This window comes from Ursus americanus, chromosome 2, assembly GCF_024610735.1.
Source record: "Ursus americanus isolate L20-20 chromosome 2, mUrsAme1.1.p, whole genome shotgun sequence".
Classification (NCBI taxonomy): Eukaryota; Metazoa; Chordata; class Mammalia; order Carnivora; family Ursidae; genus Ursus; species Ursus americanus.
The window spans coordinates 100189425-100258743 of record NC_142128.1 but is presented as its reverse complement, the minus strand read 5'-3'; the positions used below and the strand labels follow the sequence as shown (position 1 = coordinate 100258743).

General features: G+C 50.9%; 3 protein-coding genes across 5 annotated transcripts; all 3 read left to right on the top strand.

The window, feature by feature from the left end:
• The first annotated feature begins 21568 nt into the window (after positions 1-21568).
• Positions 21569-35180, top strand: SDE2 (spliceosome associated SDE2). The gene is made up of 7 exons (XM_045796763.2): positions 21569-21754; positions 27112-27229; positions 29056-29167; positions 29481-29650; positions 30591-30705; positions 32738-33251; positions 33717-35180. Exons 1-7 carry the CDS (start codon positions 21635-21637, stop codon positions 33936-33938), a joined length of 1371 nt encoding a protein of 456 aa, XP_045652719.1. The 5' UTR covers positions 21569-21634; the 3' UTR covers positions 33939-35180.
• Positions 35181-55360: 20180 nt separating this feature from the next.
• LOC123792602 (left-right determination factor 1) lies at positions 55361-58096 on the top strand. 2 transcript variants are annotated; one of them, XM_045797865.1, is made up of 5 exons: positions 55361-55610; positions 56710-56752; positions 56855-56956; positions 57192-57434; positions 57733-58096. In XM_045797865.1, exons 1-5 carry the CDS (start codon positions 55361-55363, stop codon positions 58094-58096), a joined length of 1002 nt encoding a protein of 333 aa, XP_045653821.1. The 2 variants fall into 2 exon arrangements, with proteins under 2 accessions (XP_045653821.1, XP_045653811.1); XM_045797855.1 differs by having other exon boundaries at positions 56710-56956.
• Positions 58097-65448: 7352 nt separating this feature from the next.
• PYCR2 (pyrroline-5-carboxylate reductase 2) lies at positions 65449-68792 on the top strand. Of its 2 annotated transcripts, none has more exons than XM_045796779.2 (7): positions 65449-65700; positions 65924-65994; positions 66446-66625; positions 66746-66964; positions 67171-67263; positions 67439-67602; positions 68121-68792. In XM_045796779.2, the coding sequence occupies exons 1-7, from the start codon at positions 65634-65636 to the stop codon at positions 68284-68286; spliced, it is 960 nt and encodes a 319-aa protein (XP_045652735.1). In that variant the 5' UTR covers positions 65449-65633; the 3' UTR covers positions 68287-68792. The 2 variants fall into 2 exon arrangements, with proteins under 2 accessions (XP_045652735.1, XP_045652730.1); XM_045796774.2 differs by having other exon boundaries at positions 65451-65700; positions 66743-66964.
• Positions 68793-69319: the final 527 nt, after the last annotated feature.

The window sequence follows — 69319 nt, the reverse complement described above, 5'->3', positions numbered from 1 at the left end:
GAGGGTTCTTTGGGGCTACAATTACTCTTCGCCGTGTGCCGATCACACACGGGGTTTTGGTTTGACTCCTACACTCTAACAGCTCGTTGGCTGGTGATTCAAAAATATGTGGAATCATAAGATATGCCATATTTCTCCTTCCTTCCTTGGTTATGGCATTATCGCCCCGGAGCTAAGGTGGCAGGCAGGGGAGCTGGTTCGCACCCCGGCCGTAACTTGTATTGTGGGCTTACCCTCAGATTACCAATGCCAAACACACAGATGCCAATTAGGAAACTAAAATCCAGTCATTACTCTGAGATTAAATATTTCAACACAGTGTCTCAAACTATAATTAAAGGCAGCGAGCTTCATTACTGGAGAAAAAAAAGCCTGAGAGGCGACAACTATTTTTGGAATTATTCTTATGTTTGATAGGATCTCCGCCACTTGACGTCTTATCAACTTGCCTCCAGTCTACCCAAACTTACAAAGCAATCTAAAGAGAATGCCAGGAAGGGGCATGTTTGAGAAGCAGGGAGGATGCAGGCAGAAGAGGCGAGGAGAGCAGGGCAGATGGATGGAGGGCTCCTGCCCCAAAAAGGGCGAAGAAAGAAAGTGAAATAATTAAAATCCGAAGCCTGTATCGAATTGTAAGGGGTGGTTCACTTCAACTGTGGCCCAAATTTATCCTTTGTGTTTTCTTGCGTCCCTTAGCTCAAACCATGGTTGCAAGAGTCTGAAAGCACACGGGTTGCCCATGTCTTGGGTATATACTAATGAAATTCATCGTTTTATAAGTATCAACATCTCTGCCATTTTATACATGACAGGTCATATACAACAGAAGATCTAAGTAATCCGGAAAAAATGCCTTGTGGAGGAAATTCCACTTAAAAATCCCACTTCCCATTACCTGAACATTTGGTCAATTAGCCTCTTCCGGTTTCATTTCTCTCTCTGTCCTGCAGTTTTGGCATCATACGAGCCCTTACTTAATGGCTTTAAAAAAAAAAACAAAATGAGTCAACATAGGTAAAGTGCTTAAAAAGACCATGTAAGTGTATACGATTGTTATTATTGTTTCTGGCTCCAGAAATTAGCTGAAATAAGAATATTTAGAAGGTACTAGAATATTTTACTGTATTTTTCATACGACTACGGCAAGGTATTTCCAAAGCAGCGTCAGAAAACACCACGCATTTCAGCAATGCTTAATGCCGAGTATAGGAAGCCACACTCAGACCCAGGAAGATTCGCCCTGCTGAATTATCTTTTCTGACAACCAGTGTGATTTTACAAAGAAAGATGTCTAAAGTTTTTTTCCCTCTGAGTCAGTAGCCCTCTAAACTTTATTATGGTAGGTGGGTATCATAATATAGACAATAGCCAGCTACATTAGAATTACATAGACTCTATTTCAATGATCGAAGAAATGTGGTTATCGTCTGGGTATTAGGAGAAACCAAGGACTGCTCTTTCTGTAGGCAGTGTCTGGGTATGTGACATTGACGTTACAGTCACATAAGAACACACGTATTTTTTTTAAGGTTTATTTATTTATTATTTTAGAGAGAGAGAGCGGGGAGGGGCAGAGGGAGAGAGAGAGAATCCCAAGCAGGCTCCATGCCCGCGTGGAGCCCGAAGTGGGGCTCGATCTCACGACCCTGAGATCATGACCTGAGCTGAAACCAAGAGTCGGCTGTTTAACCTATTGAGGCATCCAGGTGCCCCCAAGAACACTTGTATGTTTTTAAGAGATGCATACCAAAATACGTAGAAGTGAGTTGAGATCATTTCTAGGATTAAATCATATTTCAGAGAAAAAGAGAGAAAGGGACGACAGTACAGCAAATCTTGCTAGTTATTAAATATGGGTGTTGGGTTTATCATTCTACTCAATTTTTGTGTAAGTCTAAATTGTTACAAAACAAAAAGGGTTTTAAAAAGACTAATTCTAGGGGCGCCTGGGTGGCTCAGTCATTAAGCGTCTGCCTTCGGCTCAGGGCGTGATCCCAGCGTTCTGGGTTCTAGCCCCACGTCAGGCTCCTCCGCTGGGAGCCTGCTTCTTCCTCTCCCACTCCCCCTGCTTGTGTTCCCTCTCTCGCTGGCTGTCTCTCTCTGTCAAATGAAGAAATAAAATCTTAAAAAAAAAAAGACTAATTCAAATACTTGGTTTCAACAGTTTATCTCTCAACTATGCAGAGCGTGGATGAGACAGAGATTCGGCTCAGTTTGAGCCAATCTGTCCGAAGAATTTTCTCTGACTGAGGACTTCTTGAACTCCGGCGCGCATCTGTCAGTCACTGGTGGGTGGGGTCCCACTCTGGAGGGTCTGATCGAACAGGTCTGCCCACGGGCCCAAGAAATGGCCTTTGTAACAAGTTCCCAGTGGATGCTGATGCCGCCGGTCTGTGGGCCACGCTTTCCCGCTAAGCCGCCTCTTCTAAACACGTGGGACGTGTTTTTTGCAATCGATTTCATTTCCTTTCTTACCAATTTTGTTTATCTTGTCACAGAACCAGCCCTTAGTCATTGATCTTTTCTATTGTCTTTTGAATCTCTATTTCATTTATTTCCACTCTGATCTTTATTATCTCCTTTCTCTACTAAGTGTGCATTTCATGCATTTTCTTTAGTATTTCGTGTCAAGCATGAGCTCTAACTGTTCACATGGGCCAGTGGCTAACCCTCCTTACTTTACTCTGGAATGAATGATATCATTTATAAAATTAAAATTACTGATAAAAATACATTTTAAAAAATAAGAATGAGTTTATAGTCATTTATAAAAATAAGTGATACAATTTATCTGGAATATCAGAGTCAAATCTTGAGAGTTTGCTACTAAGGCTCTGCACCGTTTGGTCCCGGCCGACCTTGCTTTCCAATCTTAGCCTTCCCTGTTCTCCCAGCTGTGGCGATATCAAGCTATCTGACCTCTAAACAAGTCAGGCATGTTCCTACCTCAGGACCTTTGTCCACACTCTCATCTCCCGCTGGAATGCACGTGTGCACTCACACACACACACATGCACTCACACACTGAGTATCCAAGATCTGGACCAAATCCTCCTCCTCCATGAAGTTCTCCTGGACTACCAGCATTCATGGTGATGTCTCCCACCGAGACCCTCTCATTATGTGTTGATTGTATCCTGTCTTGAAATAATTTTTATATTTTTATTCACTATATATATGTGTGTGTATATGTGTGTATATAGAAAAGAATCTATGCATATGTGTGTATATATATAGAATCTTTCTATTTTTATTTTTATTCTATTTTTAAATTTTTATATTTTTATTCACTATATATATTGCGAATCTTTCTATTTATCTATATATATAGTGAATCGTATTTTATATATATAGTAAATATATATACATATAGTGAAAAAAATATATATATGCATCTTATCTCTTCAATAGACTGTGAACCTCCTGAGGGCAGGGGCTGTTTTATACAGAATTTCTTTGTATGGCCCACAGAGTTTGGCCCAGAGCGATGTACTTAAGAGGCAAGTCTGTTTCCCTACCAACGGGTGGAAAATAATCACCTTTTTTCTGGAGTAAACAGGGGATGGAAACTGCAGTCTGCGGATGTAGGCGGAGCGTCAGCGAGAAGCTAATAGAATCGCAATATCTGTTTACCTCCAAGCAGCGCTGTGCGGATAATTAATGTTTATGCAGGCCTTTGAGATCTTCAGATGAAAGAGGCTTTAGGAGAGTCCAGAATGACGATGATGGCTCCGGTGACTCTTTCAAAGCCTCAGACCAAATCTCCCAGCACCCTTCAGGTTTTCTCAGACTGGGAGGAGGGTGGAGGGCTCCCCCTCCGCTGCTGGCTGAAGGGGTCACCTCCCAACACCCCTGGGGACCTTCAGGGGAAAAGGAACTTGAAAATAAGGCTGGAGGCCATTGCAAATCGCGATCACAAACGCTGGGCTTCCTGCGCAAAACTGAAACCGAGATCTCCTTTTCATCCTCCAGTGGGGAGACGTTGGCCCCGGGAGCCAGCTGCCTCCTCATGGCTGGTGCCCCTTTCGGGGGTCCCAGGCCCCGGGCTCTCGGGCGTCAGGGTGATCCCTGCAGTCACCTACGTTAATTTCTCCCTGGTCAAAGCCACTTTGCTCTGAAAGTACAGGTTTCGGCCTGCGTTCTGCTCTTCAGGAATTTCTCCCTTGGTCTCTGTCTCTGTCTCTCCCCACACCCCCATCGTCAGATGGCTCCTGGGGTCTCTGGATCATCAATGGAAAACCCCGCCATGGCCCAAACTGGAGAAGACGGCCTCACATCTGAGCTCAAGCCTTCTCCAGCCTCTGTTTTCCTTGGACACCATGTTCCCCTCTTGTTTTCCTCTCTGCTTTGTTCCTGCATCCATGTTTTGGTTGACTCGGCTCAGTACCACTTTAGAACGAATTCATTAGCCATAAAAAATTGTCTTCTCGAAATCTGCAGTTATGGGGCGCCTGGCTGGCTCAGGCGGTGAAGCGTCTGGCTTCGACTCAGGTCATGATCCCAGGGTCCTGGGATCGAGCCCTGCATCCGGCTCCCTGCTCAGCGGGGAGTCTGCTTCTCCCCCTCCCTTTGCCCCTCCCCCTCCTTGTGTTTTCTCTCTCTCTCAAATAAATAAATAAAATCTTAAAAAAAAATCTGCAGTTATGACTGCCTATGTTGGATGACAAGGAAAGCACTCCAGTGTTTTTACAGGCCCAGGCAGACATGGGGACGGTTATAATTACGCAGTATATCACAACAAATGCTGTTAGAGCACGCCTCAGATGTGTTGGAAAAAAGTCGAATGTCCTCACCTGCCAGCAGGGAAGAGAAGGGAAAAAAAATAAAAAAAGAATAGCGCAGTCAAGCTTGACCAGACAGGGCTTCTACCTGCTAGGGTCATAAAGCCTCTCCCGGCTTGTTTTTCCAGGAATGAAAAATCCAATGTACAAAGGGCCAGGGTTCTATTCTACACCAGGCGCTAATTCCCTTCGTCGTGGTGCGATCAGGTCAGACCATTTCCTGGTTGGCAAGGAGCAACTTTGGTGAGCCTGATGCATGAGATTAGAAGTCCTCAGCCTGCTGGGGCCGGGGTGCCCGAAAGTCTGCAATCACAGTAAAGCCACAGGGCTCACATAAAAAGACTGGTCCAGACGGCGAGAAGGTGTAGGTTCTGAACCCGAGGCTGGTGTTGGTTAACCAGGATCGCGGGGTCTGCTGGCTCCTTGCTCTGGCCTCAAAGGCTCACTGTTGCTGTTTGTCCCTGCACGGGACACCGGTGTGGGTGGCCCTTGATTCCTGACTCAGACTTCGGAAAAACAACCAGACAGGCACTGGAGGAGGCCCGACTCCTGATCTCTAAGTACCCTTTGAGCACGATTCAGGATATGTTTCTGGGTAAGGACGTGTCTTCTGGGCACCTGTGAGCCAGGGACGAATTAATGATGCCTCCTGCCCACATCACACTGGCAGGAAAATGCTTCCCGAGGAGTCACAACTGGCTTCTCACCCCTGGAGTGCAACCCCCCAGGGGATCGCTGACTGCGTGCCCTCGTCGCAAGACCCGATTCTGGGAGAGACCCGAGGGTGATAGAGTTGGACTCTAAATTTTTTTTAAAGGTTATTTACTTATTTATTTATTTGAGATTTATTTGAGAGAGAGAGAGAGAGAACGAGCAGAGGCAGAGGGAGAGGGAGAAGCAGACTCCTAGCTGAGCAGGGAGCCCGATGTGGGACTTGATCCCAGGGCTCTGAGATCATGACCTGAGCTAAAGGCAAACACTTAACCAACTGAGCCACCCAGGTGCCCCCGGACTCTGAAGTTTCTAATGCCTTCCTTTAAAAGGCTCTGTGGGAAGGGGATCAGAGGGTTTGTCACAACCAAAGTGCCGTGGTCTGGACCGTGTGGGCCCCACCATCTGGCAGCCGCAGCGTCTCCTGGGAACTTGTTAGAAATGCAAATTCCCAGGCCTCCCTCAGCCCGACAGAATCAGAAACCCTGGGGGATGGGGTCCAGAAATCTGTTTTAACAACCCCTCCCACTAAAGTTTGAGAACCACTGGTCTATAGGAAAAGCATGTCTTCGGAGAGGGAGGCAGGTGGGGAAGGGTGCCCTCCTGTCTGCCTGGAGTGGGCTTCATGTTCCTATAAACACCCATTTTGTCCCTCCTTCCCAGCCCAGTTTATTCATGTGGAAATTAGAAATTCTTTTCCCCTCTTACCCAAGAGAGGCCTGCCAGTGCAGGAGGACAACATTCTCTCTCCACCTGCCTCCCATCTCAGGCTGGAGCCCAGCTTCTGCTCAGAGAAAGGTGCTCCCGCCAGGCCCAGGTCTCTTTGTCCTGCAGGCCCCCCGGTCAATTCGGAAGCAGTCCAGGGGCACTAAGGTCACGGACACGAAGGCTCGTCTGCTCCGCAAAAGGGAAGAAATCTGCGGGTGGTCTCTGCAATGGCAGGACAGTCCACATACGGGCAGAGGGCCAAAGGTGGGGGCCTCACAAAGCAAGGAGAGGGGCGCCTGGCCGGCTCCGTTGGTGACGCGTCTGCCTTCTGCTCAGGTCTTGATCCCGGGGTCCTGGGATCGAGCCCCACATTGGGCTCCCTGCTCTGCGGGGAGCCTGCTTCTTTCTGTCACTCTCCCTCTGTGCTTTCCCTCTCTCTCTCTCTCAAATAAATAAATAAAATCTCAAAAAAAAAAATGCAAAGCGAGGACAAACGTCCTCAGTAACCTTCCATGAGCTGTTATCAGAATAAATGGTGAGGCAGGGTATGCCCGCAGGGCTCTGAGCCCTTTGCGAGAAAGATACAGTATGAAGACTCTTCACGGCAACGTATTTACACCTGGCTGACGTTTTCCTTTCTGTCTCACACAAATTTAGCTGGCGATGCCGACAGCAGTTTGGGGGCTGTCGGAAGAGGAAGTGGTAGAGGAGGACGTTGGGCAGAAAACCCTTTCTTACCCACCATAGTGCACGGTCTATGCGGATTAAATGAAAGAATGCATCAATAAAGAGAAGTATGAATTTTTTTTTTGAATCACACTGGTCTGCTAGTCTTTTTTTTTTTTTTTTAAAGGTTTTATTTATTTATTTGACAGAGAGAGACAGCCAGCGAGAGAGGGAACACAGGCAGGGGGAGTGGGAGAGGAAGAAGCAGGCTCCCAGAGAAGGAGCCTGATGCGGGGCTCGATCCCAGAACGCTGGGATCACGCCCTGAGCCAAAGGCAGAAGCTTAACGACTGTGCCACCCAGGCGCCCCTGGTTTGCTAGTCTTTACGATATCTTTGTCAGGCAGTTTCTGAGTAGCTTTTTATTTATTATTACTTTTTTTTTTAAAGATTTTATTTATTTATTTGACAGAGAGACAGCCAGCGAGAGAGGGAACACAAGCAGGGCGGATGGGAGAGGAAGAAGCAGGCTCCCAGCGGAAGAGCCTGATGTGGGGCTCGATCCCAGAACGCCGGGATCACGCCCTGAGCCGAAGGCAGACGTTTAACCACTGAGCCACCCAGGCGCCCCTATTATTACTTTTTTTTTTAAAGAAAGCTGTCCACCCCACAAGGAGGCTTGAACTCACAGCCCCGAGTCACACTCTCTACCAACCGAGCCAGCCAGGTGCCGCTGGTCCTGGCAATCCTAGAATTCAACACGCATTCTCAAAGCCCATTTCTATAGCTTGTATTGTATTGTATCATATTGTATTGTATTGTATCTTTTTAACCTCAGAATTGGATTAAACATATCCCCATGATTCACGCATGCCTTTTATTTAGTTATTTGTAATCATGTAACGAGCACCCTCAAACCCAGCCCCAGGAGACGCCTGCCTTCCCCCGCCTGAAAGAACCTTTCATCCCGAATCCTGTGTTCTCACTCACTTGTTTTTCTTTTCCTATCATTTGATTTCATCCTTATGTATTCCAAAAAAGTGCATTTTTATTTCGGTCATTTTTAACTTGATAAGAAGGGTATCGCGTGGCATGTAATCTTGTGGAATTCAACTTTTCACTTAAGGTATTGCCAAGACTCCACTCTAGCGTTAGACGTGGCTGTAGTCGGCGTGTTGTAACTGCTGAATCCTACGATGGATAAAACGCAGCTTATCCAGCTACTCTTCCCTTCATGGGCGTTTGGGTTGTTTGGGGGGTTTTGCTTCTGTGAACGGGAGACAGGATGCTGGTAAAGATTAGCAAGAAGCCACTTACCCTGCAGGTAGAACGCAGCGATAGTCACCTGCAGCGCAGCCCTGACTAGCAGCCGACCAACTGACCGAGGGGATAGAACGGGATTAAGAACCTGCCGGACGTCATTGGCGACATTCAAGACACTGGGAAAGGAGAGACTATTTAATAAAGGGAGTGGGATAAAATTATTATCCACATGAAAAAGGACAAAACAGAATCCCTACCTTGGTCTATCATAAAACTTAACACCAAATGGATCAAGACCTTAAATATCACAACAGAACATAAAAACTCTGACCGGAAAACACAGGGGACTCTCGCAGACCTCAGAGTTGGAAAAATTCCTTTGGCCATGAAAAGCCTTCGACTAAAAAGGAAAAACCGATACATTTGATTATATTGAAAGTAAGAACATTTGTTTGCTCTTGATTTTCTGCAGTCTTCAGGACGAAAGATTATTCTGCAGGTTTTCTCTCCAACCCACGTTAAACCTTTTCTAATCTGAGGATCGATTTGAGTATAAAGTTTCAGCCGACACCCTAGTCTTAGGGAGAAACACTGTTCCCTCCAACTATAAGTCGTACTGAGGCCAATCACCCTCTTCACTTGACTTGACTCCCGGTAACTGGGGGCCCCTCTTGCTTCTTGGTGACTCGCACTTGGAACATGAACGTCAGAGCCCTTTTAGGCTGGAAATAGAAATGGGAGAAAAAGGTTAAAAAGCAGTTAGACCTGGGGCGCCTGGATGGCTCAGTCGGTTGAGTGTCTGACTCTTGATTTCAGCTCAGGTCATGATCCCGAGGTCCTGAGATCGAGCCCCATGTTGGGCTCTGGGCTCAGCAGGGAGTCTGCTTGAGATTCTCTCCCCTTGTGCCCCTCTCCCTGCTCATGTTCTCTCTCTCTGTTAAATAAATAAATAAATCTTAAAAAAATAAAAAGAGAAGCATCCAAACCTTTCTGCTGTTCTGAAGCAAATAGGACGCTATCTCCACCCAAAAATAAAAATTTTAACTTACGAGAAAGAACATTTCCAACGCAGCTAGTGAAAATTAATAAACATCCCCTCCTCACATCTGTATGGAACACCGACTATCTGTCAGAGGCTGAGCCTGAAGCTAGAAGCACAAAAATAAACCAGATGCACGCAGTCCTTGCCCGTCAGCAGACTACGATCTGCCCCGGGAAGACAGAGAAGATAGGGCCACGAGCGCTCTTGGTGACTGTAGGATCGCTGCGGGGTCCAGTAGGGGCCAGGGAGGGAGGGAGGGTTGGCCCTACCAGCCAGGATAGGGAACCCTGAGGAAAGGAAGGAAGGTGTGGATAATGAGGCCGGTACAGGGAGCCTAACTAGCCAGCAGGGCTGAGGCAGAGCCCCGTTGGGGAGGCCAGATGAGATCAGGCAAAGAAGTAGGCAGGGCCAGCTTGGTTCTCCTAGAGGCAGCCAGGTGCCAGTTGGAGGATTGGGGTGGGGAGGTGACATCACTAACTTGGTTTCAGGGAGGTCACTCTGGCCACTGTGAAGTCCTGGTGGGGGGTGGGTTCCAGGATGGAGGCAGGGAGCTCACCCAGGCTGGAGACGGGCTTGCTGAAACAAGGTGTTAGCCCTGGGGGTGGAAGGGCTCGGAGACAGGTATGAAGGATTTGGACATCTATCAGATTTGGGGGATGACATAGCATGGGGATGTGTCACATCTGTGATGACACTCGGTTTTACAAATTGAGGCCTGGGTAGATTGAGGCGGTCCCTGGGTTGGAGAGTACTGCAGGTGAAGCAAGCTTAGGGGGAAAGGTGGTGGAGCCTGAGATGCCCAGGGGACACCCCCCTGGGGGAGAGCTGAGACAGAGGTGCCTGGTGAGGGCGGGGCTGATGAACACAGGGAAGACCTCTGGAGAGCCGGGCCTGGAGGGAGGGGGTTGAGGGTGGCGGTGTCCGAGGGGCACAGGGTTGAGGAGGATTCGAGGTTTAGGAGACGTGAAACAATGATTCAGGCTTCAAGAAAAAAGCTGGTAGAATCGGGATACTTGAATATCTGATGGAAGAATCCCATTTATTTTGTCTCACATCTTGTGAGTGTTGAAATGTCATAGAAAACAGAATGGTATTTCCAGGAAGCCACTCTTACCCTAAAATAAGTTCCTAGACAGTGTCAAAATTCTAACACAGACCCTCCTGTGTCAGGGACAGCAAGCAACAATCTCGACGCACGCACGAGGTAGGTATCCTATATTACAACAGGCGCACGGAGGAATGTGACGCGGGGCGATAATGTTTTTATCTACATCTGCATTCCACGAATGTCACAGGAGCATCCAGACCTTTCCATGGGGCTTTTCTATTTACACAGATCGGTGACGCAAACTCACAGGCATTTCCCAGATTCATGCAGATAATAACAGAACGTCACTATGAACTCCTGACACAGACCTTGACAGGCTGCACGTGGAGCCCAGATACATCCCTGAAAAGGCGAAGCAAAGGAGTCTGGGAAGGAGTACCCTGATGATGAAGACATTGACTGAAAGGAGCTCCTGACCTGCCCCGCTCAGTGCTCAGTAGCGACCATGAGGGTTTCAGGGGGAAAGAAGGCGTTCCGCTCACAAATGTTTCCTTTCTTGCTCTGGGACTGTCTCTCTTACAGACTGTGATTCCTCTGGGAGGCCGCCACGCCGCCAGGAGCGCTATCCAGGTGGCATCTCCGACCTGTTCTCTTCCCTTTCCTGCCAGTGCCCTCATCCCCTCTGAGCAGCGGGCTAATTGTAGGATCCGGTAGTAGGTCTCCCTGCTGTGGAATCAGACCTGAGTTGAAATCCTGGCGCTGACACCTCATTGCTGTGTGACTTAGGTCAAGCCACTCAACCTCTCTGAGCTTGTTTCCACCCTATTAAAATAGGAGGAAGTACTCAGAGACAGGGTGGCTGTTGTTTGTGCCTTCGGTCTGTCCCCAGGGTTATTTCTCTAAAGGACAGGTCTGATGATGATCATGTCTCTTCTCTGTTTGAAACTGTTGTGGTCACAGGGACAGAAGGCACAGCATAGGGAGTGGGGCTGGTGGTATGGTCATAGCGCTGTATGGTGGCAGGTGGCGGCCACACTTGTGATGAGCCCTGCACAACAGGTACAGATACGTAGACGTGTCCAATCACTATGCCCGACACTTGAAATTAATGTAACATTGTGTGTCAGCCGGTGCTTCAATAGAAACAAACAAATCCAGAAAGAACCTTCTGTGGTCTCTCCTTCCTTACAGATTGAGGTCTGGATGTTCAACCTGCCATTACAAACCCCACCCACTTCTTCTTCGGCTTGCACCCTGTCGCCCCGGTGCTCATGCTCCGACAGTATCAGTGGACCTGGTGCCAGTCTCCCAAGTCTGAGCTCAACTCCCCCGGGGCCTGGCTCTAAAGCAGTGCGTGTGCGCATGCGCGTGTCCCTCACCGGCTGCTCCAGCACTTCCCCATCCCAAAGCCTACTTCTTTGTTGCCCCCTCACCTACCGACCTAGGGTGCAGTGCATGTGTGTGCGCTTGCTATCACAGCGTGCGTTGGTCTGGGATGCTTTCGAATGACTTTTATTTGCTAGGGTTTTAAGGCGTCTGGAGAGTCGGCCCTTACTGTGCATCTCAGTTGTCCCTCTGGCTGGTCCATCGCCTCTCACCTGTCTTCACCTCTGTCTTCTCCTGCACGTAGGAGGTGAGACATGAACTGCCGTGGAACTGAACTGAGCGATCCACTCATACCGCAGGTCTCCAGATCTTCGGGAGGAGCTGGATGATACGACCCTCATCTTGACACAGTAAATTCCTCTGTTTATTGACTGCACACGGGCATGAAGAGGACGAGCGATGCCGTTGTGTTCCGTTATTACCTTATCCTCCAAAAGGCAGAAAGAAAAAAGATTTAGCTCACCAGCTTCGATCCTAAACACTAGAAAAAACATATATGGTAAAGTAGATTTTGCTGGTATGTGGACAACGAAGTGCTTTTATGTATTAAAATGAACTGAGCTCCATAAACCCCCAGAGGCATCGCCTTTATGATCAGTGCCTCTGTTTTTTTTTTTTAACTCCATTGGTTAATATCCAACATATAAAGAACTCACACAGCTCAATACCAAAACCACAAATAATCCAGTTAAAAATGGGCAAAGGACCTGAATAGACATTTTCCCAAAGAACATTTTCGAAAATACATGAAAAGGTACTCGACATCATTAGTCATCAGGGAAATGCAAATCCAAACCACAGTGAGATGTCGCCTCATACCTGTCGGAGTGGCTAGGATCAAAAAGACAAGAAACAACAGGTGTTGGTGAGGATGTGGAGAAAGGGGATCCTCACACACTGTTGGTGGGAATGCAAACTGGTGCAGCCACTCTGGAAAACAGGACGGAGGGTCCTCAAGAAATTAAACCTAGAACTACCTTATGATCCAGCAATGCCACTTCTGGGAAAAGATCTGAAGGAAACTGAAAACACTATGTCGAAGCGATGTCTCCCCCACTGCCCACGTTCACCACTGCGCTATTTGCAATAGCCGAGGCATGAAGCTTCTTCTTTTTTTTTTTTAAAGATTTTATTTATTTATTCGACAGAGATAGAGACAGCCAGCGAGAGAGGGAACACAAGCAGGGGGAGTGGGAGAGGAAGAAGCAGGCTCATAACGGAGGAGCCTGATGTGGGGCTCGATCCCATAACACCGGGATCACGCCCTGAGCCGAAGGCAGACGCTTAACCGCTGTGCCACCCAGGCGCCCCGAGGCATGAAGCTTCTTGTGTCCGCTGTGGGATGATCGGATAGAGAAGCTGTGGCATGTGTATATATAATGAAATATTACTCAGCCTTAAAAAAGAAGGAAATCCTGCCATTTGTGCCAACACGGATGGACCTTGAAGGCACTATGCTAAGTGACACGAATCAGACTCCCTCGTGGGGGTTGGCCTCATCCAACACTGCATGATCTCACCCATATGTGGGATCTAAAGAACAAAAAACAAGGGGCACCTGGGTGGCTCAGTTGGTTAAGTGTCTGCCTTCAGCTCAGGTCACGATCCCAGAGTCCTGGGATCGAGCCCTGCATTGGGGCTCCCTGCTCAGCGGGGAGTCTGCTTCTCCCTCTCCCTCTGCTTCTCCCTCCAGCTCCTGCTTTCTTTCTCTCTCTCAAATAAATAAATAAATAAAATCTTCAAAACAAACAAACAAACTCACAAAAAGCCAGAGTCATAGAAAAAGAGTTCAGACTTGTGGTTGCCAGAGAAAGAGGGTGGGGATGGGAGTGGGGGTGGGGGAGGGGGGGAGTTGGAGGGAGGGGGTCAAAGGTTCAAACTTCCTGTTATAAGATGAATGAGCCTACGGGATGGCCTACGGGATGTGAGGTACACACAGTGATCGTAGCCAGTGTTGCCGTAAGGCACACAGGAAAGTTAAGAGTTAGGTCCCAGGAGTTCTCATCCCAAGGGAAAAGAACATTTCTTTCTCTCTTTTCATGGGATGACGGATGTCATCTAAACTGACTGTGGCACCGTTTCACAGTAGCTGTGAGTCACATCATGCTGTACACCCTAACCTTCAATAGTTCTGTATGTCAATTTTATCATCGAAACCGGAGAGAAAAAGAAGAAACCCCATAGTCAACCATATGGCCCTCTGAGCCTTTTCTGAATACCAATCCCAGGGCGTGCGGATGGGTGTAACTTGAAAAGAAGTTCCATAGTCAAATAAGTCTGTGAAATATTGGATTCAACAAAGATAACAGAATTTCTTGGGGCTTTTATGATGTTAATGAACTTTGTGAATCTTTTTTTAAAGATTTATTTATTTATTTATTTATTTGAGAGAGAGAGAGTGCACGCGCAGTGGGGAGAGTCAGAGAGAGGGAGGGAAACTCAAAGCAGAGTGCGCTGAGGGCAGAGCTGGGGCTCGATCTCACGACCGTGAGATCACAACCCTGAGATCACGAACTGAGCTAAAACCAAGAGTCGGACAGTTAACCAACTGAGCCACCCAGGCGCCCCTGAACGTTGTGAATCTTCATGAGGAGCCGTATGGTATGGGAGTGTAGCCAAATTCATTCGAAAAAGAAAGTCTTTTAAAACAGTGCGTTGTGGCGACCTAGCATTTCATGGAACACAGTTTGGGAAACACTGGTCTAACTTAATATTAATACCACCTGGAGGCTGTATATGAATTACTTGCATCTTCGAATCGCAGCAGCTAATGTGTATTGCTTCCCTCCTGCTGGCGCCCACAGTGATTTCGGGATATCGTGCATGTCATGCCCTTAATGGTTCCTTCAGATAACCCATACACAAGCCTTGTAGATTTCTAGGAAATATTCAAAGAAGAGCCCTCTGCTAATTTACAGAAAATGAGAGAACCCTTTTATCTTCTTTTTTTTTTTTAAGATTTTTTTTTAATTTATTTGACAGACATAGAGACAGCCAGCGAGAGAGGGAACACAAGCAGGGGGAGTGGGAGAGGAAGAAGCAGGCTTATAGCAGAAGAGCCTGATGCGGGGCTCGATCCCAGATCGCCGGGATCACGCCCTGAGCCGAAGGCAGACGCTTAACCGCTGTGCCACCCAGGCGCCCCCCCTTTTATCTTCTTATCCGGAGTGGTACACATTGTCTTCCAAGGCTCTGGGTAATTGAACGAGAAGTTATGTGTTGAAATCACTGTCATAGGATGGTAACAGGAAGAAATTGTTTATTCATACACCAAAGAGTTTGTCTTGCCCTTGATTTGAAATACATTAAAGTACCAAAGGTATTTGGCGAGGGGGCCTAAACATCTAAGACTCTCAGGATCCCATGCTTTGGGGAAGCATGCTATTCTGGATAGCTGAGTTTTCCCAACCTTTAGGGTTTAACCCATGTGTTCGTGAACGTTCAAAATTCTACCCTTTTTGGTGGACTTCTCGAACGTGTATCATGCAGCCTTGCCATCTTAACCAGGGCACGCTGAACATAGGATTCAGGACTCAGCATTTTCTCCCACGCTTTCACTCTGCTGATATAGGAATGCCTTTAGGGTCCACTGGGGTACGCCACATTTTTTGACCCAATACCCAGAATCTGCCCCAACGGTGGTGTCAGCTTTGTTGTCTTTTTATTTTTTAATTTTTCTATTTTTTCTCTGTCGTTTTATATCACTCTGGCCACAAACTATTTTTTCCCATCATTGCCTTCGTTCAGCCTCCTGCAGCCCAGCCCCCCATTTTGCAATCTGCTCTTGTTGTCTCCCCGCTTCATGTAATGGACTTCATATTAATTTGCTAACTTTCAGTAGGCTGTTAAGCAGATCATCACACTTCTAACAATCCTTTTTAAAACAAGAAGAGCCTAGGGGTCTTTGAGCAAAATGCAGACTTTAGCTGTGTAGGGGCCTTTGGGTTATTTCTATGTTTTATTTATTTTTTAAAGTAAGCTCTATGCCCAATGTGGGGCATGAACTCATGACCCCAGGATCAATAGTCGCATGCTCCACTGACTGAGCCAGCCAGGTGTCCCTGTTTAATTTTTTTTTTAATGTGTTTTAGGGGCACCTACACTGGTTCAGTCAGTTGAGCGTCTAACTCTTGATTTCAGCTCAGGTCATGATCTCAGGGTCCTGGGATCGAGCCCCATGTCAGGCTCCATGCTCCGTGTGGAGTCTGCTTGTCCCTCTCCCTCTGCTCCCTCCCTGCTTGCACTCTCCTCTCTCTCTCTTAAATAAATACTTAAAAAAAAAAAAAGTGCTTTAGGTAGGTGAGTGAGCCAGATGGCCGTGTTATTAAAACAAATTTAGTTAACTTATTCAAACTGGAATCCTAATTCAGTTTCCTAATGACCACTGGCCTTATGATTGCTAAGGCACTAACACCTTCCATTCGAAAACTTCTCCAAGAGTTTCACAAGCAGGAACTTTGACCACACCTTATGATACAGAGGCCAATTCTAAGGACAACTGTAGCGTAGCTCTTTAACCATTCACGGGTGCCCACCTAAAGCAATCAGATGAGGTTCCCGAGTTCACACAGTGAAACCTCCAGGGAACAAGAAACATCTGACTTTTAATCAGTCTCTATTCATCAGATATTTTCTCTTTAGTTGCCAAAATAAAATTAAATAAAATAATGAAGTCTATTTCCTTATTAAAGATAACCCCAGTTAGTGGATGTGATGGTCAATTCTATGTGTCAGTTTGACTGGGCCATGAGGTGGCTGGATATTTGGTCAAACATTGCTTTCGGTGTTCCTGTTAGAATATTTTTTTTTTAATTTTTTTTTTAAAGATTTTATTTATTTATGTGACAGAGAGACAGCCAGCGAGAGAGGGAACACAGCAGGCGAGTGAGAGAGGAAGAAGCAGGCTCCCAGCAGAGGAGCCCGATGTGGGACTCGACCCCGGAACGCCGGGATCACGCCCTGAGCCGAAGGCAGACGCTTTAAGGACTGCGCTACCCAGGCGCCCCCTGTGTTAGAATATTTCTGAATGAGATTAACATTTGAGTCAGTAGATTAAGTAAAGCAGATTGCCCTTCCTCATGTGGGTGGGCCTTATCCAATCAGCTGAAGTCCTGATTAGAGCAGAAAACCTGACCCACCTCCCAGGAAGGGAGGGTTCTTTCTGCCTGACTGCCTTCAAATTGGGACATCAGCTTTTTCCTGCCTTCGGACTGGAATGGCACCATTGGCTTTCCTGGGAGTCCCGCTTACTGACTCACTCTGCAGATCTTGGGACGTGTCAACCTCCATAATTGTGGGGGCAGAAGGTGAGCCAATTCTTTGTAACAAATCTGCCTGCTGGGGTGCCTCAGTGGCTCAGTTGGTTGAGCGTCCAACTCTTGATCTTGGCTCAGATCATGATCTCAGGGTCGTGAGATCAAGCCCCGCATTGGCTTCTGCGCTCAGCACACAGTGTGCTTGTTCCGCTCCCTCCCCTTCTGCCCTTCCCCCTGCTCGCTCATTCGAGCTCTCTATGTCTCTATCTAAAGTAAATGAATAAAATCTTTAAAAAAAAACCAACCTGCCTGCCTCTCTCTTGTGCTTTGCTCTATTGCACTTGGCAGATAATGCATTTTTTACAGATGGAAGGTTTGTAGCAACCCTGCATCAAGCAAGTGTTTTGTTATCACTTCATGTCTCTGTGTCACATTTTAGTAATTCTCACTATATTTCAAACTTTGTCATTATCATTACTACTACTACTACTACTACTACTACTACTATTATTATTATTAAGTAGGCTCCACACCTAGCATGCAGCCCAGTGAGGAGCTTGAACTCGGGACCCTGAGATCAAGACCTGAGCTGAGGTTGAGAGCCGGATGCTTAACCAACTGAGCCACCCAGGTGCCCCACTTTGTCATTATTATATTTTTTATGGTGATCTGTGATCTTTGATGTTACTATTGCAATTGTTTTGGGGCAACAAAACAATGCGGTAGAGGATGGCAAACTTAATAGACAAATAATGTATGTGTTCTGACGGCAGATGGGGAGGCAAGAGCAGGAGATCTAGAATCAGGAGCGGAGCCTGAAGATGGGGCTGACGGGCTGCAATCTCATGATGAAACTTGAATGGACAAGCAAAGAAAGTGGTTTCCTGAGATTGCATGTACTCCTGGTGAAGATCGTTGAAATGACAATGAAGGATTTAGAATATTCCAGAAACTGAGCTGATAAGGCAGCAGCAGGGTTTGTGAGGACTGATTCCGGTTCTGGAAGAAGTTCTTCCATGGGCCCAATGCTATCAAACAGCATCGCACGCTACGGAGGATTTCTCCATGAAAAGAAACATGCGTCGATGCTGCAAACTTCACTGTGGTCTTATTTTAAGAGAGTGCCACAGCCACCCCAACCTTCAGCGTCCACCACCCTGACCAGTCAGCAGCCGCCAGCATGGAGGCGAGACCCTCCAGCAGCAAAAAGATGACTCGCTGAAAGCTCAGATGATGGTTGTGGTGTTTTAGCAATAAAATATTTTTTCATTAAGGTGTGTGCATTTTTTTAGGCGTGATGCTATTGCACACCTAATAGCATAAACAGAACCTTTATATTCACTGGAAACAAAAAAATTTATTCAATTTGCTTTATTACGATATTGGCTTTATTGTGGTGTTCTGGAACTAAGCCCACCATATCTCCGAGGTGTGCCTGTATCTCTCTCTCTCTTTCTCTCTGTCCACGCTATTGGCTCTGTTTCTCTAGAAAACTCTACTACAGTGAACGTACTCCAATGTCAAACGACTAAAAAATATTCCTACAGACCTCTGACTTTTCCAGGAGGAAAATCCCCTTTTGAATGGCTCGGCCATGCAGAATTCATAAAGAATTATGGATTTTTATTGACAAGAGGGAAATTGAATTTCAGCGTTGAAAACATTCCGGTGCCGACACACCACATTTAGGGAAGACAGGGGCCCCGCCGGTTTTGCTTTACAGTTCTGGCAGTGAATGGCATGACTGAAATGAACATTTTTTAACGTAACAGCATTATTTGATGGCGACCCCACAAGGTAAACAATAAAACACACAATGTGCTACCCGGGCCAATCAGGAGGGACAGCGTTTACTGATGTAAGCCCGCCCCGAAGGAAGGTCCTTTCTTCTCGCTGATATTTACGAAGAGGTGGGCTAATGCTCGCAGCAGCCTGTGGGTCCAGCTCTTTCTCTCGCCCCGCACCTCCACCCTACTCTTCCCTTCCGCCCTCTCACGCGCCTACCCAGCACCAGGGCTAAACACACACTTCTGCCACCTCTCCACTCCACCTCGCCCTTGACGTGTCTTGTTTCCTTCTGCCCAGTGCAGGAAGGAGGGTGGAGCTGTGCCTTCTCTGGCAGCCACACGTCTTAGGTCCTGGCTTCTGGCTCCACCTCCTACACCATCCACCCCCCAGCGTGGACTCCACAGCCCTTACCCAGAGGCTGTTTTTCCATCCTAGGAGCTGACCTCATTGTTCCTGGGGCTGGAACCATCTATAAGGCAACCCTTGCCAATTTAGGAGTTTACAGCACTTTTGCGTTTGTGGCACGGGAGGAGCCGGGCTGTACCATTGTCTTTTGTCCTAAAGATGGCATTCACAACCTCCTGTCCTGGCCTGAGCGTGAACATGGCTGAAAGCACAGAAAGTATGACTTGCCTGTCGCACGTGGATAGAGTCTGCAAATTTACCAGTCTGGGAGCCTCGCTGTCATTTATAAAAATTGCCGGAGTGGACAGGCCTGCTTCCCATTCTTGCAGACCAGAACGACATTCTGGCTTGACCGAGTCCCTGTCATGGGTTGCCACACAAACATTGTCTGGAGCTGTCATTTCCTGGCAGTGAAGCACTATTCCACATCACCTCAGGATGTGATCCAAGTGTCCTCCCGGCATCGGAACCAGTCCTCAGAAAGCAAAGGTAGAGCTCTAGTCAATCTTTCGGAGAAGATGGGCAGGAACAAAGCGTGGCTTTACTGGAAACAACAGCAAATACGGTCCCAAGAGCACGGCCACACTATTTTGCTGAGAGAGGAACTGGCCTCCACCCACTCACCACCTACTGGTCCCAACCCTAATGTGTCTTCCTGTCCCTTCCCTGCCTACCACTATATGCAGTGGGGAAGGTGGCAGAAGTTGTCTCTACTTTTCCATAACCACTGACCAGTCTGGCCACACAGCAGTTGTCTGCTGGATACCACTGTAGATTCTCAGCCACCCGGCTCACCAGCTGTCTTTCTAGATTTTTCTCTACCGATGTGTTGTTCTTGGCTATAGCCCTGACTTTACCGTCCTCAGTTTCCTGACTACTAAAATGAATTTTAAAACCACCAATCCAAGTTGAATTCTGCATTCTTAAGATAGAAAGTGTTACACCGGTGCAAAATACATTTCTTCAGATGTACATTGGGAGTAATTTGACTTACTACCTTAGTAATTCATCAGATATCCAGTTAATATTTGACTTCTACTCGGTTACATCATAGTGCTATATGCTCAGTGTGAAGGTTTAAGAAGCTTAAATATCGCTCAGTAAATATGTATCTTTGAAAAGGCAATAGTTAATAACAATAGTTATTTCATATTTTAATGGCAACGCCTATTCAACACTTAGAATTTTCTCAATAATAGGAATTTAAATGCAACAGAGAGATAAAGAGTGAACGATTTCCTTCAGACGTGGGGTTTCAGGAGGATGAGATATAATGCTAGTAATAAATGACGTGGACTTTCCTTACTAAAAAGGACTGATTAATCTTACATGTACAAATCACCGAGGCAAAAACGTTGTGTACAGCAGAACTGCCCTTTTGTCTGGTTACCTGGAGGAGGAAGACCCCAAACCTTTGAAATAGACTTTTTTTTTTTAATCCCAAGAAAGAAGAAATCAAGAATAAACGAAGAGGCTTGGGCTTGGATCTCAGGAGGTTTCTTGTCCAGGGACACTGAGGGCGGAGAGCGAGAAGGAGCGTATAGAGGGGTTCGAGCTGTCCAGGGTCCGGACTGCTTTTCTGTACTTGGTGAGACACCCCTGGACTCCATCCGGGGTCATCGCGAGAGCCACTCTGCACAGCGCTGCTCTCCAGGCACGACGGCTTCAGCATTTGGTGTAGTTTTTCTTGCGCTACTGGAAGCCCCACCGAGGCCCTTTTCTTTCCCTGTTTTCCTACAGGGCGAGCGAAGCGAAGACAACAGTCAGAATCCCTAACTTCACAGGCCTTGGCTTTACAGTCGTGCTCCTGCCGCCACAGTGACGTGACTTCGGAGCCTCCTTGGAGTTTCCTCGGCCGAGTGTCCTCACTGCGAGCGTGGGGGCTGCGGGCCGGCACCAGGGTGGATGGCCCTGGCCTCCCCCCCCAGCCGCCCCCGCGGGACCAACTCGCGGGCAAGCGTCCTGCAAACGGCGGCAGCAGGAGGAAGGAAGAAGGCACTGCGCGCGGCCGGCAAACACCGAGGATGAGAGCGCTTGGCCACCGGGAAGCCCCCGCGGCCGCTCCCGGGCGCCTGGGAGGGCGAAGGGCGACCTCCGGGGCCGAGGAGGCCGCTCCCACCGCTTCCGGAACTGCAGCGACTCTCCTCGCGCCCCCAGGGAACGCGCCTCCTCCAGCCCCGGCTCCCCGAGACCCAAAAATAACCACGCAGCGCCAGGGACCCGGCCGGAGCCTGCGGGGCGGCGCCTCGCCAACGCCTTATCGCTCTCGGCCAGAACGCTCGAAACCTGACCCCGCGCCAGCCTTTTATACATAGTCCCCCGAGCCCCGCCCCAGCAACGTCTCCTAGCAACGCCTGGCCCTTGCGCTCCACAGCCTTATCGGCCTCCTCCAGGCCCTTCCTGTTCCCCTCCCCCACCAGCGCGGAGCGGAGGTCCGGCTCACGTGACTTGCCCCAGGGGAGGGGAGGGGCTAGCGGACGATGTGGGGGCGGGGCGCGGAAGGCCCCGTGACGCCATCAAGACGCGCCGGGCCGGTGGCGGCGCTCTGTCCCCGGGAGCTGGAGGGCCGGGAGGTAGCTGAAATGGCGAAGGCTGTACCGCTGGTGTGGGTTCGCGGCCCCGGCTTCGGGTGCGAGGCGGTGCGGTGTGCCTCGGCCCGGTGCTCCGTACGAGATGTGATCCACCGACACTGCCAAGATCGGGTGAGGTTCTCGCTTCCTGGAAGGAAGGGGAGTTAGGCGGACTGGGGGCAGGATTGGGCGAGGAGAGGGTGGGTCGGGGGCGCGTCTGTTCCTTGGGGTTTTCAGTTTTTGAGGCTGAGGGCACCCCAGTTTGAAAATGCTTCAGACTGATGCTGAGGCCTTGCTTTGCTTTTGCTTTGGGGTGGCGGTGGTTTTGTGTCCCTACAGAAGGGAGAACAACCCCTCGGCTCACAGGCGCTTAGTTCCGCCCTCCGTGTGGACGAACCGAAACCTTTGGCGTTGTTTCATCGTGCCCAAATGAGGCAGTTGGTCCAGATGACTTTTAGGGCGCATTTCCTTACGTTTCCGTTGCATTCATCCTGTGCTTCTATGATGTGCATGTTATCCACTGCACAGCCCTGTTAGCTCCAAGTAGAGGAGTATTTTCATATCCAGACCGAGGCCGGAGGATGGTTGGGGAGGGCAGTGGGTTCATCTGGTCTCTGATCGGGGGACGAGCACTCACACACGTGTCCTGTGGAGGGCGTGGGTTCTTGGGAGTCTGTCTTTTAGATGTTTTCACTGATCCTCTGATGGTCACATTTGTCCATGCTTATTTTTGAAAAACTGTCACGGACTTTTAAAGTTACATGTGTGGTTAACGGAATTATCAAGCAAGCGAGTTTCTCCCAGCTGTGAGACATTAAACCTGTTTAGTTATCTGAAGGATTTGGTGGTCTCCCCGAATCTAATTTTAATTTTGGTCTTTGATCTAGTAGTCTGTTTTTCTTATAACCTCACTTCATCCGTGTTTCCCTAGGCTGTTTCTTCTGTTATTTGTAAGCTCAACACATGTTAACACTGCAGTCAAAACCAAATCTTTGTTTATTTGGACTGGTTCCGTGAAAAAGCAACGTGTTTTTGCAAATAATGTGGTTTTACAGCCTCGCCATTTGTCTTTCTACACTACAGCCGAGTCTAAGAACTGTCAGAACTGTTTTTGACCATCCGTGTGGGGAAATACCTTAAAAAATAGATGGATTTTAATATCTCTGAAAATAACTTTTATATCTCATGACAGTTGATCCAAAATGACCAAAAATAGGATCTTAATTATGAGAAGTATTGGAAAACACAATTTTAAATAGGAAGGAAGAAATATAAATGGGTGATTCTTTCAGGTGCTCAAGAAATAGGACCATAGGGGCACCTGGGTGGCACAGCGGTTAAGCATCTGCCTTCGGCTCAGGGCGTGATCCCGGCGTTGTGGGATCGAGCCCCACATCAGGCTCCTCCTCTGGGAGCCTGCTTCTTCCTCTCCCACTCCCCCTGCTTGTGTTCCCTCTCTCGCTGGCTGTCTCTATCTCTGTCGAATAAATAAATAAAATCTTAAAAAAAAAAAAAAAGGACCATAACATACGTGAACAGAAACAAGAAACTTAAAAAAGGGCATTTGATGAGACACTGGAAGAAATTAAAATAGCTCAAGTTCACATCTGTGCTTTTTGAAACAAAATTGTTCTGACACAGGATGAGGTCAGTGTTCATGTCCACCGAAAAAGTAAAAATCCCTCCTGCTGTTCTTCAGGCTAGGATAACAGACACAGATAAAGTGAGCTGCAGAGTTGATAGGAAACGGTATTTCTCCGGAGGACACGGTACAGTTGTAAAATGTCATAATGACTCCCTTGGAAGTCTGTTGCTTTCAGATTCACTAAGAAACCTTGATCTGGGAAATTATAGACTTCAAGACACTTGCTGTTTGAAATGTTATCAGTGAGAATGAAGCATCCCACTCTTGCCTTGAGACTCTGAGTCACTTTGATACAGAGAACGCACTCTTGATTTCCAGCCAGGTGCAGACCTTCAGAGTAGGAGTTTTGAACACAACATTCCATGTTTATCTTAACTTTGTGGTTTCCAAGGAAATGGGTCTGGATCCAATTTACTTCACAGTCTAGACCTGATGTTGCCCCTTTTACACACAGCTCTGGTTTGTTTTGAGTCCCTCCAAACACTTTCATTTAAATTTCACCTAAACTCCACCCTTGCCTCAAATCCTATAATAGTTGTTTTTTGTTGGTGGTGAGACACCCCATGATTCCTCTTGTGCACAGTCCGTACCCCCCACCCCCCCACCTTGTTTGCAGTGAGTCAATAAATTTGACTTTGGTGAACTACACGTTTGTTTCTGGTGGCCTTAGGCTGATTGGGCTAAGACGCACAATACTTTGTGTTTGAAGTACTTTGTAAAACACAAATGGTCAAAGACCCTTAAATTGATTTTAAGTTTCCTTTGTCCTTTTTTCCTACTGGTGATTATTGACAAGAATCTTAAGTAGAAAATGCAATTTTGTTGCTCAGTTGTCTTGTTTAATAAGCAGTTCTGTTTGGAAACGAAGTACAGTGTATATAATCTTTCTGTCTTCACATTAATGTCTTTTAAAGTTGTTTAGAATTTTAGAAATATATACCCACTAGACATAGAAAATATTAAGAGAAACTAAAGTAGCTTTTCATTCATAAACATAGAACAAAGATGAGGTATATTACATACCTCATTTAATCTGTACAACTCTTAAAAGTGGACAATATTTTACAGATAAGAATAGTCCTTCTTGTTAATCACATCACTGCATATAACATGAGCTCCTTTGCTTCTCTCTCCTGCTAGCATGTTTGCCTGGGAAAAGTCCGGTCAACTTAAATCCACCTCTTCTGCCTGCCATCTGGGCAGTGACGGTGGCGGGGAAACTAATCACACAAATCAGTCTGACTGTAAGTTCACGAACACCAACCCTCGTGATGCGTGGCACTTCTGCTGTATATCCCCAGGCCAGAGTAGGCCTCCACTGGGTTGGGGGACTGCGGAGATCCTGATTCCTGCAGCTCTCGGGCAGTGGGGCAGAATCTGGGGGTGCCTCAGCAGCTTTGCTCATTTCCCCGTGTCGCTGGATGTGTTCTCTGTACACCATGTGTGAAAAGGCTTGGGAAACAGTGCCGACTGCATTGTTCTCACTCTCCTACACGACTCTCTGACCTCTTCTCTCTTTAAATCTCTAGTACTTCTCCCATCTCGAGGCCCATGCTTTGGATTCAGTGAGAAAGTACGGGCAGTCAGGAGAGACCTTTCTCATCCTCACAGCAGTGCCCCTACCTCGTTGCTATACATTCTGCCTTCTCTTTTTCCGTTACTGTGGATGAACGGTCGTTATTTTACGGATGAGTTGTAATTAGCTTCCACTTGGCACCATACCCTCTCTCCTCTTACCTTATTTGGCATTGGTTCTCTCTCTGCTGCATTTCCCAGTGTCTTCCCGTTTTCCTGGATCATTCCTACCAGTGCTCAAACTTGAGCCCCATCCCTCTCAGCTGTCACCTCCTTTTCTCTAGTTTTCTTTGTAGAAATATCCTTGAACAGAAAACTTCTCCTTTAGAACGTCCTCCAGTCAGGCTTTTGTTGCCGTCGCTCCAGCAGACCAGCTCCTGTCATGCGTGCCATACCCGATGATCGGGTTCCAGTCCTCCTCTCTCTCGGCCTGTCGGCGTCTGTGGGCACACTCCAACGTTCACTCCTTGGCATGCTTTGCTCACTGGTCCACACATCCACCTTACTAGCCTCCCTCCGGTTCCTCTTGCTGCTGCCTCTCGTCTCTCTGATCTCTAAACCTTGGAGTGGCTGCGACTGGGTCTTCTGATCTTTGTTCCTGTGCCTCCTCCCTCATGCAGGGCACTTCTTCCATTCTCTAGGCGTGCTGATGTCTTCCACATGGAAATCTCCAGCTCAGACCTTGTCCCCAGACTGCAGACGTGTGTACCCACCAGGTTCCTCAGCATCTCCAAAGAGGTCTTATTAGGCCTCTCAAACAAACACATCCAAAATGAGACTGGTACTCTTCCCCAAACATGGTTCTCACTCTTAACAAATGGCAACTCTGTTTCCTGTTAGTCACACCAAATGTTTGGACTCCTCTCTCGTTGCTCTGTGACTCTCACTGCCTGTCTCCAGAGCCTTCGGGGGACACCCCCCCTCTGTTTCTCATCCCTTTCTGCCACTACCCCCGATACAGATGGCCTTCATTGCTCACCTGGGTTGTCACAATAGCTGATGTCTCTTTTTCTGTAGTCTTTATTTCCAATTTAACAGCTAGAGTGATCCTTTAAGAATATAACTCTGCTCTCAATCTGTTCCAAACCCTGTAGTGGCTTTATTCAGAGTGAAACCTAAAGTTCTTACAGGGGCTTTTAAGGCCTTCTCATTCCCCTTTGGCAGACGTCTTCTAGCTAAATTGTCCGTGTTGCTGTTCCACGAATACTCTGGGCATGTTCCTGATCCCCACCTTTGCCTCTGGAATGCTGTTCCCCCAGATAGCCAGGTGGCTTGTTCTCTCCCTTTCTTTCCTTCTCTGCTAAAGTGACACTTGATCAGAGAGGCTTTTCTTGACTAACTGTGTATGTTAGATAGATGGCCAGCACAGCCATCTGCACACGCTGTCCCCTTCAGCCTGCTGATCACCAGTGGCCATCAGATAGCATTCGTTTGTTCGTCCTCTGTCTTTCCCCACTAGAACGTAAGCTCCCTTGAGGCAGGGTCTGTATTCATTGTATTATTCACTACAGTATCCTAGCACTTGAAAGTACCTGGCAAATAGTAGGGACTTGGTTAGTATTTGTTGAATGAACAGACGGGTCCCCCTGAAATGGCCGTGGGATGTGGTCCGGAACGAATGTTCATTGTGTCCACTTTGGGAAGATACCAGTTGTGTGTTTTTCCTTTCTGTTGGTATGTGGGTCTCCTTTTATATGTTCTCTTCATCACTTGCTCTGAGAAAGTTTGCAGTCTACAGAGTGGGTTTGGGGGTACTTGGGCCTCTGCTGTAACTCAGGGACAGGGCAGAAGAGCAGCCGGCCCTCCACCTGCGACAGCTGCTGTCGGTGTAGGCAGACCGTACTGTCGTCTCCTTCCCTCCCCTGCTTGTCCTTAGCCACACTCTTCAGAGTGTGTATTGGGACTTTTAAACTCGTGCAACTTGATATTACCAGTTTAAAAAAAAAGTGAAGAGAAAAAGGGCCTGGCAGAGTTACTGGGTCTGAGCCCCGTATAATTTTCCACCTTGACTCTGATTTCCTATCAGAGAAGAAGAGAACGGTTCTTATTTTCACCCAAAAGACAAAAAGGTCTTGTGCGTATTATGACAAGGCATTAGGAAACAGTCATACCCCGAATAAATCCTAGGAAGTGACTTTTTCTTTAGATTTTCAGGTCAATAAATACTGATGGAACACACACTATCTGCTTAATGAAAACATAATGGGCTGGGTCCCTCCCTACAGGAAACTTGTGTTGTCTCATTGAAAAACCCCAAACTTGTCTCTAGGATGTTCCAGTGGAACGCTTCTTTGTGAAGTGCAATGGATGCCTCGTGGACGCCAGTGACGGAGTGCGGCTCGGCGCCGTGTATAGTTTGGAACCCAGGCTCCGTGGAGGAAAAGGAGGTAGGACACGCATGGTGGCTGCTTCTTTGTGTCACAGCTGCAGTCTCTAGCCCTGGGCAGGCCTCTGGGGTGTGCCGGTCTTGTTCTGCCTTATGAACTCCTTTATTCACTTTCCTAGTCTTGAGTATGGTTTCTCTTTTGTTATTTTTGAGGAATATATTGTCCGATTATAATTTCTACCCTCGCCAGCAGGGTAGCTCTTAGGCAATTAGATTCCAAACCTTTGGGGGAGATTGGATGAAGAGAGACGATCGTGTGTCCAGTTTTCTGAAGAAAGAGTGTTAAAACAGTTAAATCTAGGGCGCCTGGGGGGCTCAGTCGTTGAGTGTCTGCCTTCGGCTCAGGGCGTGATCCCAGAGTCCTGGGATCGAACCCTGCATCAGGCTCTTCTGCTGGGAGCCTGCTTCTTCCTCTTTCACTCCCCCTGCTTATATTCCCTCTCTCGCTGGCTGTCTGTCTCTCAAATAAATAAATAAAATCTTAAAAAAACAAACAAACCAGTTAAATCTCCTTCTGCTTTTTAGCAAGATTTTGTCTGGTCATTGAAGTTCCAAGGGAGGCCTAAAGTCAGCCTGAGGAATGTAGCCGTTTACAGATTGGGGTAGATTCAGGTCGTTGCTGTACGAACACATCTAAGAATGGAGAAGAGAAACTAAAAGAGCAGGAACGGATTATGGGCAGTTCTGGGTATTTTTCCTGATGCGCTAACATGTTGTCCTGAAGCTTTCTCAACATCCGCAGTGATTTGGTTTGGTTGTCAGGGAGCTCACTGGCATCTCACATTATAATCATCCTGCTGTTTGAAATTGTATCGCTAAGAATGAAGCTTATTGTATCAGCCAGGGACAACTTACAATTGCGTTTCCTTTGAAACTCACTGCGAAATCTCACCATAAAAATTTTTAAGTTATTGATCTGGGAATCTTGGGATCTGTGGCACTGGGTAAAGCCCTCTAAAATATCCCAGTGTGGGGGGTGCCTGGGTGGCTCAGTTGAATAAGCATCTGCCTTCGGCTCAGGTCATGATCCCAGGGTGCTGGGATTGAACCTCACACTGAGCTCCCTGCCCAGCTGGGAGTCTGTTCTTCCCTCTCCCTCTGCCCCTTCCCATTCCTACTCTCTCTTTCACTTGCACTTTTTCTCTCAAATAAATCTTAAAAAAATATATCCAAATGGCGCAGATATGGTATTTCAGAAATATAAGAGGAAGGGCAAAAGGCACGAGGTTGAATCAGGTTTATCAATATTTTTACCTTTGATGCCTGGGCAGAATCTTGATATTCTTTCTTAAAAAAAAAAAAAAAAAGATCTTTTTTGTTTGTTTGTTTTGTTCAAGATTTATTTATTGGGGCACCTGGGTGGCTTAGTTGTTAAGTGCCTGTCTTTGGCTCAGGTCATGGTCCCAGGGTCCTGGGATCGAGCCCCATTTTGGGCTCCCTGCTCAGCAAGGAGCCTGCTTCTCCCTCTCCCTCTGCCTGCTGCTCCCCCACTTGTGGTCGCTTTCTATCTAGTAAACAAAATCTTAAAAAAAAAAAAAAGTTTTATTTATTTCGTTTAGAGAGAGAGAGTGCGAGCACAAGCAAGGGCAGAGGGAGAAAGAGAGAGAAGCTTTAGCAGACTCCTCACTGAGCGTGGAGCCCGATGCGGGGCGTGATCTCACGACCCTGAGCCGAAACTAAGCGTTGGATGCTTAACCGACTGAGCCACCCAGATGCCCCAAAGAGATCATTTTTAATCTCATGATATACTAGCATTTTCACAAATTTGGTGTTTGTCCATCCTTGAACCCTTCTTTAAACCTGCGTTCTCCAAATACACTTGCCCAGGGTTTGGATCTATGCTCCGAGCGCTTGGTGCCCAGATTGAGAAGACAACCAACCGAGAAGCTTGCCGGGACCTCAGCGGGAGGAGGCTACGAGATGTCAACCATGAGAAAGCGTAAGCTGCCCACTGTGTTAACTTCTTTGAAGACAGCAACGCACGTTCCTGCCAGTCGTGGTTGTCCACATGCCATGCGTATCGAACGGTAGCCTTCAGGGATTAGCGTGGTCACTCGTTGTTACCGGACTTAGCTCTTTCTGTAGTTGAATAATTCCTGTGGGGTTTTAGGGGGTCCCTCACAGCGTGCTAGTGGTAAGCCCGGGGCAGGCACAGGACAGTGTGGATTCTTCCGGGGATGGGGGGCTTTTCACGTAGAAACAAGAGTGTGTGGGATCCGTCCGGTCAGCCCCGTCTCTCTCCCCTGTCCCAGGATGGCTGAGTGGGTGAAACAGCAGGCTGAGCGGGAGGCCGAGAAGGAGCAGAAGCGCCTGGAGCGGCTGCAGCGGAAACTCGCCGAGCCCAGGCACTGCTTCACCAGCCCCGCGTACCAGCAGCAGTGCCATGAGATGGCCGAGCGCCTGGAGGACTCTGTCCTCAAAGGTGAGAAGGAGGGCCCCTAGCTGAAGCCACGCCGTCCCCGCTGTGCACAGAGGGCAGTGCTGGAGTCCTTGTGGGTTACAGACTGAGAATCAGATAAAAGCCATGGAACCTCTCCCCTCGATAAGAAACAGAATGGGGGTGCCTGGGGTGGCTCAGTTGGTTAAGCATCCAACTCTTGATTTCGGCTCAGGTCATGATCTCAGCGTCGTCAGATTGGGCCCCGTGCTCAGTGGGGAGTCTGCTTGTCCCTCTCCCTGTGCTCTGCCCCCTGTGCACAGGTGCGCTCTCTAAAATAAGTAAAATCTTTCAAAGTAATAATAGGAATAAACAGTATGCCTTAAACCCTAGAAATAAAGAGTACACCCATGATATGTGATGTATTTGACTTCTGAATTCCGGGGGCCCACGGGCCCCAGGTAAGAACACTTGTGCTTGGTGGGGTATGCCAAGTCCTCAGGAAGTCTTTAGACCTCAACATCCTTGCTTCTAGTTTTAGGTCCGTTTTTTAATGGTTTTTAGTGAGAATGATTAACTTTTTTTTAGCATCCAAAGCATTATGTTAGGGCTCTCGTGGGTTCTGTTGAGTAGGAAGGAATCTTTTCAATCAGAAGGTTGTGATGTAATGCTGTACAAGCAGCAGGTACAGGGGATGGACCATCAGGTCTGGGGAGGCCGGGGACGCACCTGTCCGTCTCAGAGCTGCAGACTGGCCTTTGGGGTTTTCAGAACGCGGTTCCAGAGCCAGAATGCACGGTCCTTTAAACCTGTCTGAGCTTGAGTCGAATCTCAGTTTAGCCGTATTAAATTTTGGTATGTTAAGAAATTTAAAACTCGAGCTTTAGATTGCAACATGGCAGCTTTTGTCGTCCGTACTGTTTATAATGTCTTCAGTTATACTCACTTCTGATGGCATAACTGAGTTGGGAACATTTCCGGTTAGGTATGCAGGCTGCCTCCAGCAAGATGGTTTCCGCCGAAATCGGTGAGAGTCGGAAAAGACCCAACCAATCAGAAACAGACGGAGGAGCCCGCGCGGGGAAAAGGAAGTGCTTTTGGTAAGTTACGCTTCAGTTTCATTCCAACGAGATCTGTGCGGCCTGACAGCGTTTCCTCTTGCCTATCTGGCGTAAACGCTTTTTAAAGTTAGGTTTGATGGGAACTCGGAAATTTCCAGAGTCTTCCAGTTCTCAGGTGTCCACGGCTGTCACACCGAGCACACTCCTTGTGGTTTCTGCCTTGCGTGCTGGGAATGGAAGCTAACGGACGATTTTTCCTTAGTGAAAGATCACATGAGAATCACTTTATACTTGAATTACTGTTTGGTGTTGAAAGAGTTAACTTTCAGAAATTCTGGGTGGAAGCCATGGCTGTACTTTCCAGATTGTTCTGTTTTCTCTGTGGTTTTTCACAGTCGTTACTGAGGTCTGTGGCCACCGCCAGAGCTCGCTTTGACCACTTTTGCACGTGCAGCTGAAAAGCACAATGGCGACTTTTCTTGTCCATCCTGCTGGTGGTGCTCCTGCCCTTCCCATGGGTCTTCAGGTCACTAGCTCAGTTTCCTTGGGCCAAGTTCTAGAAAATGACATCCAGACGCATCTTGCTTCCTTGCTGGCCTCTGCTTTGGGGGTAGAAAGATAATTATTAATTAAAGATCATGGAACTACGTGAGTCCAGCATAGAATCTTCAGTGTTCTTTGTTTGTTTTTTCTTTTCTTTTTTTTTTTTTTTTAATTTTATTTATTTATTCGACAGAGATAGAGACAGCCAGCGAGAGAGGGAACACAAGCAGGGGGAGAGGGAGAGGAAGAAGCAGGCTCATAGCAGAAGAGCCTGATGTGGGGCTCGATCCCAGATCGCCGGGATCACGCCCTGAGCCGAAGGCAGACGCTTAACCGCTGTGCCACCCAGGCGCCCCTGTTTGTTTGTTTTTTCTTTAGGATTTTATTTATTTATTTGACAGAGAGAGAGAGAACACAAGTAGGGGTTGGGGCAGAGCAGGAAGCCTGATGTAGGGCTCGATCCCAGGACCCTGGGATCATGATGTGAGCTGAAGGCAGACGTTTGACTGAGCCACCCAGGCGCCCCAGGAATTAAGTGTTCTTGAAAGTAAAGGTAGTGGGATTGTGTGGGGTTGGGGGGGGGGGTTGAATCAGGTTTGTTGAGATGGAATTTACGTGCACTAAAATTCATACTTTTTCATTGAATAGATCTATGAGTTTTGAGAAATACAGTCACATAACCAAGATATAGAATATTTCCATTTCCCTAAAAATTCCCCATGTGCCCCTTTGTGGTTAATTCCCGCTCCCCTGCCCCCACCCCCGGCAAGCGCCGATGCCTGGTGTGGTGTTTGTTCTGACCGTTCTGTCTTTTCGAGGATGTTGTGCAGCCCTCTGTGTCTGGAGTCTCTCACTTAGCACAATGCTTTTGAAATCTACGGCTGGTATCATATGTATCAGTGGTACGTTCCTTTTTGTTGCCATGGATTATTGCATCTGTTTATCCGTTCCGTTGATAGTTTGGGTAGTTTCCAGTTTGGGGCAATTATGAATAAAACATAGGATTTTCTTTTAACTGTTTGATATTTTATCTACGTTTCTCACCGTTGAGTTTTGTACAAGATAGAAACAAAAGCTTTAGGCAAAATCAGTTTTGTTTTACGAGATTCACAACTATTTAGGGGCGCTGGGGTGGCTCAGTGGGTTAAGCGTTTGCCTTCGGCTCAGGTCATGGTCTCAGGGTCCTGAGATCGAGCCCTGCATTGGCTCCCTGCTCAGCGGGAAGTCTGTTTCTCTCTCTCCCTCTGCTCCTCCCTCTGCTTGTGCTTTTTCTCAAATAAATAAATAACATCTTAAAAAAAAAAGAGATTCACAACTTTAAAGAGGATTCCCTCTTGGATCTTTGGGATGGTTGATTCTAGGCTCACTGAATTTTTTCCCCTCTGTTTATACTTCTGAATATCTTTCTGTGAAACTTAGCTACTGTCCATCTCACGCAAGCACATACTTTGACCCTGACAGTCTGTTCCCCGGACAGACTGTAACTCTGTCCAGCAGAGAAGCTGTACCTTCCTATTGCTCCTGGCAGGTTGGGCATGGAAGGGCTGGAGACAGCGGAGGAGTCCAGCTCGGAGACCTCAGACGATGACCGGGAAGAAGCTCCTAGTACTTCAGGCATGAGCTCACATGCTGTAGACAGCGGCCTTGGTGGCGCGGAGTCAGCAGCTGGGTCTCCCCGCTGCTGTCCGGGGCTGGGCGTGGCCAGCGCAGCCTCTCACTCCCCTGAGCCACTGCCGGCCCCAGGGACGGCCTCTGGGTGTGCTGTCTCCGCAGACGTGTGTGCTGAATCGGGACAGATCTCTGCTGAGGGGCTTGTGAACAGGACAATGGCCACAGAACCCGAGAAGAGCCGGGAGGAGGGGCGTGGGGCAGAGGGCAAAGAGCCTGCAGGAGAGGAGACCGCAGGGGCTGGACTGACCTCGGAGACAGAGCCAGAGGCGGAGGAGGTGGCCGATGGGGACAGAGCTGCCGAGGCTGCGCCTGGAGAGGCGGGGGCAAGCGAGCCCGCTGCCAGACTGGAGCGAAGCCAGTCAGGAAATACGGTAAGTAGTTTGGGGGTCCACGTCGGGAGCCAGGGCAGCTTCATGGCCACAGTTCCTCAGTAATTCCGTAACATGAAAACATGCTTTCCCCCTCGGCTGCTAAGTGGGAAGGTTTGTTTCATAACCAGAAGTACAGATGAGGGTGAAGCTTGCCTCTGCGCCCCAAAAAGTCCTTTGGTTTTTTTCTTTTAAACTCTGGAATGTGTATCATTTTGCCACTAGGTGGCATCCCTGGTTCTCTATTTTATCCGTTCTAAGCCACACGTCAATCACATTTTAATATCTGAATTGGAGTGGATGGCCCGTATGAGCACTTAGGGGCTATGACTTACCCGCTGAGCGGGGAGCCCGACGTGGGCTCGATCCCAGGACTCTGGGATCATGACCTGAGCCAAAGGCAGCCCCAGATGCCCCTCATGACTGGGAGGAGTCTGTTTTGAATATTTTCCCTTTTTCCCCCCTTAGGATACTGGTCAGCAAGCTCTGGATTTGCTGGCCTTCAGCTCCACGGCAGAGCTGGAGGCGCTGGGTTTGGACAAGCTCAAGTGTGAACTCATGGCCCTGGGACTGAAATGTGGGGGCACCTTGCAGGAGCGTGCGGCCAGGCTCTTCTCCATCAGGGGCCTGGCAAGGGACCAGATCGACCCGGCCCTATTCGCCAAACCTTTGAAGGGGAAGAAGAAGTGAATTTCATCGGAGCTGGTTTCCTATTTCTTCATAGTCTGGCGTTTGTAACCTGAATAATGTTGACTCCTGGCCGTTATTCCTGTTGATATTAAAGCTGACTTTTTAATGACCTAATTCTGACCATCCTCTTTTTTCGTTAAACTGTATGTATAAAATTAATGTGTGAAATCATCTGGGCCTGCAGTGTTCTTCGTGGGATGATTTTTTATAACATTTAGTTTAATAAATACAGAGCGATTCAGATTTTGGTTTCATCTTGTGTCATTTAGTTACACAGTTGACCCTTGAACCTCACAGGTCAGAAAAGCACGGGTCCACTTACATGTGGATTTTTTTTTCAATCAATAACAGTACCGTACTGTCCGTATATTTTCTCTCATGATTTTAATAACGATTTCCTTAGCTTCACTGTAAGAACACAGTATGTAATCTGTGCAGCATACAGAGCCCGTGTTACTCATCGGAGTCCCTCCTCGTTCTTTTCACATGTGTAGGAGCTGCGGTGGTTACTGCTTTCTCGTCCCGGGACTGGTGGTTTCTGTCTCCCCCTTTCCCTGATCAGTCTTGCGAGGAGTTCATGAGTTTTGCTGATCTGATTTTCAAAGAACCAGCTCTTGGCTTTGTTAATTTTTCTCACCTTTTTCAGTTTCATTGATTTCTGCTCTTTATCGTTAACTTTCTTCTACTTAGTGTGGATTTGCTTTGCTCTTTTTCTCTTTAGCTTAAGATCGGTCATGATCTTAGACTTTTTTCTAATAGAAGTATTTAAAGTCGCACGTTTTTCTTTAAGTACCACTTGAGCTGCACCTCAGAATTTTAAACATGTTGTCTTTTCATTATCGTTCAGTTGTAAATATTTTCTCATTTCCTTGTGAATTCTTCTTTGACCCACGGGTTGATGATCTAGAAGCATATGGCCTGATGAGCAGATGTCTGTTTTGTTCCCTAAATATTGTTACTGATTTGTACTTTAATTCCATCGAGGTTAGAGAATATGTTTATGATTTTAGTCTTTTTAGTTTTACTGAGACTCCTAATATCTCCTGGTATATGTATGGTCTGTCTGGGGAACGTTCCACGTTTGCTTGAAAAGAATATGTACTCCAAAATGTTGGGTGAATTTGTTCTGTAATACCATTTAGGTTACATAATTAATACTATTGTTCACATCTTCTGTGTCTGCCTAGATTTTTTGTGTCTTATCAGCTGTTGTGAGGTGGTAAAGATCTTCTGTTATGATTGTGCAATTGTCTGTTTCTTTAATTGTATCAATTTTGCTTTGTATTTTGAGGGTTGTGTTACGTCGTCCTAATGAATTGACCATTTTATTATTACAAAACTCCCCTCTTTATCTCTAATAACTTTTTTTTTTTAAGATTTTATTGATTTGGCAGAGAGAGACCGCGAGAGAGGGAACACAAGCAGGGGGAGTGGGAGAGGGAGAAGTAGGCTTCCCGCTGAGCAGGGAGCCCAATGCGGGGCTTGATCCCAGGACCCTGGCATCATGACCTGAGCCGAAGGCAGACGCTTGACCACTGAGCCACCCAGGTGCTCCTCTCCTAATACCTTTTATGTCCAGTTCTGTTGTATCTGATGTGAATTAGAGCTTCTCCAGCCTTCTAATGCGTACTGTGTGCGCGAGACACCACTTTCTGCCTCTGTCTTTCTACTTACAGTGAGTGGAGTTCCTATACACAACACATACCTGGCTCTTAACACTTCTCTCCGTTCTGACAGGCGCCACCTTTCAATTCACAGCAAGCCGTGATTACTGGTAGAGTCAGATTTAGGTTTATCATTTTATTGTTTTTTTGTTTGGATTAGTTGTTTATTTAGAATTACAGTTTAACGGATTGACTTTTTAGCTGTCCTGTCTGCATAATGTTTTAGTGGATGCTCTAGGACGATATCCATTCTCAGGTTTTCAGTCTCCCTAGAGTTCATGTACCACTTCGCACAAAATGTAGAAATCTTGCAACTGTATATGTTCATTTACCAACCCTGTCATTGATGGTCTTGTTTTCATATATATAAAACTATGTTCCTTATAAGCCCTGTGATATGTTGCAATTTCTACTTTAATCATATGTTTTATTATTTTTTTTAAAGAGTTTGTATTTATTTATTTGCCACAGAGTGAGAGAGCATAAGCAGGGGGTAGCAGCAGGCAGAGGACAGGCAGACTCCCGGCTGAGCAGGGAGCCTGACACGGGACTCAATCCCAGGACCTCAGGATCATGACCTGAGCCGAAGGCAGACGCTTAACCAACTGAGCCACCCAGGCATCCCAAACATATATATTTCAAAGAAATGAAGAGGGGTACTTGGGTGGCTCAGTTGGGCGTCTGACTCTTGATTTCGGCTCAGGTCGTGATCTCAGGGTTGTGAGACCTCGTCAGGGGCTCCGTGCTGGGCGTGGAGTCTGCTTAAGATTCTCTCTCTCTCACCCTTTCCGGAAAAAAAAAGTCTCCAGGTTATTTCTAGATGTGGTCTCTTCTTTAATAGTTCATAGTATTGGGTGACACATTTTAGGTTAGAAGACTGGCCTTTATTTTAGACCATTATTCTCCTGTTACTTGTTGCTTCTTTCCTGTGCTCGGTTCCTATGGAACTTGAGTTTCCTGTTGTGTCCAGTGTGCCGTGTGCCACTCTTCGTGTGCTCATTAATTCAACAATTAGGTTTTTCCTGTAGAGAAATCTTCCTCAGATTGGACCTGGCCATGCTTGCTTGCTTTGGTCTTAGAAACATGCATACACAAGCTAGGCTCAGCGTATCTTCAGTTTCTTTCATGGGAACACAGTTCCTCTGATGCCTCAACTTGTCTCTTTACAAATACTCATTTTCTTAGGATCTCCGCTCATGCAGGAGCCAAGGTCTAGGGTGGGACAGATGTGTAGGAGATTCACTGGGGGCCGGTGCGGGAGAGGGACTCCCCTGGAAGGCCAGGGAAGAAGGAAGGATAGTGTAGGAAGAGTCCCAGCCTGCAGTGCATTTCAGGGAATGTTCGTCCAGGCCAATGAAGGGCCCTTCAGTTAGTCACCTGCCGGAATCCAGCACCTTGCTGGCCGGGCCAGCCTTCACACCGCCACTGCACTAACTGGCTAGAAAGCGACCGCAGAAAGCGTGGCCTGGGTGTGAGCCTAGTGCACCCGGAGGGGCACCCATCACGCTCCTGTGGGCAATCTCTGTGCTCTCTGCCTGTGACAGTGAGGTTTTCCCATTGCTTCGGGAGCATTACTTTTCTAGTTGTTGAAAAAGGGTGCATGTGCCCATCTTGGCAAGCATGCTCAAAGGGGGAAGGGGAAAGTTGAGACTTCGTGGGGGTTTCCTCTGTCAGGTCTGAGATGCTTTCACATGGGGGAGAGTCAGACAGCCAGAGCTGAAGACTTGGTTTTCTGAATGGCAGCATGAAGCTGGCTGGGCCAGTGCCCTTCCCCCAGTGGCCCCGCCGCCCCTTCGGCTTGTCTGGCGAAGGGAGAAGTCCGCAGTTCTGCAATTGCCCTTTTCTTGGAGCATGAAAGGCTGGAAGCAGGGGGTTCGCATCCTCACGGCCCTGCGCGGGGATGCCCGTGGCCTTGTGCCCTGGCTCCTCTTTGCCTGCACTTTGATAGAACCTCCTTGTCCCGTTCCTTCGGTCACTTCAAGGGGACTTGGCAAGTCCCACCTTCCGTGGGCTGAGGTTACCCGTCGCGCCGGCCTGTTAGTGGATTTTCTAGCTCAGAGGTGCCCCGTCCAGTGACTTAACACCAGCTCTGGGTTCTAGGCTGACTCTGATCAGAACCGGGGAGGTACCGAGTGTTAGGCTTGTGGCACTGCTCTTGGGTCTGAACTCAAACATGGGGACGGACATCGTGGCTCCCGGGGGGCTGAGCTCAGCCACCTGCCCATCGCCCCGTGTCTGAGGGAGAAGTCTGGTTCAGGCCGTACATGTCTACTCTCTGCCGTGGGCAATTCAGTGTCAGAGTCAAAAAATGCTACGTGGTGTTAACCTTTTCATTCGTCTCCAGAAGTTCCCATTCGAGTATAAATTAATAAATCCGAGGGCAGCCAAAGTGCCAACAGGAATGGGAGTCCTCTAGAAAGGGTTCTGTTTTCCACCACCACCAGCCATCAGAAACACTACTGATCTCGGTGGGGAAGGCAGGCTCCCCCCGTTGCCAGTAGAGGGAGCTGGGCACTACCAAACGGGGTTCGAAGCTGGGGCAGCGGAGGGTCCTTAAGACCCGCAGCACCGCACACAGAATAAGTGGCCACGTGGATGGTTTGGTCTGGATCTGACCGGACTCTGTCCTTTCTGACTCTCAGATCCTCGTGTTTTGCTTGTGCTCTCCCTCTGCAGAGGAGAACACATCACTTACAGGCTTGCTGAGTGTCCCCTAACAGTACCACCTCTAACAAACAACTCTATCTATCTATCTATCTATCTATCTATCTATCTATCTATCTATCTATGCAGTGGGTAGGATTTTTTTTTTTTATTTATTTGAGAGATAGAGAAAGAGAGGGAGGACAAACCAGAGAGAGAGGGAGAAGCAGGGGAGCCCGATGCAGGACTCGATCCCAGGAACCCCGGGATCATGACCCAAGCCGAAGGCAGATGCTTCACTGACTGAGCCTCCCAGGCGCCCCAAACAGTTCTTTCCAAATCGCTTGCTCTTGTGTTCTGCTGGAGGGATTTGAGTGTCGTTGTGTATTCAACAACTTTATTTTTGTGTTCTAAAACATATTTTTTTGGGGGGTGTAGCTGTGTTTTGTACAGTTCTGACATAGGTATTTCTGCCCGAGCCCCTCGTGTCTCTTCAGTGGGAAAGGTGTGCCCTGATGCAATGTTCCAGCTCATTACTCTTGCGCGGGTGGCCCCCAAGTCACCCTGTCCCCTTCGTGTGCTGAGTGCTTGCCATCATCCTAAGCAAATGCCAGGACCTTGATTTGGAAAACAAATGTATTTGCATAAAATATCTTTGCTATCTCTTTATGTATCAGAGTTCCACCCAAGATGCTATTTATACAAATAGGGTTTACCGATAAAAACAATTTTGAAAGCTTCCAGGCGTAATTCTTTGTATCTTTATTTTGGAAACATGATTTTTGGGAAAATGGGTAGTCCCGAGCTGAGTAAAGATGATGCCGAGATAGAAGCCTGAAATATTGTAACTCTTGTGGAGAGAGGCCAGATGTAAAAAATCGTATGCAAAGAAGGCAACATCATTATGTGAAAACAAAGATGATGCCTGGGGAAGACCGCCCGTGAGGCCGTACAGGTTACTGTTTCCCCAGGTCGTCCGTGGGGGATCGGAAGCGGACCATTTCCCCCTCTTCCCAATCTCCTGTACTCCCTAAACAATCCATGATCAGCCTCCTCGTGTAATAAGGAGACATGTTAAGGCTCCTGCACGGGAACACGTCCCTGTGGTTTGGTTCCGTTTTATTCAACAGACGCCCGTGAGTGCCTGCCCCGCGCTCTGCTCTACGCGGCCGTGGGATGCCCCTCTCCCGGACGGGGCTCAGGGCTGCTAGCAAAAGCAGGTGTCCGCAGTGTGGCTGCAGTGGTTTCAGACACAGAAGGCCAATGATGGGCGTATTCATGGGGGGTCGTGGGATGCAGGAGGAATGACTCTGTCCCTCTGGCAGAGTGAGGCAGGGTCACTGGGGAGGTGACTTGGGCCCAGGGTCTTTTTTTTATTTTCAAGATTTTATTTATTTATTTGAGAGAGAGAGAGCATAAGCAGGGGGAGAGGCAGAGGGAGAGGGAGAGGGAGAAGCAGACTCCCCATTGAGCAGGAAGCCCGATGTGGGGCTCAATCCCGGGATCCTGGGATCATGACCTGAGCTGAAAGCAGATGCTTCACCGACGGAGCCACCCCGGCACCCCTGGGCCCCGGGTCTTTAAAGATACTCTCCTGCCCCTGGCAGAACATGGCTCTGAAATGAGGGGGTTCGTAAGAAGCAGCCCTGCATGCCACACCATGACCTCCTGTCCACTGGGAGTGCCCAGGCCTGAGGAGGGGAGCTTAGCTGCTGCCCTTGGCCCCCAGAGCCCCCAGCAGACCCTCCCAGGCCTCCCCAGATAAACAAACGCTGTGCAAACACCTTATCTAATTTGCTGCTCACAAAACCCTTCAGAGTAGACACTGTTCACCCCCCGTGTTACCGGAGCCTCAGAGCACCGAGGCTTTCAAACACTAAATACCCAGCCCGGAGAGGGCAGAGCTGGGGCTGAAGCAGAGGACCTCTGGCTCGCAGCCTGTGCTCTTCCAGCACCTTCAGCCCTCCTCGCCTGCCAGCCCTCCCCGAGCCCAGCCGGCTTCTCTCTCCGCAGAATAGCCCCCGTGCACCACTCCGGTGAGGCCAGGTCCAGCCCCGGGGCCAGAGGACGATCTGGCCTCTTAGGATCTCTGCATCGCCCTCTGCCTCTGTTGGGCCCCTCCCTGAGGATGGAGAATTCTCTCCATCGCTGTCGGACGGCTTAGTGTCTCCCTCTCAGGAGCACCCACCTGGTGTGGACAGTGGCATTCGGCTGGCTGACCGGCTGGGCCCAGCTGTGGGGAGCAGAGACGCACGGCTCTTTCAACCTCTATGAGCCCCACATCCCTTACTTGTAAAATAGGGACCCTAGTCCCTGCCTCCTAAGGGGGTCTTAGGGTTCAACGAGGCCCTTCCCCAAAACACCCCTCCTGGGGACTAGATTTATGACCCTGTGCTGTCAGACCAAAGCCCGGGAGCGGGGAGCAGGTGGGGCTTGCTGACCAGACCCCACCGGATCAACAGCCACTGTGGACGTGGATTTGACGCCGGCTGTCCTGCGCCCCGACACATGCTCGGCTTGGAGACGTGCGGTGGCCTTACATGTGGGCTTTTAAATCTTCTTGTTGAAAAAAATGATATATCGTTTTGAAGACAACAGTGTGAAAGACAGTTCTGAAAATTCAAACATCAAAGGGCGCGCTCACACCATCTGTCTTGGAATGCTTTCTGGTTCCTCTCGTATTCCGTCATTGTCATTGGTCAGTGGGTCAGAAACATATTGACCTTCCCCTCTGCGTCCCCCTAAAGCATCCATGGCTGAGCTCTGAGTGACCTGGTGGGCAAATCTGCCCACCACCCATCCCACTGAAGCTGCCCAGTCAGGCCTCTGCCCCGCCGACAGGCCGCCCCGTACCGTGGGCGCGGAAGGTCCCTCTGCCTCCTCTCTTGGACCTAGTTACTGCCGTCCATCCTCCACTCAGCAGGTGGAATTATCTCTTAAAATGAGTTTTCTTGGGGTGCCTGGATGGCTCAATCGGTTAAGCGTCCCACCTGTGATCTCAGCTCAGGTCTCGATCTCAGGATCGTGAGTTCGAGACCTGCGTTGGGCTCCATGCTGGGCGTGAGCCTACTTAAAATTCTCTCCCTCTTTCTCCCCTTGTCTCTAAAAAAACAAATAAATAAATTAGTTTTCTTTTATTGTGGTAAAATATGCATAACATACCATTGACTATTTTGACCATTTTCAAGTGCACGGTTCTTGGGCACCAAGCCCATTCAGGCTGGGGTAGAACCATCACCCCGTCCACCTCCAGAACTCTTTCACCGTCCCAGACTGAAACTGTCCCCATGCAACAAGGAGCGCCTCTGTGCCGGCCTCTGGCACCCACCACTATGCTTCCTGCCTCTTTGAATGTCCTGACCGGGAGGACCTCCTAACAGTGGAGTCACCTGGTGTTTGCCCGTCTGAGACTGGCGCATTTCTCAGAGTGTGAAGGCCTCAGGGTTCATCCACGTGGTCGCAGGGGTCCGGCTTGCTTTTTTAAGGCTGAAGAATATTCCATTGTATGAGTATGGGACATTTTGTTAATACATTAGAATTATCTTTTAAAATGCGAATAAGATCGTGTCTCTTTTTTTGCTTAGCCCTCCTACTGGCTTCCCACGGCTCTGAGTTAGAGCCTTCCCATGGCCTGGGACCCCCTCCGCTGGCCCCTTCCCCTCACCCCTGTCTGCAGCCCCGAGGGCCGCTTCCTGACTTCAACCCCCCCCCCCCCCCACACACACAGCGCCCTTCTGGGCCCCACACGGGCAGCTGCCTGGCCTGACCAGCCCTCCCCACCCCCGTGCTGGCCCTTCTCACCCCAGACATGGCCCCTTGGGGAGGCCTTGCCAGTCACTCTCTCTTTCATGACCCTGTTTACTTCCTTCCCATTATCTGGTTTCTCTGCTGTCTTGTTTATCGTCTATCTCCTCCCCTGGAATGACCCAGGCCCAGGCCCCAGACTGTGTCTGGGTCATGGCTGCAGGGCTCGCGGGGGATGTGCTGATGGGCGCCTGGGTGAAGGGGTGCCGGCAGGTGGTCTGGGGGGCGCGACCTGTTGTGACTTGTTGTCACCTGCCCTACAAGCTCATTTATAGCAGTGCCGGTATCGGCAGGCGGTCGCCTGGGGAGGGGCTGCCCTAGCTGGTTAGAGTCCCGGCTTTCCCCATCTCTGATCACGGGGGGGAGGGAGGGGGACAGGGCCAGCCCCCCTTCGCCTCAGCCCTAAGGAGGTGACCCTGCAGTGGCCTCATCTTCCCACTTCGTTGCGATTTTGTGCAGCTGTAGGAGACAGAGAAGCTAAAAACATTGGGTAAAGATAAAGAGCTTTAGAAAGAAACATATCGAATCTTTTCGCCACAGGAGACCAGAAACCAAGGGCAACATCATAACATTATTTGAAGACTCTTCCCCAGAGAAAGGGCCGAAGTTCCATCCACCTGCGTTCAGAAGTTTGTGCTGGGGGAAAATCGATCCAATAAACACAAAAAGGAATTTATTTTCAAAGTACATGTATCTGTAGAAACATGTAAAAATATGTCTTTAGGGAAAGAGGAAGGGACCCTAAAAGGGGGGCCCCTGGTTTACAGAGCAGGCCAGGCCTCAGCCATGTTCTACTCTCCACCTGTCTTTTCATTAACGGTGACTTACAATAAACGTGTTACTGAACATAACATACACACAGAAGAGTAAGTCGTAATGTACGAGGTGAAGTTCCTACAAGTAAACTGTGTGACCAGCGCCCAGATCGAGGCTCAGAACATTGCTGGCATCTCCAAAGCCCCTTTCTGCCGGCCTCTGGGCAACACGTCCCGAGGGTAAGCGGAACGCGGAGTCCGTTCTCTTTTGCGCGTGGAGGGATGTGGAGTCGGCGTATGGTTTTGGGTAGGTGTCATTCGCTCACGTTTGTCACCGTGCAGCCTTCTGTTCATCGCGTAACAGAGGACGGATGGGCGTTTGGATGGTTCCCAGGTCGGCGGCCTTACCAGAAGCGCCACTATGAACATTCTAGCACATGGTTTTGGCGAACACACAACCTTTCTATTGGCCACACAGCTATGCTGGTCATGGGACGTGTGTACCGTCAGCTTTAGGCAATAGTGGCAGAAATGCCAACACTGGGTACTTTCTGTCCTTCTTAACAGTGGGATCGTGGTGGGACCGCACTGTGCGTTGACTTGCATTCCCTGATCCCTAGTGAGGGTGGGCATCGTTTCCCGTTTGTTGGCCGTTTGGACGTCCTCTCTGTGACTGTCTGTGCTGGTCTGTTGCCCATTCCGCAGCTGGATTTCCGTTCCGAGCGACTCTTACTGAGTCTTTATATATTCTGAATACGAGTTCTTTGTCAGATACATGAATTGTGTCTTCTCCTGCTGTCTGGCTAGAATTTTTACTCTTAATGGAGGCTTTTGAGCAGAAGTCTCACATTTAATATAGGCTAGTTTATCAAATTTCTTCCTTTATGGTTAACTCTTTTAGTTTTCTGTTTAATTAAAATATTTTTGATAGGTAAACATCCCTGATTTTCATATGGTTTAATTGAACAATCTGTTTTTTTACGATAGTTCTCATCCCCCTACTTCATTATGATTTTGTGCAGATGTAGGAGACAGAGAAGCTAAAAATATTGGGTAAAAAGAAAGAGCTAGTTTTATGATAGTGTCTTATGTGTCTAAGAAATCTTGCCCTATCCTGTGTTCATTGAGACATGAACCCTTGTTGTCTCCTGAAAACTTGATAGGTTTGCCTTACACATTTAGGTCCCTACTCCACCAGAAATCGATTTGTATGTATGATGTGAGGTAGGGGTCCAATTTCATTTTTTTTGTATATGGATCCTTAATAGATTCAGCACTATTTGTTGAAAAGGCTGTTCTTTTTCTACTACGATGCTGCCCTACCTTTGTCATAAACCAAGTGTTCGCATATCCACGGGTCCTGTTTCTAACTCTCTTATTCTATTGGTGTATTTGTTCCTAACCAATATCACACTGTCTTGCTTACACTAAAGACTTTGAAGACAAGTTGCCACTGTCGCTAAAAGTGGGGATATGACCTCTTGATATTTTCTGCAATAGGATGTCTACAATTATCCTTTTCCAACACGACAGTCTGGAGGAAATGAAACAATAAATACGGAAAATAATTAAATCCTAAGGAAGGGCAGCTTCAGACAACACTGAGTAGTCATTTTATAGCTTTCGTCTGAGTAGCTACACAAGAAAGCTAGCTTTGAAGATTCCCTGTTGAGGATTCTGGGAAACCCGTACCCTCATGTCATTGCAGGAGACTTAGAAAATGTGAACATCCTTTTGGAGTGGAACTAGGCAGAGTAACGAAAATGCTAGTACCATCTGCAAATTCACCCCCCACCCCAAGGAAGTAGGTCGAAAGAGAAAAGAATCGTATGCACAGAGATGTTTATAATAGCAGTGTTTCCAATAGTAAAAACTGGAAATGCCTTTGCTGTGGCTGCAAAATTAAATCAAATACCTATGAAAATGGTAAGTATAGTAAATGTGTACAACAGGGACGAGTATGAAATTCCACTACATTAAAAGCACAATCTGCCAAACTTGGAGGTAGATTATCTTTTAAGATTTGCTGTTTACACGGATACAAGTTGTAAGGGCATGAAAAGAGGAAGGAATAAATACCTCATAGTGCAATTGCTGGGGGCGCCTGGGTGGCTCAGTTGGTTAAGCATCTGCCTTTGGCTCAGGTCATGATCTCAGGGTCCTGGGATCGAGCCCCACATCGGGCTCCCTACTCAGCGGGGAGTCTGCTTCTCCCTCTCCCTCTGCTCCTTCATCCCTGCACAGCGCACGCTCTCTCTTGCAAATAAATGAGTAAAATCTTTTAAAAAAATAGTGCAATTACTGGATTGGCAGCAAAGCCAATGCACCCTGCTTCTGAGGAGCCCCCGGATGCTGGTGCTTTATTTCGTTTTCTTATCCCCAAACTCCGTGAAGTAGGTATCCTTTCTCCCCTTGTTGTGGGTCATCAGACTGAGTGTCTGTGGTTAAATAACTCACCCCAGGTTCTAAGCAGGCAGGTTATTGGCAGAAAGTTATCTGTTGTGGGGCGCCTGGGGGGCGCAGCGGTTAAGCGTCTGCCTTCGGCTCAGGGCGTGATCCCGGAGTCCTGGGATCGAACCCCACATCAGGCTCTTCTGCTATGAGCCTGCTTCTTCCTCTCCCGCTCCCCCTGCTTGTGTTCCCTCTCTCGCTGGCTGTCTCTCTCTCTGTCGAATAAATAAATAAAATCTTTAAAAAAAAAAAAAGAAAAAAAAAAGAAAGTTATCTGTTGTGACACCTGAGCTGTGCAAAGAAAAACAAAGCAAAACAAAAATCTCATTTTTCTGATGATTAAAAATAAATAAATAAATAAAGCAAGCTCTCAGGAATTCTGGGAACTACAGGAAGAGTATAAAGATGACATTAAAAATCACCCAGATTTCTTCAACTCAGGAGTAATCACCGTGAACACATTGGTAAATTTCCTTTTTTCTTCTGTGTATGTTGACTGGAATCCTACATTAGAAACAATTCGATGCATTCCTTTTTAAATTGACATGGTGTGAGCTCTCCTCATGCCATTTAAAATTCTTTTTTTTAAAAAAGATTTTTATTTTAAAGTAATCTCTGCACCCACTGTGGGGCTTGAACTCATCACCCTGAGATCAAGAGTCACGTGGTCCACCGACTGAGCCTGCCAGGCGCCCCTTTTAAAATTTTTTTAAACATGAGTTTTCATGACTAATAATTCATTTTGTGTATATACCATCCTTTGGTCTTTCTTTTGTTGGGCATTTATACTTTTCTTAATTTTTTTGTAGTTCTAGAAATGCTGTGTAGAATCTTTGTAGACAACTTTTACCTGAGTCTCACAGTATCTGCCTGGGACAGATCCTCAAAAGGGGACTTGCCTGGAGCAAGGCTCGGAATATTTTTTACGTCTTTAGTTCTTTTTCTTTTATTTGTATTGACGTCTAGTTGACACACGATGTCGCATGCACTCCAGGAGACAGCACGGCAATCGGGCGGCTCTCCCTTACCCCCTGCTCACCACTGGTGCAGCTACTGGCTGTCAAGGCCACAGATATTTTTAAGGTCCTTTTTTTTTTTTTTTAAAGATTTTATTTATTTATTTGACAGAGAGAGACAGCCAGCGAGAGAGGGAACACAAGCAGGGGGAGTGGGAGAGGAAGAAGCAGGCTCACAGCGGAGGAGCCTGATGTGGGGCTAGAACGAAGGCAGATGTTTAACCACTGCGCTACCCAGGCGCCCCTTAAGGTCCTTGATACATATTACCGACTTTTCACAGGGGGTCTTCACTAAGCAGGTGCCTGTGGGATGCTATCTTCCCGTTGACCAGGGCTGTGCTGCACGGATGGGCCCTGGCTGAGGGCCCTGGGGTCAGTGAAGCAGCTTCTGGGATCCTTTTTTTTTTTAAAAAGATTTTATTTATTTATCTGACAGAGAGAGAGACAGCCAGCAAGAGAGGGAACACAAGCAGGGGGAGTGGGAGAGGAAGAAGCAGGCTCCCAGCGGAGCAGGGAGTCCGACATGGGGCTTGATCCCAGGACCCTGGGATCAGGCCCTGAGCTGAAGGCAGACGCTTAACGGCTGAGCCACCCAGGCGCCCCTCTGGGATCCTTTCTTTTCCTTTTTTTTTTAAAGCACTCACGTAGGGTTTTCCTGTTCTTTCTAAGTGCTTTATTTTTTTTTAAAGATTTAATTAATTTATTTGAGAGAGAGAGAGAGCGAGCACAAGTGAGGGGAAGAGCAGAGAGAGAAGCAGACTCCCCACTGAGCAGGGAGCCTGATGTGGGACTCGATCCCAGGACCTCGGCATCATGATCTTGAGCAGAAGGCAGACCCTTAACCGACTGAGCCACTAGGAGCCCCTTCTAAGTGCTTTATAAGTACTAACTGATTTAACAGCCCTACAAAGAAGGCTCGGTCCTTCTCCTTGCTCTGTAGATGTGGAAGATGGACCAGGGACAGGCCCAAAGCCACGTGATGTGTGGCCATGACCAGCATGTGACATCACCTGGAGGCAGGCGCTGGGGCCCCTCAGAAGCAGGGAGGGGTCGTTGCTGTGGGAAGAAGCCGGCATCTCTGGCCTGGGTCTCATGCACACATTTCCCGACTCATCGCTTTAGTTCTTTAGGCCCTGTCTTATTTGTTCAGGTGCCCCGAGCTTTGACGCTGTTGCCAAGCCTGGTCTCGTGACCTGGGGCCCACAGGCAGTCTGGCCAGTGTCCTTTGGGGTGGCGAGGAGGCCACTGGCTGTGCAGTCAAGGATGTGGCACGGCCGGCCGGGCCTTGAGGAGCTTAGAGCCGTGAGTCAGCTTGGGGGGCCTTTGCCCAGCCCAGAGGCTCGGGGGATGGCAGTCAGCATGCAAGGGCCCCCCACCCCAAGGGGAGGAAAATCTGAAACAGGCTGCTTCACACATCACCTGAGTACTGGGGGTGAGCTCCCCCAGCGCAGGACCTGTCTCTGGGTCCCCAGCCCCGAGGTCTGCTGGTGGACGGATGCTCAGGGACTGCAGACGGGATTCGCTGGCCTCCCAGGAGGACCCTGCTGCTGGGATTAGGAGCTTGTTTACCCACAAGATGAAGGTGCAGCCTGGCTGGTCAGGGGCCCTGGGTTTGAATCCCAGTGGGGGTTCGAATCCCTCAAAGTCAGGCTGCATGACCTCAAAACGGAATTAGTTTGTGCACTTTGGCCTCAGTTTCCCTTCTGAAAGCCTCCACTGTTTTGAGGGTAGAAAGAGAGATGTGTCAGCAAGGAGGCCTGGATAGACAGACACCATGGGCGATGAGCCTTGGGGTGGGGGCAGGGAGCCACAGGGCCCCCGTCTGCTCCCTGTCTTGCTCCTTCTGAGGACAGGGGACACCCTTTGGGGTTCCTAGGTCAACTGACCTCCCTTCCTCATGAAGGGGCTCTGCCCTTTGACAAGGCTTCGGCCGCCTGAGGCAAGGAGCTGGCGTGCAAAGGCCGCTGGGGGTCTGCCTGGAGAAGTCTCACAGCCATCCCCGTCTCTGGAGAGATTCTGGCAGGCACCCCCCCCCCCCCGCACCGTGCTATCTCCCCTGGGGTGGCTGGGCTCCCCCAGCGCAGACATCTCCAGTGTCCCCACCCCCTGGTCGTGCCTCGTGACATAGCGAGACACTGTGGGCAGCTCCAGGGCAAGAGCCGGAGGTTTGAGTGTTCTGTGTGCGTTTGCACAAGTGGCAGAACCAAATTACGCCGTGTGTATTAAAAATTGGCGAGGAGGGGGGAATGCAGAGTGAGGGAGAGGAGCCAAGGCCTTGCTCGTTGTGGCAGGGCGTCAATGTCTAAGTTAGCAAATTGAAGGAAGGAGACCCCCCCACCCCCACCCTGTGCAGGATGTGTGTCCCAAGTGGGGTTTGTCGCTGGGAAGGACCAAGCGGGGAGACTGGTGCTTGTGGCTGCAGATCCTTCTTCCCTGTGGGGTTCTGTACCCCAGACACGTCCTTGAAAACACACCGTGCAGATGTAACGCACGTGCACACACGCATACACACACACACACACACACACACACACACACACACACACATACACACACACATCTCTTTAGGGAACTCATCAGCTCTCACCAGGAACCTCTCAGAGCCCCCGGACCAAGCAGCGGCCAAATGCTCCCGGGACGGCTGAGCGCGGCATTGCATAGGAAGCAAGAAGTGTTTGCAGGAGGTGTCGGGGCTGCGTGGTGGCCCGAGTGTCACACCCTCTAATGAACGTGCAGGAAGTGGGCCCGAGCAGGCCAGGGGCTTCGCACGGCAAAAGCTCGTTTCCTTTCCCAGACAGCCGCTGCGCTGAGCTCTTGATAAAACGCTGGGGAAAGGGTGGGCCCCAGCGGGACAGGGCTAATCCTTGGATTCCCAGATGATGCCTGCTCGTTATTATGTATTTTGTTTACTCAGCCCAGCTTTCTAGTCGCCCTTCAGAGGTGCAAATCCTTCCTCCCACTTTATCAGCCCCGCTCTGGAGATTAGAGCAGCACCACCACCACCTCCCTCCCCAGGGCTCGAGGGCTCTTCCCTGGACTCGGGGGGCGGGGGGGCTGGGTCCATTCTGATGGGCTCAGTACTTGCACCCTGGAAACTGTGATCCGGTCTGCGCCGTGAAGACTTCCCATCTAGAACAGGGTGACCCCAAAGAAAGATGAGGCGATGATCCAAGGGCAGAACTGGGGGGCCTCCCTTCGGCCCTGAAAACTCCCAAGGGCAGAGAGAGAGCTTAGACGTGGGCAGGTGAGAACAGGAGAACGTGCCCCCATCCTGGTGTGATCGCACACCTGGGCTTGTGCAGGTTGATGGCTCTGGAAGGGCACCCACAAGACAGCCGGGGGTGGGGGGCGGGCAGCGTAGGAGACACCTGTCACTGTCCGTCCATCTGCCAATGGTATGTTTTTCAGCCTCGAAGTTGTATGTGTTACTAGCTACGAGTAACCTAATCTGGACTAAGAACTCAAGTCTCTAATTTCCCCCTTCAGGCTTTTTTTTTTTTTTACTAAAAAGGAACTCACCCATCCATGCATTCTCGCTTCCCTTCCTCCCGTCCCCCGCACCTAGCATACACTGTTTGAGCACTAGTTGTTTGCACATCCCAACAAGAGAGTGTCCATCCCTTGCTGAGCTAGTCTGCTGGGTATCTGTGTCCACAGTGCCACCAGGGTGGGCCATCCCGCTGTTCCCACGAGGGGTCAGAGACATCCAGAGAACAGAGGGATGCCCTGGACAGGGAGAGACGGGGGTGAGCAGAGCAGCAGGGGAGGATTTTCATGGAGGAAGTGAAGTTTATGCCAGACTTGCCAGACGAGACTCTCTCGAAGGTAAAGAAGCGTGAAGAACGAGCCCATAGCTGGCCGTCCGGGGCTGTTCCATGAGAGGCCAGCGTGCGGTGGGCAGGTGGCTGCTGGCTGGGCGGGGTGTGGGCTTGGGAAGCCAGGCTGGGCCTCAGGAGAGCCTCTGGGGGTCAGGTTAGGGGTCACCCCGGCAGAGGGGCACGGCTCAGAACGAACGCCGGCCTCCCGCTCCTCTGTCAGGGCTCCCGAGAGTGAAAATATTCAGAACGACGCAGAATGAGTTTTTTGCAGGAAAGCCTGGTGGTGGAGAAGTAAAAGTTTATTTTATTTTTTAGATTTACTTATTTATTTGGGGGTAGGGGCAGACAGAGAAAGAGAGAGAATCTCCAGCAGGCCTCGCGCTGAGCGTGGAGCCCCATGCAGGGCTTGATCCCAGGACCCTGAGACCATGACTTGAGCCGAAATCAAGAGTTGGACGCTCAGCCAGCCGCGCCACCCGGGCGCCCCGAAGTAGCAGAAGTTTCGAGGGAAATATTGACCTATGTGATGTTAACTTTAGATGTTAAATATGAAACTTCGTTTGCATATCATGATTATGTTTGGAGCATTTAGAGAGAGAAAAAAACCTTTCCATTCATCTGTTCTTACTCTCAAATGCTCAGGGAGAGCCCAAAAAAACCTCAGGAAAAAATTCTTTTACTTTTTTTTTTTTCCCTGGGCCCTTTCTTTCTTCTCTGAGGCAATCAGGAAGCTGAGGAACCATCTGGAACAGGCCAGATCACCATCACCTTCGTGGCAGGACCGCTGTTTTACCCTCTTGGGCCTGCTTCTGCAGCTGCAGCCGGCCTCCCCCTGCTCCGGTCAGGTTCTCGACTGTGTGCCCAGTGGGGCCCAGGCAGGAGGCCCGGGGTCCGGACGTCTGTGGATAGACAGGTTGCTGGGTGGTTCTGGGCAGAAGTCACCACACCGGGGACTGTGCCACAGAACAAGCCGGGCTAGGGAGAAGGTGGGATGCTGGAACAGGGATCGTGGGAGAGCTGTGTGGGGCTCCGTGCCAGTGTGGGGTGGGAGCCCACCGTCAAAGCTCAGGCCGGCTGACACCATGTCCAACACAGCCGCGCTGTGCAGCGCGAGGGGACCGGGCCACTGCAGAATCCGAGGAATTCTGAACCAACAGGATGGAGTGAGCTGGAAGGCTGGGCTCTCTAAGGGCCACCTAGGTTGGGGGAGACTTTGGTTCAAGTGTCCCGGGTCCTAAAGCATACGCGTGCAACAGACCCAGTGTGAGCGCAGGGTACAGCTGACCCTTGAACAACATGGGGGTTGGGGCGCCAACCCCCGTGCAGTCGAAAATCTGCGTAGGATTTTCAACTCCCCCAAAACTTCACTACTTGACCAGAAGCCTTACCGATAACCTGACCAGTTGATTACCACGTCGTTTGTATGGTCTGTGTATTATATGCTGTATTCCTACAGTAAGGTAAGCTAGAGAAAGAAAATATCATTAAGAACATCATAAGGAAGGGGCGCCTGGGTGGCTCAGTCGGTTGAGCACCTGACTCGTGATTTCGGCTCAGGTCATGGTCTCTGGTTGGTGGGATCGAGCCCTGAGTGGGGCTCTGCGCTCAGCGGGGAGTCCGCTTCTCCCTCTCTGTCTGCCCCCTCCCTGCCTGCCCCCTCCCTGCCTGTGCTCTCTCTCTCTCTAAATAAATAAATAAATCTTAAAAAAAAATCGTAAGGAAGAGAAAATACACTTACAGTCCTAGACTGTATCAATTGAAAAAAAAAATCTGTGTATAATTGGACCCATGGTGTTCAAAGGTATTTGCATTCAGACAGATAACACTCCCAGCATCCCAACGTATCTCTGAAAGATAAAAGTCTTTACATACACCTGAAGCTAATAGAACACTGTATGTTAACTACACTGGAATAAAAAAAACAAAAACAAAAACTCATTTTACCTTTCCCTGGTTAAAAAAAAAAGTCTTTGCAAAACTTTACAATTCCTAACAGTACAGGTTGGTGAATGGTATGGGTTTCTTCTGCCTCACAAAGCCTGGGGGAGAAGGGGCGGATTTAGACAGCTTTAGAAGTAGTCTTCCCTCCCACAGGTCAGAAGAGGCAACTTCGTTGTTTTCCCTGCTCTTGGAGCCCACCCCGAGCCCACAGACCGCCAGACCAGACCGTCCACCCAGATCCGCAGTGTCGGCCAGCAGGCAGGCCTGCGTCCCAGCTCTGCACGACAAAGGCCGCTGCTCTCCCTCCTGCTGGGTAATGAGCCCCTGGTAAAAAGTGTCCCAATCCACATTCGTGTTTTTCTTTTGGCCACTAGCTAATTGCCCAATTATTTTATTTCCCCAGCAAAACTCCAGTCGGCCTGGAATCCACATTCAGGACTAAAAGCCCATGTCCAGGGAGTCCGGGGATTTGTCCTCTGTCTGTCTGCCTCTCCATGGTCCCTGCCCAGCCCTGGCCTGACCCTTCTGAGTCCCCAGCTCGTCTGGGGCTGGGAGGTGTGCTCTGCCTGATTCAGGGGTTGGGCAGGACTGTGCCCTGGAAAGAGCTCTGGGGTGTGGAAGGAATTCAGGCCTGGGAATCGAAGAACGAGCTTTTTGCTGGCAGCCATCAGAAACTGTGGAAGCTTGAGCAAGTGGTCACCTCTCCAAGCCTTAGTTTTCCTGCTTTAAAAATGGGGGTGGGGGGGCGCCTGGGTGGCACAGCGGTTAAGCGTCTGCCTTCGGCTCAGGGCGTGATCCTGGCGTTGTGGGATTGAGCCCTGCATCAGGCTCTTCTGCTATGAGCCTGCTTCTTCCTCTCCCACTCCCCTGCTTGTGTTCCCTCTCTCGCTGGCTGTCTCTGTCTCTGTCGAATAAATAAATAAAAAGTCTTAAAAAAATAAAAAATAAAAAATAAAAATGGGGGTAGGGGCAGATTGGCCTGGATAGGCCATGTCGGCTCTCAGCTCCCTGAGTCTACAAAGTAGCCGGGGACAGGAGCAGGGGGACCCTTGCTGGGCAAACCCTCTGGGGTCCCAAATGCTCCCAGGCTACTCCCGCCTGAGAGAGGTCCCCAGGATCGAGAAGAGTTCTGTTTCCCAACTGTGGACCACCTGCCCACGTGCCCACTGGCCCCGAGGGGCCCCCTGAGCACCGGGTTCCAGAAGCCCCATTCCTCAGTCAGAGATGCTGGGTGTTGACTAGTAGTTCCAGTCCCCACTGAGGACGAAACTCTAGAGTCGTCTGTGTGCTGGAAGGCCAACCCAGGAGCCCAGTGTCTGGCCTGGGGGAGGCAGAGAATCCGGGAGAGGACAGTCTTTTCTGTTTACAGTCTTCTTGGGAAAATGAAGTTTCAGTGTAACTGATCGGTGATCCCTGCTACAAAAGGGGCTCGGGCCACTGAGGAGTCCCAGGGGTCCTCAGCCCCGAGGTGTCTCCTGGGGGGAGGGGGGCGGCAAGAGAACCTCGTGTTCTCCTGCCCGGATGGCCAGGGAGCAGCAGCACTGGGCCTGACCTCTCCCAGTCCTGGGACAGCAGGTCCCTGTTGAAACCAACACAGGGGGCCACATGGCCTCATTGTGAACTTCCAGCCCCAGGGGGCTCCTGGGGCCTAGATGTTGGAGGCCTGGGGAGGGGTCCCCGACCTGCAAGGGGCAGCTCGGGTGTTACTTCCTTGGCACCATCCTGGCCCGTGATAAGCCACCGGGCTTCCTCTCCGCAAGTGGCAAGGGAGGTGGACCGTTGCATATTTATGGAACAGCAGCTCAGGACAGCTTCCAGGGACGAAGGGCCATGGGTCCTGGGTCGCCTGCGAATGTGACACTTCTGCACCTTTTGGCTTGACTTAAGGCCCAAATGTTTGCATCAAGTAAGTCCCTGCTAATCACTTGCAAAGAGAAGCCACAGCTCAGCTCCCGGTGGAGGCTGCGCTTGTCCCAGAGAGAGCAGGAGGCCAGTGGGGTGCAGGGGGTTTCAGACTATGGGAGACGTGAGCACTCTGATGGGACTCAGTCCCTCCCTCTGCGTTGCTCCTTCCCTTTGCTTCTGGAAGGTGCGTTTGGACACCTGCTTCCTCTGCTGTTGTGAATACATGCTCAGAGCTGAGCACAGTGCCTGGCGCGTGGTGAGCACTCAAGAAATTATTGTTCTTGTGTGCATTTTTAGAAAGACCATGGGTAAGAGGGATGGCAAGCCCTTATTGTGCACTTACTGTATACCAGGTTCTGGGATACACATCCTCCATGTGCCAATGCATTTGCTCTCCAGACTAGCTCTGTGAAGTAGACCCAGTTCTTACCACCCCTCCTTCAGATGAGGAAACTGAGTCACTAAGGCATTGAGGAACTTGCTAGAAGGTCAAACAGCCAGCAAGGCACGCAGGCCCCATATTTGCACCCAGCCTGGGAGGCTCCCATGCCCATGTGCTCTGTACCCGAGGCTTTGGACAGGACATGGGTCTGGGCAGCTATGGCCTCACTTTCCAGGTCCCTGCCCCTTGACCCAGGTCCCCCTGAGCTCTGGTGAGAGCCCACGGCCTGACTCAGGGCCTGGAGCGCTCCCAGAATGATGTGTGCAGCCTGAGGGGTTCTCTTGCTCTGAGGTCGGTGACTGCAAAGACACTTGCAAAGTTGCCCTTCCTGGGACAGCCAGAGAGCCGGGTCTGACGGCAGCAGCTTCCTCGGTCATGGACAGGACACGGTCTTCCGAGGGCCTGTGGAGGGGAGCAGGAGGGGGCCCTCAGGGACAGACAGTGGGCAAGGATGGGTCCAGGGGCTTCTGTGGGAGCTCGCTGAATGGGGCCTGGCCCAGAGCAGGCAGGAATACAGGGTCCTCTCCCTCCTTCCTTCCTGACGAACACACAGACACCCAGTCTGGCCTCCAGGGAAGATTTCAACAGTTGCCCAATAGGATTCTCTTTCTTACAGAATAGGCCCACCTTTTCATAGACCAGGACCGGTGCAGGGCCAGGGAAATTCAGCAGGCACTAAAATGATCACTGAGCTGCCCAGACAGCAGTGGCTGGAGGCCCCAGGCTGGTGTGGCATGCAGACAGGCCTTTGTGCCCGTTCTAGACGGCCCCCTCCTCGAGGCTCCTGGACCCGTCTGGCCGCTGAGCTCCCAGGAGGTCCGAGGGGTGTGGCCTCCCTCCCTCCACCCCAGGCCCGTCCCGGGGCTGGCTATAAAGCTGGCCCAGCCTGGCCCTCCGCACAGCCCGCGGGGACCCTCCTGGAGCCTCCTAGGGGGACACGTCTGTCTGCTCCGCCCCTCCTCCTCCGTCCCACGCGCGGCACCATGAGGCCGCTGTGGCTGTGCTGGGCACTCTGGGCGCTGCCCCTTCCCGGCCCCGGGGCCACCCTGAGTGGGGAGCAGATCCGGGGCCGTCTGCTGCGGCAGCTGCACCTCAGCGAGGTGCCCGTCCTGGATGAGGGCGACGTCGGGGAGCTGGTCACCCCTGCCCACGTGATGGCGCAGTACGTGGCCCTGCTGCAGCGCAGCCATGGTGTCCGCTCTCGAGGGAAGAGGTTCAGCCAGGAATTCCGAGGTGAGGCCTCCCTGCCGCCGTGCCCCTCATCCTTGCTGGGGCTGGGTGGGCGGAGATGGGATGAGCCTGAGGGGGGCCGTCTGGGGGCCCAGGGTCCACGGGGCCGGGCCGGGGGACCCCGGAGGGTGAGGACGGCTGCGTCTGGGGGCCCGATCTCTGCGCCGAGCGCCCCACCGCTCGGCCAGGAGGAGCTGTCCCTCTGTCAGGGCCGCAGCACGAGAGCAAGGACCTCTGGGCTTGGGTCTCAGCTCTGCTGTTTGCCGTCCAGCCCCGGACGGGTCACCCAACATCTCTGAGCCTGTTGGCTTCTCTGGAAATGAGGCTGAACCAGCTCTGACTCCCTCCCAGAGTCGGGGGCGGTTTGTGAGATGAGACAGAAGGGCCGATTCCATCATTTTAAAGGTCAGGCGGTAGGAGATGGGCCAGGTCTGAATCCTACTGCACCCTCTCACCTCTGTGGGGCTGGGGCTCCCCTCCTCAGAGCCCAGGGCCAGGCCGGGTGGGGTGCCTGGAGGCCTGGAGACTCCGCAGAGGTGACTGCGCTCCCATTTCTGCTGTGCCCCCTTTGCCCAAAGAAGGCTGTCCGGGGACCTGCTGGCTCAGCCGGTGGAGCACGTGACTCCTGATGTCAGGGTTGTGAGTTCGAGCCCCACATTGGGCATAGAGATTTCTTAAAAGTAAAATCTTAGGGGCGCTCAGGTGGCTCAGTTGGTTGAGTATGAACTCTCGATTTTGGCTGGGGTCATGATCTCAGTGTCATGACATTGAGCGCGGCCTGGGCTCCGCACTGGGGGGGGAGCCTGCTTGAGATGCTCTCTCTTCCTCTGCCCCTCCTCCCGCACCCCCACCTCAGGCACCCACGTGTGCTCTCACTCTCAAAATAAAATAAAATATTTAAAAAAACAAACAGAAAAGAAGGCTGCATGTCTGTGCACTGAGGCAAAGCCCCAGCCCGCACATTCTCCCTAGGGATTCCTGGGCATCTCCCTGCGATCTCCCTGGGGACTCCTGGGGAAATGCTGTTCCCTGGCTGGGGCCCTGCCCCCCTCGCAGCCGCCCTGGTGCTAGAGAAGCCTCCTGACCCTGCTCCTGTCCCCAGAGGTGGCGGGCAGGTGGCTGGCGTCCGAGGCCTCCACGCACCTGCTGGTGTTCAGCATGGAGCGGCGGCTGCCCCCCAACAGCGAGCTGGTGCGGGCCGTGCTGCGCCTCTTCCAGGAGCCGGTGCCCAGGGCCGCACTCCGCAGGCATGAGCGGCTGTCCCCGCACAGCGCCCGTGCCCGCGTCACCATCGAGTGGCTGCACGTCCGGGACGACAGCTCCAACCGCACCTCCCTGGTGGACTCCAGGTGGGGGACTGAGAGCAGGGATGGGGCGGAGGAAGGGTGTGGGAGGGGAGGGGGCAGGGGTCCCGGCTGGAAGGGAAGGAGACGGGAGGGCAGCAGCAGGAGCGGGGCCCGGGGGTCCCAGCTCGATTAATTGGTGATGGGGGAAGGGGGGGCCCAGCACGGGGGAGGGGAGTGGGGGAACCCGCAGCCCCCAGCCCCCAGCTCAGGCCCCTGTCTCCGTGCTGCCCTGTCACAGGCTGGTGTCCCTCCACGAGAGCGGCTGGAAGGCCTTCGACGTGACCGAGGCCGTGACCTTCTGGCAGCAGCTGAGCCGGCCTCGGGAGCCCCTGATCCTGCAGGTGACGGTGCAGAGGGAGCACCTGGGCCCCCCGGCCTCGGGCGCCCACAAGCTGGTGCGCTTCGCTTCCCAGGGGCCAGCGGGCCCCGGGCAGGGCGAGCCCCAGCTGGAGCTGCACACGCTGGACCTGGGGGCCTATGGGTAGGCACCTGGGCCCCACGGGGAGGGGGGGCACTCACAAGGCACAGAGGGAACGCAGCTCAGTCCAAGTGGGTCTTTTCAGGGTGCCTGGGAGTGAATGCCCGCAGATTTCTTCTTTGGTCTCGGGACTAATGGCACTTGTGATGTTTGGTTGTTGGTAGTGACCCGTCCTGATCATAAACAGCCAGGCTTTTGAACATAAGGAGCGCTGGATGATAAACCTCCCTCCCGGATATGCCCCCCCCACCGTCTGCCCTGGGCCCTCCCCGCTGACCTCTGCCTCTCCTTGCCCCTGCAGAGCTCAGGGCGATTGTGACCCCGAGGTGCCCGTGACGGAGGCCACCCGCTGCTGCCGCCAGGAAGTGTACATTGACCTGCGGGGGATGAAGTGGGCTGAGAACTGGGTCCTGGAGCCCCCCGGCTTCCTGGCCTACGAGTGTGTGGGCACCTGCCAGCAGCCCCCGCAGCCCCTGCCCTTCAAGTGGCCGTTTCTGGGGCCGCGGCAGTGCGTCGCCTCGGAGACGGCCTCGCTGCCCATGATCGTCAGCATCAAGGAGGGAGGCAGGCCCAGGCCGCAGGTGGTCAGCCTGCCCAACATGAGGGTGCAGAAGTGCAGCTGCTCCTGGGACGGGGCACCCGTGCCCAGGAAGCTGGAGCCTTAGGTGTGGGGTGCAGCCTCCGAGGCCTCAGACAGCACAGGTGCACAGAAGCAGGTCTTGACGTAGGTGTTAATTTCCTCCTTAGCAAGTGACCCCTGGCCCCACTCAGCGCCCCCGTTTCCCCTTTCCTGCACGTTCTTCCACTTCTTGTCCTTCTGGGCCTCACCCACCCGAAGCACTTACACGAGTAACTGATACTGCTTGGATTGCTGAGCTCTTGAAGGAAAGCCCAGGTAATCTTCGTTAAAGGATGCAGCTGGGCAGGGACAGCTGGGAGCTTCTCCGGCAAATTCTCAGCTGAGTGTGGGACAACGTGCCCTATGATGTGAACTGGGGAAACAGACTGATTTACTCTATTACACGATGAGAATTAAAACAAAAATTTTAAAATATCCCCCAGTTTCCCCTAGGTAGGGAGGAGGTCTAAAAAAAACACCTGTTCCCTAAAGCGTTGACCTGTTCTGAACTCTTGTGAACATCTCGGGTCCCCACTCCCCTGCGGTGTTGCTAGGGGGGAGGACGAAGGGCTTCCAGCTGGGGCAGTGGGCAGGGAGTCAGGACGCCTGGTTTCTGGATCGAACAGGGTCACAACTGTGACCTCAAGCCAATGGGGAAAACTTTGGGCCACCGTTTCCTCTTAAAAGGGAGGAGTTGGGCTCCAGCTCTGAGTCAGTACCCTGGGGGGTGAGAGAGCCCTAACCTCACCTGCTCCTCCCCCTCCCCCCGCAGACCCAGCATTTCTTGTGCGTAGTTAGGTTATTCTCCCCACTGTTTTAGATTTGCCACCAGAACCCACATGTATTTACTTTTTTAAAAAACGTAGCCAAAAGAGTTGAGTGTAGATAATCTGCTGAAATAAAGTGATGTTTCACTCTGTCTCTGCATTTAGTTCCTGGTACCCTTTACACGAGAGAGAAGGCAGCAATGATGGGGACGAGATCTCGTAATGATATGAAGAGAGGGGGCGACCGAGACCCCCAATCTTTGGGGGTGCCAAACACTGCAGTAACTAGGTTTAGATTAAGCTTTCATTTATAATGCTTATATCCTTCCCCAACTGTCACTCCAAAAACAGTATTGTGAACACTCACACATGGCACCTCTTTATTTTATTTTTTAAGATTTTTATTTATTTATTTGACAGAGAGACAGGGAGAGAGGGAACACAAGCAAGGAGAGTGTGAGAGGGAGAAGCAGGCTTCCCAGCAAGCAGGGAACCCAATGTGGGGCTCAATCCCAGGACCCTGGGATCATGACCTGAGCCGAAGGCAGACGCCTAACGGCTAAGCCACCCAGGCACCCCCATGTCACCTTTTCAGAAAGCACTTTCACTGTAGCTGTGGTTATGGGGACAGGACACGGGGTGACAACGGTGTGGCAAGCAAATGGTAAGCCAGGGCGCTGTGCCAGGCTATTTTGATACCTCACATCACCTAGTTCTTACAGTGAATTCCTCGAGGTAGGTATCATGATTCCCATTTTCCAGATGAAGAAATCGAGGCAGGGGCGAAATCTGTTGAATCTCTACGCCGAGGCATGGGTTGTAACACTCCTTCCCACTGCGTGCGCTCCCGTAAGCGTGCTCTGCTGATGACACGGGCGTTAGTGACCAGCTTATCCGGAAGCGGCCACACCTGGCAGTGCCCTTATGTAACCTTTCCAGGCAGCTGGGTTTCCTTACACCTGGCTGTTGAAGTTCTTGGGCTCTGTTTTTACCCACAAAGCTAATTAATGACAACGGATTAGTGGAGGGGAAAATGGAGGCAGTCTTGGACAGCCAGGATCTGAGGACATGGCAAGCGTATGGTTGGAGGCAAGGAAGAGGACTTGGCTTGGACAGAAAGGCCTAGATCACCTCCATAAGTTGTCTGAATGAAGTCCTTCCGTGCGGGATGCTGTGAGTACTAGGATAGACTATTGTTCTTTACAAGAAGGGTATCCATACCTTCTAAAGAGTTCTACCAGCTACTCAGTGACCTACCCTAAAAGATCTGGGGACTCCCAGCCAGTCCATTCAACCAGTGGCAAGGATGGGTCTGCTCCCATCATCCCCTGTGAGCTAAAAAATCCAGGAGATTGGCCTCATCTCAAAATGTAAGGATGTGGTCCTCAGCATAGGGAGACGGTGTGGTAGACAGAATGTTCTCCCAGTACATCCAGGCCTCCCAGTCCTTGGAGCCTGTGACTCTGTTATTTTATATTTCAAAGGGATTTTGCAGATGTAATTAAGGTTACAGACCTCAAAATAAGGAGATGATCTTGGATTAACCAAGTACACCTAATCTAATCACAGGATCCCTTCCAAGTAGAGAATTTTCTCTGGCTAGAGGCACAGAGATGAGGCTTTAGGGAAGGTCCATGAGAAGATGTGACTGCTGGCTGACCTGGCAGCTGGACCCCAGCTCCTGCAGGCTTTTCACCCCCTCCCCTGTCCTTGGAATGTGGGTTCTGGTCACCTTGCCCAGAAGCTGCCCCAGGAGGACCTTGAGACAGTGATGTGGTGCTGGCACCAGCAGGAGGGAGGGGGTACGTGACTGAACCCCAGTGAGGCCTATGAAGGGTTACAATGTGGTGGGCGGACACAGGGATCCACTGTCTTGCAGCCCCCAAGACAGGCCTCGTACGTCTGTTCCCTGTGCTCATTCAACCCATCTGGAGTGGCCTGTCTCTTTCCTCCGCCCCTCCCTGCCCACGGTGTCTGGGCGCCCACTTCAGATCACACCTGGGAGCCCCCAAGAGGATGTGAACCAAGAGAGGCAAAAAAGGCCAGAAAGACCTGAAGCATGAAAAGGACCAGACTTGTCATTGCTGGTTTGCAGATGAAGGGGACTGCGAGCCTGGGAATGTGAGTGGCTTCCAGAAGCTGAGAACGACTTCTGGCTGGCCGCTGGGAAGGAAAGGGGACCTCAGTCCTATAGCCACCTGGAGGCAAATTCTGCTCCCGAATGAGTCTAGGTGTTGATCTCCCCCACAGCATCCACAGGTTCCAGATCAGCAGCATCTTGATGTGGCCTGTGGGACCCAGAGCAGAGAAACCAGCAGGACCTACGGAGACCTCTGAGCTGCAAAGTGTGAGGTAACACATTTATTCAGTGATGCAAAACCTGCAGGGCCTTTGTAGGGGGGCAGCAAAGATGAAGACGTCAGCCAGGTGCATTACAAGCAAGGAGTGATTACAATGTTTTCACCTAAAGACGACGTAACAGCATTAAAGGTGATTTTGAATGATCTGAAAACTGCCCCAAATCCCTATGGTTTTTGCATGTCTCCTCTGCATACAACCTGACCTGTTTACATACAACACGAACACGTACTTGTTTTAAAAAATCAGGTTTAAGGGCCCTGGGGGGCTCAGTCGGTTGGGTGTCAGTCTTCGGCTCAGGTTGTGATCCCAGGGTCCCGGGATCGAGTCCCACATCAGGCTCCCAGCTCAGTGGGGAGTCTGCTTCTCCCTCTCCCTCTGCCTCTCTGCCTGCTTGTGCTCTCTCTCCCTCTCAAATGAATAAATAAAATCTTTTTAAAAAATCAGGTTTAAGACATGCCTGATTTAGAGGACAAAGAAGGGTAGAGTTATGTTCCTAAGAGTCACATTGATTCCTTCAGGTGGTGGGATTAAAAGCAATGTTCATTTTCCCATTTGATCAAATTAAAATTTTTTCTACAATCAACATGGTTACTGGTGTAATGTAAAAAAAAAAAGAAAAAGAAAAACGCATGCAAAATGTGCCTGCCTGGAGAGGTCCCCAAGTCAGGACGGGCTGGGGTCAAGGGGACCTGCCATAGGATTAGCTGGAAGCAGGTCAGGACCCTCCCTCATTCCCCGGGTCATGTGCATTGTGACAACAGTCGAGCCTGCTAATCAGACCAGGAAGGAGGCCCAGAGGCCCTGGGGAGTGAAGAACCGGGGGAGTGGAGGCAGAAATGATACATCTTGTCTGGGAAGGCAGGAGGGAGAGGAGCAGGACTGTGGTGGGGGGAGGGCAGTAACAGCTGATCTAACTGACCAGAGGAGGAGGAGCGGGGAGGAGGGAGGAGGGAGGAGGAGAGGGGTGAAGGTGGGCGGTCTTGGAAGCTTGATGAGCTTCCCCATTTTCCTTCGGGGCTTCTCTCTCTGCCTGTTCAGATGGAGTAAAATGGGTGGAGCGGGCGCCCAAGGACGCAGGTGCCGGACATGGAGAGTGTGTGTCCGAGGCAGGATGGCAGCACCAAGCTGGGGCCCTCCTGACAGGGGTGGGTCCTAGGTGGCTGGGGGGAGGAGGGGACTTTCCTTTCCACGTCTCGCCAAGGGAACCCTGGCAAAGTCATCAAGGTCATTACAAGAGAATGAAATGGAATTGCCTATAATTAAAACAGAATAAAACTTTGTACATATACACTTTAAACTTTGGAGATGAAAAAAAAAAAGATCTCAAAGTACCACAAAAAAAGAACCGGTTTCTGGCCGGTGACTCACCCGTCCAAGATCCGTCAGGAGGGCCACGTGCCTTGGCTGCGCCCTCTCTCATGTGGCCCGGCCCAGCTGGTGGTCAAGGCGGCACGGGGGCCACCACCTGGGCCCTGTGGTCCTCCTCACATCTCACCTCCACCCCCAGACACCGAAGCAGGAGATACCAAGGCGACCAGGTCAGGGATGGACGATGTGGGAAGGAGTGAGACACCACACTTCGCCCCGCCCCAATCTTGTGTTGCAGGCCAGAGCCAGACACCAGGGGAAGCAAGGGGGCCCGCAGCCTCCCAAATGGACTGTGGAGAGCCCAGCATCCCTCAGAGGAGCAGAGAGCACTCAGAAGCTCCCACCTTCCCCGCTGCCTGACGAAGATTCTTCCATAAGAAAGAAGGCCAAGTGGGAACAACTGAAGACCAGAGAAGAGAGGAAGGATATGGGCAGCGTTGGGCCCTAGTTCTGGTCCCCGAGCTCCTCCAGAGGCAGGTGCCCCTCCCAGATGGCATGCTCCCCAGTACCTTCCCAAGGGCTCTATCAAAAGTCCCCCTTTCTTCAGCTAGTTTGAACTGTCGAGTTGCTGGTGCCCCTTGGCCACCATGGGGAGCCTTTAAAGCCACTACCCATGGAACTAAGAACATAATCAGAGAGTTAGACAAAGATTTTCTCACAGTAGTATGAATAATTTTTTAGTTTTTTAAAATTATTTTATTTTTTAAAAGATTTTATTTATTTATTCATGAGAGACAGAGAGAGATAGGCAGAGGCAGAGGGAGAAGCAGGCTCCCTGCTGAGCAGAGGGCCCAATGTGGGACTGGATCCCAGGACCACGGGATCACGACCTGAGCCAAAGGCAGACACTTAACCGACTGAGCCACCCAGGCGCCCTGAGTAATTAAAAAAAATTTTTTTTTATTTATTTGAGAGAGAAGGAGAGAGAGCACGAGCTAGGGGGAGGGGCAGAGGGAGAGGGAGAAGCAGACTCCCCACTGAGCAGGCAGCCTGATGTGGGGCTCATCCCAGGACCCTGAGATCATAACCTGAGCCAACGGTAGACGCTTAACTGACTGAGCCCCCCAGATGCCCCTGAATAATTTCAAAAACTGATATGTTTGTGAGGACAGGGACCTTTGCTTTGTTCATGGCTGTACCCCCAGAATCTGGCTCAGGAAGCATCTGTGGAATGAATTAATAAACCTAATTTTGATCTTTGGGAGAATGGTTAGTGTGGTGCCGCTGTAGATGGAACATTAGTAGTCACACAAATCTTGTTTTAAACAACTTTTCAGTGACATTGGGAAGTGCTTATTATAGATCTCATGTAGAAGTTTCAAAACTATATCATTTATTTCCAAGGATGGAAAAGTATATATGCATAGACAATAATAATGTAAGGAAAGCCACCGAAAATGTTTCCAAGAAATTATCCCTAGGAAGTCTGATTATGAGACTATTTTGACCTTTACTTTTTTTTGGATTTCCCATATTTTCCTCAATATGGATGTGTTCTTTTCTAATCAGAAGAAGTTATTGAAATATTATTTTGCTTCATAGTGAACATTTGGTCTGCACCTTTAAGGGTGCAGGAACCAAAGAGGTGGGGGCTTGATCAGGGATGTGAGCAGGCAGGGGAGGGGGGGGAGGGGGAGGGGGGTGCTGCAGGGAGGGGGCGGGGCAGGGGTGCAGAACCACCCGCAGACAGGCCGTGGGGAGCCCACAGTCTCTCCCGCCCTGTGAGTCCTCCACGGATGCCCCCTGCTACCTCCGTAATTTCGTGACACCCGCTCCGGAGGCCCCTTCCTTACTTTTACTGCTGATGGAAACGCAAACCTACCTTCCGCGGAGCGTTTACAGCAAATGGGGGGTGGGGTTGGGGGTGAAGTCATAGACTTCCAGGTGTCTTGGCTGGGCCCTACCTGCACCTGGGGCGCAGCGGGCCAAGAGCACCTGGCTCCGGGGGTCCCAGACACACCAGGTTCAGCCACTCACCACTCACTAAATCAAAGGCAGAGAAAGGAGTGGGAGGGGAAAGAGGAAAGGAGTTTATTTCAGCGAGGTCAACACTGGGAAGACAGCCGACTAGCGTCTAAGACGGTCTCCGAAGTGCTGAAAATACCTCCAGGTTTGCATAAGGAAAATGCAAAGGACAAAAGCCAGTGGGAGTGCAGGTGGGCAGCAAAGGGCACGTCCATCGGTCTTGGGGTCAGTCATGGGTGGTCTTGCCGGGGCAAGCTCAGAGCCGTCCCTATTGCTTGAGAGGGCCATGTCAGTTCTCATCACCGGGTACTTTGCCCCAGGGTGTTGGCCTGAGTTAAGAGATAAGCTGGCCAGACAGGTTAGAATGGAGGTGGCAGACCACTCTCACACTTAACGAGTGGATCCTCCTAAACGCAGGGAAGAAGCCTATCCTCAATCTAGTTCGGACCAATTCTTGGGAACCGTGCAGCTTCGGGTGGACAACTCCAGCTGCTGCCGCGCCCACCACCCCGCAAGCCGGGAGGGAGAGAGTAGTAGGGGCTTCCAGCAGCCCTCGGCCTACCCGAGCCCCCGCCCTCATTCATCCCCGCAGTCCGCAAGCCGGGGAGGCCTACCGCCCACGAAGGCGGCTGACAGTCCGCTCCAGACGCTACAGTAGTCGACTTCGGCGGGGACCCCAGCCTCGGGACCCACCGGCGTCGGGGGCCAACCCTGGTCCCACCGCCAATCCCGCGCGCGGGGGCGGGCACACGGCCTGAGCTCCCGGCCGAGGATTGGTTCGCTCGAGCTCTCTGTCGCGGATTGGTCCGCCTGAGCTCCCGGCGGAGGCTGGGTCCGCCCGAGGATTGGTGCCCCGCTGCCGAGCTCTCGACCATGGATTGGTCCGCTCGAGCTTCCGGCCGCGGATTGGTCGTACTGGAGGGGCGGGGCGGGGCCCCGTGAGGCCCCGCGGCACGACCTGCCAGGCAGGCAGTGGGGAGGGGTCCCGGGAGCTGGCCCGGAAGCTCCCGGCAGCTGCCTGGGTCCGGCTTCCGGGGCGTGCGGCGCGCTTGGAGGTCTCTCCGCCCGGCCTCGTGTCTCCTGCGGCGGTTCCCTGGCGGTGTCGGGCGCATTCCCGCCGCCATGAGCGTGGGCTTCATCGGCGCCGGCCAGCTGGCTTGTGCCCTGGCGCGGGGTTTCACAGCCGCAGGTGGGCGCGCGCGGGCGGGCGGGCCGCAGCCTGGTCCGGGGACGCCCTCCGCCCCGCGAGCCCGAACGGCTGAGCGTCTGGCGGGCGGGACGAGGCTCGTGGAGCAGCGAGGGCTGCGAGCCCCCGCGGGGCCTTGTTGTGGGTCGGACCTGCCCTCCCGGGGAGAGCGCGGGAGCCGGGGGCGGGGCCGCGGTGCCCGGCTGAAGAGCCCCGTCTTCCGCAGGCATCCTGTCGGCTCACAAGATCATAGCCAGCTCCCCGGAAATGGACCTGCCCACGGTGTCCTCGCTCAGGGTAGGGGGGCGCAGGGGCGTGGGGAACAGGGTGGGGACCCGGAGGTGAGCGGAGCTGTGCTGGTCGCCGGCCCGCGCCGACCTCCTCCCAGGAGCGTCCCTGCCGTCCGAGCCAACCCCTGGGCGCTCCCATTTCACCTTCCCCTCTGCCTGTGCCACTTTCCAGCCAGGTGAACTTACCTGGCAGAGGGGTGCTCGGGTGCCCGAGGATGGCTGGGGATGGAGACAGCCACGCCCCGGTTGCCTTGGGGAAGCTTGTGCCTTCCTAGCACCTGGCTCACTTGGCGGCTAAGGGCAAGGGAAGACTTCGCACAGTCTCGGGGTAGGGGCAGACCCTGATGGGACAGGGCAAGGAATTCCAGGCTGCAGCTGGCGGAGTTCATCTGTGCTTGGGGGGGCCTGGGCGGAGGGAGGCTGCCTGGCACTGTGAAATGGGCAGTCTCCTCCTGCAGAAGTTGGGCGTGAACCTGACCCGGAGCAACAAGGAGACGGTGAGGCACAGTGACGTCCTGTTCCTGGCGGTGAAACCGCACATCATCCCCTTCATCCTGGACGAGATTGGGGCTGACGTCCAGGCCAGGCACATCGTGGTGTCCTGTGCTGCCGGTGTCACCATCAGCTCTGTGGAAAAGGTGCCCATCTCGGCCCTGGTGCCCCTGCGAGGGCACCTGTGTGTGTGTGGGGGGGCGGCGGGGGCGCTGGTGGAAGGCGTGCCCTGGCAACTCACTTGGGCCTCTTCCTTGTCCCAGAAGCTGATGGCCTTCCAACCGGCTCCCAAGGTGATTCGCTGCATGACCAACACACCCGTGGTGGTGCGGGAGGGCGCCACGGTGTACGCCACGGGCACCCACGCCCTGGTGGAAGATGGGCAGCTCCTGGAGCAGCTCATGAGCAGCGTGGGCTTCTGCACGGAGGTGGAAGAGGACCTGATTGACGCCGTCACGGGGCTCAGTGGCAGTGGGCCTGCCTATGTGAGACCCTCTGGGGACCCCAGGGCTGTGGGATGGGCTGGCAGGCAGACTGACTTGGGCTGTAGGTGTTGCCCACATGTGGGGCGAAGCTAGCGGTTGGAGGACGTCAGTATTTGGAGCTAGTTCCGGTCATCAGGAGCAGCAGACCACGGGGAGTAGCCCTGTGTGCCTGCTGCCCCGGGACTCAGTGAGCACTGTCTCCACAGGCGTTCATGGCGCTGGACGCGTTGGCTGATGGTGGGGTGAAGATGGGCCTGCCTCGGCGCCTGGCGGTCCGCCTGGGGGCCCAGGCCTTGCTGGTCAGTATACTCGCCCTGCGTGTTCTGGACTAGGCTGTGGGATGAGCGGGGTCCTGGAGCTAGGGGTGGCGCTTGGTTGGGAAGCTGGGATAGCGACTGGGGAAGGGCAGTGTGCACAAGCCTGTCCTACGGTACAGGAGCAGTTTTCTCCTCTCATCCTTCCTGTCTCCCGCAGGGGGCTGCCAAGATGCTGCTGGACTCAGAGCAGCACCCAGGCCAGCTCAAGGACAATGTCTGCTCCCCCGGGGGGGCCACCATCCATGCCCTGCACTTCCTAGAGAGCGGCGGCTTCCGCTCCCTGCTCATCAACGCCGTGGAGGCCTCCTGCATCCGCACACGGTGGGTCGCTCCCCCTCTGTGCCCAGGCCTTGTGCTCCCAGCGTCCCCGGGCTGGGTCCCATCCCGCAGAACCTGCCGTCTCTGGTCCCTCAGCAGTGCTCTGTCCATAAGCATGGTTCATTGGACTCTGTTTCACTGAGGGTTTACAGGTCTTTCTGCGTCGAACACTACCCCAGTTCTGACGGGGCAGGGAGCTTGGATTTATAGACGAGGAGTTTGAGGCCCAGAGGCGATTTTCCCGAGCTCTGGCAGCTGGTACATAGTGGGGACAAGTGTGTGACTTCAGACCGGCTGACTGTTCCATGCGTGCTCTCTCCTTGTGATCGCAGATGGCGCATGGAGCTACACACATGTGTGGTCACCTGCACGTAGTTCAGTAGCACTTCTGATGGGGACGCATTTGATTTGGGGTTCTAATTTTGGGTGGTGTCCAGTCCTCGGGGCTTGGGGGTTCCGTGCACGGGAAAGCTGTCTGGAGGTCTGGCATCTCCTTCAACCCTCTGGGGCTTTGTCTGCAGAGAGCTGCAGTCCATGGCTGACCAAGAGAAGGTCTCTCCCGCTGCCCTCAAGAAGACCCTCCTGGACCGAGTGAAGCTGGAATCCCCCACGGTGTCCACATTGACCCATTCCAGCCCAGGGAAGCTGCTCACAAGAAGCCCGGCCCCTGGGGGCAAGAAGGACTAAGGCGGCTCTGCTCTCCTTTCTAGAACCAGAGCCCTGAGGAGGACCGTGCAGGGCGAGGGCAGGTCCGGCAGTTTTCAGGTCCTTGTGATAAAACCTTAAATCTGTTCAGTCCCGGCCACACTAGTTTCCTGTCTTGTCCACGTTGGAAGATGCTCCAGGGGGTTTGATGGTGGCGGCCAGAGGCAGGCCTGTGTACCTGTTTGGGGAGAGAGAGGCCACGATTTGTACAAGGTCTGGAGACCTTCAGCTGGGATCCTCCATGGGGAGCCCGAGGCAGGGTCTGCTTGATGCCAAGTCAAGGCGGAGAGAGGTACAAAACGTGACAAGGGCTTTTCTCTCTGAATTATAAATGGAAAAGAAGCGAGCAACTTAGAATTGTTACAGTTAATCAGAAAAGCACGAAGTTAGACCATTCTTCTATTTAACTCTTGCTTTGTAGGTGTCCCGTTGGAAAAGTGTTAGCGCGGTTAAGTTTAGCTGCTTCAATAAAGTTTTATTTTTTATTATCCTGCCTTTTTTTTTTTTTTTTTTTTTTTTAAATAAGCTCTGTGCCCAGTGTGGGGCTTAAACTCACAACCCTGAGATCAAGAGTCATATGCTCTACTGACTGAGCCAGCCAGGCGCCCCTATTATTCTGCTTTTTAATGTTCATTCTAGGGAACTTGAGGACCTGCCCAGGCATTCCTGCTTCTGTGAGGAGCGCTGTCTGAAGGCAAGAAGTAGGGATGACAAGAAATTATAGGCTAGGCCCTCAGAGCTGTAAAGATGTTCTGCTCCAGCCTGGCCCCCAGGTCAGGGTCAGGAGATTGTTCTAGGATGGGCCAGCACGGCCGAGAAGAGCCAAGTGGCCTGAGCGGGGGGAGGGCAGCAGTGCAGACCAAAGGAGGAAGCCGCCTGCTTTGTAGTTGGCCATGCACCTGACAGGCTTTGGATCCGACAGACTGCCGTCTGAGGGAGGAATTACTTTTTCCCTCACTTGATTGAAGATGCTGAGCCCTGGAGGGGACAAGCAGCTTAGCTCACTGAGCTGCTG

Coding starts and splice junctions, on each gene's coding strand:
- SDE2 (XM_045796763.2), top strand. CDS start 21,635: ATGGCGAAGGCTGTACCGCTGGTGTGGGTTCGCGGCCCCGGCTTCGGG. Junction 27,230..29,055: donor GCTCCGTGGAGGAAAAGGAG/GTAGGACACGCA, acceptor ACACTTGCCCAG/GGTTTGGATCTATGCTCCGA. Junction 29,651..30,590: donor GGAGGACTCTGTCCTCAAAG/GTGAGAAGGAGG, acceptor ATTTCCGGTTAG/GTATGCAGGCTGCCTCCAGC.
- LOC123792602 (XM_045797855.1), top strand. CDS start 55,361: ATGAGGCCGCTGTGGCTGTGCTGGGCACTCTGGGCGCTGCCCCTTCCC. Junction 55,611..56,709: donor GTTCAGCCAGGAATTCCGAG/GTGAGGCCTCCC, acceptor TCCTGTCCCCAG/AGGTGGCGGGCAGGTGGCTG. Junction 56,957..57,191: donor ACCTCCCTGGTGGACTCCAG/GTGGGGGACTGA, acceptor GCCCTGTCACAG/GCTGGTGTCCCTCCACGAGA.
- PYCR2 (XM_045796774.2), top strand. CDS start 65,634: ATGAGCGTGGGCTTCATCGGCGCCGGCCAGCTGGCTTGTGCCCTGGCG. Junction 65,995..66,445: donor CCACGGTGTCCTCGCTCAGG/GTAGGGGGGCGC, acceptor CTCCTCCTGCAG/AAGTTGGGCGTGAACCTGAC. Junction 66,626..66,742: donor CCATCAGCTCTGTGGAAAAG/GTGCCCATCTCG, acceptor TCCTTGTCCCAG/AAGCTGATGGCCTTCCAACC.